Source organism: Carya illinoinensis, chromosome 5 (assembly GCF_018687715.1).
Source record: "Carya illinoinensis cultivar Pawnee chromosome 5, C.illinoinensisPawnee_v1, whole genome shotgun sequence".
NCBI lineage: Eukaryota > Viridiplantae > Streptophyta > Magnoliopsida > Fagales > Juglandaceae > Carya > Carya illinoinensis.
The window spans coordinates 40,206,328-40,277,997 of NC_056756.1; the positions used below are offsets into that span (position 1 = coordinate 40,206,328).

Consider the following 71,670-nt stretch of genomic DNA (forward strand, 5'->3'; position numbering starts at 1 on the left):
GTACAAAATTAAGGAAGAGCACAATGGTAGCAAGCGCTACAAAGCCAGAATGGTCGTGAAGGGATTTCAACAAAAGGAAGGTGTCGACTACACAGACATCTTCTCCCCAGTTGCAAAATTGACCACGATCAGGCTAGTGTTGGCAATTGTGGCTGTAGAGAATCTATATCTTGAGCAGTTATATGTGAAGATTGCATTCTTTCATGGTGATTTGGAGGAAGACATCTATATGCACCAGCCACAAGGATTCTCAGTGAAGAGAAAAGAGAATCTAGTTTGCAAACTGAAGAAGAACTTGTATGGCTTAAAACAAGCTCTACGACAATGGTACCGAAAGTTTGACAACTTCATGTGTAGTAATGGATTTACAAGACTACAGGCTGACCATTGTTGCTATATGAAGAATTTTGACAACTCTTATATTATCCTACTGTTGTATGTGGATGATATGCTCGTTGCAGGGTCAAGCATCGAGGAGATCAATAAACTGAAGAAGCAGTTGTCAAAGCGGTTTGAGATGAAGGATTTGGATGCTGCAAAACAAATCCTTGGTATGAGAATTATTAGAGACAGGGCTAATGATACTCTTAAGCTCTCGCAGGAGGAGTATGTGAAGAATGTGCTCAGAAGGTTTAACATGGACAAGGCGAAACTAGTGAGCAGACATTCAGCTAGTCACTTTCGACTAACTGAGGATCAGTTGCCAAAGACGGAGAAAGAGCAAGAATGCATGAACGGAATACCCCATGCATCTACTATTGGTAATCTTATGTATGCCATGGTTTGTACAAGACCAGATATTGCACAAGCGGTGGGAGCTGGGAGCAGATACATGAGTAATCCAGGAAAGCAGCATTGGGAAGCAGTTAAGTGGATTTTGAGATATCTACAAGGCTCTTCAGATACTTCACTATGCTTTATGAAAGCAGGTTTAAAGCTACAGGGATATGTAGATGCTCATTTAGTAGGTGACGTTGACAGCAGAAAAAGTACTACTAGATTTGTGTATACGCTGGGTGGTACAGCTGTATCGTGGGCTTCTAAGTTACAGAAGATTGTTGCTCTCTCAACTATAGAAGCGGAATACGTTGCTATAACTAAAGCGGGGAAGGAAATGGTTTGGTTGCAGTCATTCTTGGAGGAATTGGGAAAGAAAAATGAAAAAGGTATTCTGCACAATGATAGTTAGAGTGCTATTTTTCTTGCAAAGAATCCAGCTTTTCATTCCAAAACAAAACACATACAGTTGCGAACCATTTTATCCGATCTTTTCTCGATAGTGGACAACTGATACTTGAGAAGATTCGAGGAATAGAGAACCCAGCAGACATGTTCACAAAAGTAGTTACTGCTGACAAATTGAAACTGTGTGTAGCTTCAGTTGGCCTCCGTACTTAAAGGCATGACTTGAAGTTGCTGTGATGGTTGCTATGAAGATATGTAGACTCATTTGTCTCCAAGTGGGAGATTGTTATGAATGAAGACAAAATGCACCGTTTGGTACTTTGGATTATTAGGCACCCACCCACCGCTTATTTTCTTGGTTTATTAGGCACACACACAACCCACGTAATTGATACAGCAAATTATTGCACCGAAAGTGGGTTGCTCTCCTATAAATAGGACAGCTTAGTTGTGCAGAGGTGTGTGGGGGAGAAAGAAGAGAGAAAGAGAGTGGGTTGGAAGCCTTGGCACCTCGAATAGCCAATCTCATATTTTTTGTTCTTTTTATTTTCATTAAGTGCAAGGCTCATACCAGTTTTGTTACCCTTCTTTTTCTGAAATGGTGTCAGTCTCATGGCTAAACTTGAAACCCAAGTTGGGTTTTAGTGAGATTAAATGATCGCTCTTTGTTTCTTTGAACTTACATAAAAAGAGGCATTAATTTTTGTTTCTTTTGGTTGATTGTGTTCTTATAGGTTATTTCAATCCTCAGGGTTTGACTACAAGATCATGGTGGATTTTTTGTTTGGTTTGTGAAAGAGTAATTTTTGTGCGTTTGGGGTTATAAGGAAGAGAATGACTTTGATGTGTCTTGCATCTGTGAGAGAAAGAGAAACAAGTACATATAATCTCCAAACTCTGACATACTCTTAAAAAAAAAGTTTTTCTCCCCATGAAAATGGACATAGATGTGTGGATAATGAGTTGAATTATAAAGATGAGCATCTTTTTCCTAGCCCTTTAACCCAACTCTCTCTATAATGCACCTTTGTTCCCAACGAAAATGGACATAAATGTGTGGATATATATGTTTTAGATATACTAGTAGTGGGCTACGTGCAAGGCACGTTTGCCCCTATGAATTAATGACGTGTGATAATATTGGATAAGAAAAATAGTGAGGTTAGGAACCAGATTAAGATTTATAGACTTCAATAACCAGACGACATATCATCATTCTATAAGGATTTATAATATAAACTACTTTCAAAAGATAATTATGACTTTAATATACATTAAATTTAGATCTAGAAGACATTATGGGTCTAATGAATTATATAATTTTGAGAGAGAGTCATGCACCAAGTCACCGTGTGATGATCTAGTTAGGTTTCCCTCCTCTACCCCTTAATTGGATAGTAGTACACGGTTTTGTTCCACCACCAGCATAATAATTGTGAAGACAGTACATGATAAAGTAGAATATTCCATCATTGTCTTTATTCAATATTATATAATATAAACATCACGGAATTTGTTTTCTTTGCCATTTAAAATGTTTTGGGGTTCACCGTAAAACTTATGAATAGGTATAAGACTCTAATTCTTGCTTTATTGTTCAAGTCATTCTCGATCTTCATTCCGTCCCTTCTTATTTGTTTTATTTATATATATATATTTATTATTTGAATAATACTATTTTTTATATTATCTATAGATCATATTACTAATGTGACATATTAATTATTGTAATTAAAAAATATAAACAAAGTTAATTCTTTAGTGTGTAGCCTTTGGAATAGACTTTTTTTTATTTGTTCGGAAAAAACGTATTCAAAAATTATCTTAATTTATCTAATCTCATTATTATAATTTTTTTTAAATAATTTAACTTTTTCAAATCTTATTTTAACTTTTTTTAAAATAAAAATAAAAATAATTTTTTAATAATATTATATTAAATTCTAATCTTTAAATAAAAATAATATTCTAATAATATTATATTAAATTCTCATTTTTATAATCTTTCAATCTTATAAAAAGAGATGTGAGAAGGCAATAAGAGAGAGCTCTCTTATTACTTTGTTATTTACTTTTCTCTTCTACCAAAAATTTACCTCATTAACTTTGTGCGATGCATGATGGATGCTTTGCAAATAAAATAATTGGAGATTATCAAGATGTCAGATTCTTTTTATATAAAATCCCCGAACTTTGATACAATTATCGATGAATTGAAATCAATCTTGACCACTTCTCGTATTTTATATTAAATTTATATTTTTCATGTTATGAAATATAAATTTTTTTATATACAAATACTATTATCATTTTACTTTACTTTTATATACCACATTATTTATTATTCACTCATAAAAGACGTTACAACCAACATGATTTGAAGAATGATTGTCAGAATCAAGCTACACATTGGCCCATAAGATATTTTTTCACTTTTTTCTAAATGTATAGGTTGTTTATAGAACTTTATTAATAATAATGATTATAATTATTTTTATGGTTTGTTTAAATATTAAGAATATCTCAAAATATCTGTGAATAGTAATGAAATAGTTTGAGATAAGATATTTTATTAAATTTTATAAAATGAGATAAAAAATTGAATTTAAGAATAGTTGAGAATATCTAAGAAGAGTTGTGTTCCCTATGGGCCCTAAGAGTCTAAAGACGTATTGTAAACCTAGATTTGATAAAATCTTCTCTAAATAAAAAATTTTCTAATAAAGTTAATTATCAATTGAAAAGATGGTATATAATCTTAATCAGTAATTTTACTTTGCAAAACTATAGGTGTTATTTTTAAATAAAAATGTAATGTAAAAATAAAAATAAATTTAATTAATTTTGTCTTTAAAAAAAAAAAAAAAAAAACCTCATTCCAAATTTTCGCCTTAGGTCCCGAAATGTATTGAGACGATCCTTATCATTTGTGATATGGTGAGTAGCTACCGAGTCGGGATACCAAGGGGTGTCTGATGAAGGGTTTGGGTTGGTTGACTCGTGGTCGAAAGTGCTTCCAAGTGTAGAAGTGTCAAGGTGTATCAAGGATAAGTCCAGAATCGTATTCCACAAGGACAATGGGTTATCAAAGCGTATAGGAGATTTGTGAGTAACAAATGAATCAAATATGAGTGATGAAAATAAAATTCAAATGCAATGAAAAAAGATAATCGAAGTTAAAATTAGAGTTTCTTAAGAAAAACAAATTAACGAACACTTGGGTTGGGTATGAGACTCTCTTTATTTCGGATTCTAGATAATTTTCTCGATTAACAATACAGTCAAGGCATTGATAAACAGAAGATAAAAAGCTAAGCTCAAGTTTTGCAATATTTTCCTAAGGGATTCTCTACTTTACTAGTCAAACACACATTAACAAATAACTAAGAGAGGCCTTGATAGTTTTCAAGTTTTTGTTGTACCTTACGTCAACAACAAAACAAGAGCAAAAGCCACAATCTATTTTCAATTCAAATCCGACTAGTAATATAGAGTGATCATCATTTATCGACAAAATATTGCACTATACTAGAATCCAAAACAAATCAAGCTTCATTCCACAACCCAAACTTCAAAAATTAGCTACGCATGATAATTCTAACAACAAAGATAAGTCTAAGATGAGTCATGACAAAATCTGAAAGCAAAAGAAATCTAAAATAAAAATAAGCCGAAAGCCAAAAATTAACCAAGAAGAAAACCACCTCCAAAATGCTAGACGAAAGAAAAACGTAAAGAACAAAAACAGGAAAAGAAATAAAATTAAAAACTCTCAAGTACCACGTTACTATCCGTCTATTGGAATGAAAGAAGAATAGCATGAAATAAAATCAGAAACTGCCACCCACTGCTACTCAACTAAAAGTAAGAAAAATAAAAGCTAAAAGACTCTACTGCTTCACCGAACAAGAACGAAAACAGGAAGTAAAAGAAAATATAACAACCAGCCGCCTCCTGTCTCAAGAATTAAAGGAAGAAGAAATGAAACTCCAAGCTGCCTAGCGTCTGAAAACTAACAACTAAAAAAACTAAGCTACTGAACTCTGTCTAAAACAAAGCAAGAAAACTCTAAGCTAAGCTACTCTCCTCTGCTGTTTTCCAGCTTAAACAAAAAAAAAAGAAAGCAAAAATGAAAGAACAAACTAACAACTCTAAGCTAAGCTAGGTTCTGCTGTAGCCGAATGAAAATGAAAGAAACAATAAAAACAAGCTAAGCTACTGTACTGTCAAAGCAAGAATACCCTAAAAACTGAGCTACCGAACTGTCCAGGAAATAAAAACCTCCAGCCGAATAAAAACAAGTTGAAAAGTAAAGAGCCCATCTGTCTTCCCATGTGATCTCCTGCAGCTGCACGTTCAAACATCCGGAAAGAAGAATAATTCTGCTGCTGTCCGAGTGTATTTGTTGCTGCACTTTCAGCTACTCGAAAAAACACAATTCTACTGCTGCTGCATGTCCGAGTGTCTTTCTGCTGCTGTACAGCGTCTACAACTTCCAGGTTGGTGCTGTCCGAATGAGTTTGCTTTGCTGTTGTACAATATCTGCAACGTCCAGGTTATGTGTTGTCCTGCATGTTTACTGGTCTGCATGTTTACTGCATGTGTGAATCCGAATGCTCTGCTGCTCAACGTGATATGCTCCAGCATGCCGAGTGTGTGCTGTCATTTTATTTATACCATTCACAGCAAATGTGCAGCTCATGTTGCACGTGTATTGCATGTGTGTTGCTGTGGTCCGAATGATGCTGCATGTGTGCTGTCCATGTGGGTTTGTTGCTGCAAGTTCATCTACTCGAAAAAGAAGAACAAATCTGCTGTCCTGCATGTGTGAGCTGTTGTGGGTCCAGCTGTGTGCTGTCCATGTGGTGCCCGAGTGAGTGGTTGCTGTCCGAATGATTTTCTTTCTGCATGTGTGAGTTGGTGTGATTCGAATGATGCTGCATTTGATCTCTATTAGATGAGATTCCATAAAACCATAATCAATTTCTCTATTTTCTCATAGGTCCCATTCTTTCTTTCCTTCCATAAATGCCCTACAATATATAAATGAAATGATATTATAGTTTAAGTATTTCAATGGCAAATATGAGACTTTGATGTGCAAAAATATTGGCATCAATTAATTTGACATTCAATATTAGAATTTGATGCATAATTAAGTGTTCAATCCTTATTTGATAAAATAAATCACTCATTTAAACAACTTAATTATGCAATTCTAACCCTTTATCATTGGTGTAGTTGGTGGTGTAATTAGCTGAAAAATATCGAAGTGCCTCAGTTTGGTAGGAGTGGTTAAACCTGTGACGACATTGAAGGCTACATGACTAGATTTTTGGCAAACTTGGCAAGTGGGATAAGGCCCACTAGATGTTTGATGTTGGTTTCCAGAAACATTAGGAGAATATCTACCACCACAGCTTGAGTAATTTCCTCGACTCCAACCCTGTCTTCAACAGAAAGGAGGTCTATCCCTTTGAGTTCGACCTCCTAAAATGTTTTTTTTTTTGAGTGAATTGGCTGAAAGCTCAAGTGTTTGTTTAGAAGAATGAGCAGGTCTACTCTCATGAATGAGAAGCATCTAGTATAACTCTTAAGAAGCAATGGGATTAGATCTAATAGTAACAGAGGTCACAAAAGATTCATAGAGGGGACCTAGACCAGTAAGAAGATAGGTGACTAATTCTTTATCTGGTAGTGGGTTACCTGTGGCAACTAAGTTATCAGCAAGAGACCTCACTTTTCCAAAATGTTTTATGATGTTTTGATCACCACGAGAGAGGTTGGTTAACTGGAATCTAATTTGGAATTATTTGGCCTGGGAGTGGGATATAAACTTAGAGCTAAGGGACTGCCATAGGAAGCATGAGGTAGTAGCAGATAATACATATCTAATGACTGAATCCGATAAGGAAGAGAACAGAACATTGAGAACCAGCTGATATGTTTGTACCTAAGATGTGAAATCAAGATTGATTTTAGGTGTTTCATTAGAAACAGAAGGAAGAAATTCTTCTGGATAGGGCAAGGTTCCATAAACATAGCAATAGAGATCTTTTCCTATAAGGTAAGATGATATTTGTACCTTCCATAACAAGTAGTTTTTGGTGGTAAAATTAAGGGTGACTACATAAGAAAATGAAGAGATAAAAGATGAAGAAGGTTGTGGAATGGAAGGATTAGGAAGCGTAGAAATGGATCGAGAGACTGATAGTCGAGGAGCTCTGATACCATGTTAAGCTGCTATAGTTGTATGAATTCCATGTTATATTCATATTGGAGGTGTTCTATATTATACGCATACAAAGAGAACCAATTTTGTTACACTAAATCAAAAAAAGTGTAACCGAAAGCTAATAGCCTATTTCTAGAATACTCTATTTCTATTTACAAAAAATGACTAATATACTAATATGTTATATGTTAATAAATCCATCATTTTCTTGGTTGGTCATTTATTCTAGTATATGAATGGTAGAGATTGTTTATGAGTCAATTCCATGGATGTCCTCAACAATTTTTGTTGAATAATCATTGTAAATTCAGTATAAACCAAAGTTTTGAAATCCGTTCCAGAGACCATTCCGGTTGAGGCACTGGAACGGAATATTTTGGTACCGGTACGTTTCGGTGTACTGTTTCGGGATTAATTATATATTATATATAAATATTTATATGTATATATAAACTAATAATTAATAAAATAAATACATATATATGTAAGTGTGTGATATGTATATGTGTATATATATATAGAAGAATTAAAGATTTATAAAATGAATATATATTGAAAAAAATTACAAACTTGAGTTAAGACACAAAAATAAAGGAAAAAAATTGAAGAATAGACAGATTATTAAAAGTAACAATACTTCTAGTACACGGAAATGGGTATTTGAATTCTAAAAGTATAATTTTATTCATTATTTTTCAACTTATTTACAAGAGAGCTTTTTTTTTTTTTTTTTTTAAAAACATTTCTGACCGGAATTACTATTCCGGCTGGAATACCGAAATTCCGGCCGGAATTGACCGGAACGACCGGAATTTGACCCGGAACGGAATAGATACCTATCCCATTCCGGTCACTGTTCCGGCATGAAAAATTCCGACCATTCCGGCCGGAACGGAACGATTTTCAAAACATTGGTATAAACAATGGTGGGTCGAAAGTTTATTTATTTATCTTAAATGAAAAAAATTGTCTTATTGGTTGTCCTGATTTGTTTTTGGTGGATGGAACTATAATTGGTAGCTGGTGAGATATCAGAGCCACCATATTATACCTTTCAATTTTTATGACTTTTCATTCAGAGCCACTTATACGTACATCCAGGGGCGGAACTAAGATTTGGTGTTTGGGAGGCGATTGACAAAGTGTGTTGTATATGTGAGTAAAAGTAATATGCATTTTTTACACGTGAATATAGAAAAAAAATAATCATACGTCATATAATTATATACAAAATATACATGCCTATAAATCATCTTATAAGATAATTTTCCTTAGGATTTCCGTAATTTACTAGAAACCATTACAAAAAGAAAAGAAAATGAAATATCAACTTAGAATTTTCCCTTCAAATTAAGCTCGACTAGGATCTTTCATGGAATAAAATTTATCTATTATCATCTCTGAAGTGAAATTATTGGCAATTTCTTTCTCAATATAAAGTAGCAAATGATCTACAAGAAACTGATCTTCCATTCGAGTATACAATCTAGATTTTATAAGTTTCATGGTTGAAAATGTAATCTAGCAAACTTTCAATATCGAACAATTCAGATCCAATGTGATAGAGAATGAAGAGTCAAACTACCAGTCTTTTGAATAAAGTGTGTGCATGGAAAAGGAAAAATATGAAGTTCTGAGTTCAATGCAGCAGATTTGGGTGTTTTATGTTCTATTCAAGGTCTCGTTTCCAACACTGCATGCTACAGTAGTAGATTTTTAAAACTTGTTTTCAAAGTTTATTGGTAAGTTGAAGATTTGGATGTCAGTGAAGTGAAAAATTAGAGTGGGACTAGGTAAGTACTGGGATTTGAGATGATAATTTTAGTAAAAGTTTTAGAGATTTGAATATTGTGGGGAAATTTTTTATTTTTGATAATTTGGAGGGATAATTTTAATTATATATAAAATTTTAATTATATTTACATACAGTTTTAGAGGCCTAACTTACATGTAGCTCCCCACCCCCCTAACTTACATGTAGTTCCACCCCTGCATACATCGTTTTCTTTTACAGTGTGTAGCTTCCCACCGAGATATAAGGATACTGTTTATCAAGGGAAATTTTGAGCAATCTCAAAAAGAATAGTTATTGTTTTGATTCAGAAGAAGTCCAATTTATATCTCAGTTCCATTCCATGATTTAGAAGTAGGATGACAAATTTAACTGACATATGGAGTTTGTGCTTTTTAATCCTTCTTTCTAGTGACATAGAACTAAATCATATGCATGTGACATATGGGGCTGGTGATGAAGAGGAATGAAACTGTATTTATGGTTGTTGGAGGGTTCTGTTGCCCAGATGACTAACACAAGAGGAGGGGTGAATTAAGTTGTATTAAAAAAATAACAATTATATATCAAATATATAATATAAAATATAAACAAAATATGAAATAACAATAAATATAAAAAGTAAGGGTAAGAGAGAAGCAAATTCAGTATGTTAACGAGGTTCGGCCCCACTGCCAACGTCCTCGCCTCAAGCTACCCCTTGAGGATTCCCAAATTCACTATTCAACCTCCTTCAGGTGGAGATAGAAACCTATTACACCTTTGAATAACATCTCTACAAAGGATCCGTATAAAACACCCTCTACACTTGCAATCACCTTACACGTGGTGATTCAACTATTTCCCGTGTAGAATACTTTCTACACGCACAAGGGTTATACACACCCTTTTTTTGATACAAGAGCTGATAGTGAGTAGGTTATCAGAAAACACTCCTCAATGAGTGAAATAAGAACAATACAGCGCAAACTATATCTCTCAAAATGACCAAGGATTAAGGCTCAATGCTTAGAGAAGAGAGAATGAAAGTTTTAAATGAATGTTGTATGCTCTTGGTGTTGTGAATGTGAAGCTCTCAAATGATCTATTTATAGGCATATGAGACTTCATATTCAAATTAAAAAAGATTCAAATGTCAAAAACAACATCATTCACTTTTTCAAAAAATTCAAATAAAAGGTTCTTCTTTTTCAATTGTTAAAGACAACATTATTCACTTTTTCAAAAAAATCAAACCTAATATTTTACTTTTGGCATATGACAAAAGGAGCACACTTTCTTTTTCAAAAAATTCAAACCTAATCTTTTACTTTCTGTATATGACAAAAGGAGCACACTTTACTTTTCAAATTTTTCAAACAAAATCATCTACCTTTTGTATAAGTCTAAAAAAACATCAATCACTTTTGAAAATATTCAAATAAAACATGCACATGTGAAAGATGACAATCAATTATTTTTAATATTTTCAAAGTTCAACCCTTTAATCAAGGCATGTACATGTAAAAAATGACAATCAATCATCTTTCAAAATGTTCAAATTTAATTTTCAAAAATATTCATGCAATGTGGAAAATGTATTTTAATGCTTTATGATAAAATATTAATTTTGATCATTAATCCTAATTTCAAATTTTAAGAGATTTACAACATTACTCTATGACTTTAATATGAACTTGTTTCCTTCTTGCTCATGCTTAGTTCTTTAATGTGCTTGACTCCATTGTGTGGACAACTTGAGGTTGAAACTCCTTTATTTTTTGAATTCATTTGTTATCATCAAAATCCATGTGTAGATTTATAATCACATGAAATATAAAACCTTGGGTTCAACAGGTTCAATGCCTCATAATATACTTGTAAAAAGGTACTCCAGAATGATTTAAGCCAAAGTCTAAAGGTATATTTTCTTGAGTTTCCAATAGTTCACGCTTTACCAAAAATTTATGTAAATGTGTAATTGGTCCGGTCAGGTCTGGTTGTAGACAAAATTTAGGACTAGACCGGTATGTACTGGTTTTATATTTTTTAAAATCGATTATGCACCGATTACCCCCCTAAACTGGTGCTCTGATTTTACCGATTTTCGGTCCAATATTTTGATTTTAATATACTATATTATATATTATATAATATATATATATATATATAAGATAGTATTTTATAGCATATAATAATATAACGATAATATATTGTGGTAAATTATAATCGAAAATGCTATAGACAAAAAATGATCCCACACACAAAATCTCACAAACTGGTGTGGCACCCTACCAGTGTGCCACGTGCCCTCTATTTTTTTTTCTCTATTTTTTTTCCTCTCCTCCCCAGTGCTTGCCCTTGCCCTCTCCTCGTGCCCCCTCCCCATGCGCAACCATGGTGGCACAGCTGACGACAAGCTGTGGAGGTGGTGAGGAGGGAGATGGGTAACAACGACTTGAGAAAAAGAAAAGGGAGATAGGTAATGACGACCCCAAGACCTGCACAGCTCGTCAGCTAGAAGAGAGAGAGAGAGATGGCTGGCAGTTTGTTGGTGATGGGTTGTGGGCAACAGTTGTAGCAACGGCTATGGGTTGTGGTTGCAGGCTAGAAGAGAAAAGGAGGAGGGAGATGGGAAGGGAGAGCAACAGGGGAAGAGGGAGAGTGGATGAGAGGGGAACAACCCTGGTGGTGGACGTCAACGAGCTATGGCAGTGGTGGGCACTACTGAGGGAAGGGGCACATAGGGAAGAGGAGCCACTACTGAAAGGGGGAAGAAGAGAGATGGAAAGTTGGAAAATAAGGGCTTAGGAAAATGAACACATGGCACACTAATATTGTGCCACATCAATGTGTGGAATCTCTTTGTATCTCTAGCAGCTCCCTATTATAATTGTATTATAGACTATAGTGATATATTATAATATATAATATGATGATATATTATAATATATTATAATATATAGTGATATGGTATTAATATAACTATTAATATGATAAACAATAGTAATATAAGATTTTAAATTTTAATATTATATTAATTAGTAATTTATCATACAATACAAAATTATTTTATATAATTATATATAAAAATTATATATAATATAAAAAATTAAAAAATTCGGTTTTTTTTTTTAAAAGAAAAAATGGAAACCGGACAGATTTTAACTAATTTTTTTAAAAAATAAAACTAATACCACACCGTCCAATTTACCGATTCACCAATTTTTTTTTTATATCCCTAAATTTATTCATTAAAAAAGAAAATTGTTGGGACATCAGTGCAGGAGGTACGATTGATGTGTGTCATTCATTTAGAAAGAAAACATGGATCGGAAATAACCATTACTCCCGAAAGAAACACGGTTCGGGTAATTGGGTAATTAGTTACGGGTAAGCACTTACAGAACTCGGGAACTGGATTTATTCGGGTCGGGTCTCAAAACCGTTTCCCAATAGCGGACAATCTTGCCTTCGGGTGGAATGGGCTGGACTTTTAGTGGATCCGGGGGCCGTTAAACCCTCTCATCCATCTAAAACCCTCCATTTTTCTGGTTCAGACACAGAGAGAGAGAGAGAGAGAGAGAGAGAGGAGATTCGCGTGAAGGAGATGATCTTTACCTTCAAATACTCCTTTTCTTTTATCTGAACTAAGGGCTTAATCGAAGTTGCTATGTTTTGGAGTCCTCACAAGCTTGCTCGGTCAGTCCCTGCTTTCTTTGTTTTTAATTTTCCATCCTTAAGCGAAGAATTTACAAAAAAAAAAAAAAAGCTTTTTGCCACACTGCAACAATTGTCTTGAAAATATTTCTCCAATTTTCGGCTCTTTTTGAATGAACAGAATATATCTTTTTCCTAAAAAACAACTTTTTGTAGAAACAAACAGACTGTTGTTTTGGTAAATAATTGTTTGCTAGGTGATGAGAAGGAGAACTTGATTGTATCTGCAAACACGCCTTCGGCACTGTAAAATGAACCCGTAGATAATATATCACACAGATTCCAGGCAAATACCCAGCTTCATTGACGGTCTTGCTTTGTTTCTGTTAAAGCATTAGCTTTTTTATGACCTATTCTTTGTAGGAATCGCTTCAACTATATAGGAACCTTATGTCACTTTAGCCATGTTTTTGTTTTGCATGTTTTATGATGGTTTGCATGTTTCTGTGCTATGTTGGCCATCATGCTATGTGTATAAAATTCCAGATCACTTCTACATCTTCATTTTGCTGCTAACATTTACTATTTGGTATATTTCCCCCTGTTTAAATCATGCATGTTATATGTTGACTGCCCCTTGATATATTTTTCACTATGTACTCTCCACACGTTTTGCTCCCACAAACGTATTGTTTTTTTTTGGCCATGAAGAACTTACTTTTTGCTTCCACCATGTTTTCAGATCAAACTTGAAGAGTATCCATTGCATGGTTGTGCTCTTTACAGATCCTAGCAATAGTAGGAGCTACACTAGCCAGGTTCTAAATCATCCCTCTGGAAGAATCTTGAATCAATCTGTTCACCCTCTAAAATTTGCGTCTGGTGAAACTTATTCTGTTTTTCAATCAAGTTCTCTTCAGCACTGGTTCAAAAATTGGCAAAAACTCAGGCAGCACAAATTGACAGCAAGCACTTTTGCTGCGGCTATTGGGTTTTGGCATCGCCGAAGGGTTCAGCTGTGGTTGGAGAAAATTGGGGCAATTGAGCCATTTTCTGGAAATTTGGCTACCTTTTGGAGCAATATTAAAGAAGAGGAAGCACTTGAAAGATACAAGCTCATAACCGGTAATACTGTTTTGTTTCCTGAATTTCAGGTCTATGGTGGGAGAAACCCAGAAGATGATTGGCTAGCATGTTCACCAGATGGAGTAGTTGACAGGCTAGTTTATGATTTGCCTTCACGGGGAGTGCTTGAGATAAAGTGTCCATTTTTCAATGGAGATATGAGCCAGGCTGTCCCTTGGTCACGAGTCCCTCTTTACTGTATTCCACAAGCTCAGGGTTTAATGGAAATAATGGACAAGGATTGGATGGATTTCTATGTTTGGACTCCTAAAGGGAGTAGTCTATTTCGGCTATACAGAGATATAGAATACTGGGATGTGTTGAAAATGGCACTCTCTGATTTCTGGTGGAAACATGTCCAGCCAGCCAAGGAGTTGTGCAGTAAATCTGTAATCACAAATCCTCTCACTCAATTACGTTCACTTAGGCCAGCTCCTAGGCATGAGTTATGTAGTTATATAGTTTATGAAAGTAAGCATGTTGTTGATAACTCCAAGTTGGTGATGCGTGAAATTTATGGAATACTCCAAAACTGATGCACCGAATGTATCTATTTTGGGTCTTTGAACTTCTATTGCTTTAAGTGGATGGGATTCTTTATCTCTGTAGGAGCTAGTTGAAATATTGTTTGCTTGAGTTTTTTTTGGTACTTGAAGTAAATTTTTATAGGAACTGTCATCTGCAAAAGGAAGAGGAAAAATACATTGCTGGTAGAAGCAGAAATTCTCATATTAGTCATGATTAATCAGATATATGGAAGAGAATGCAGTAATACCATCCTTGGTGTGTGACAACAAGAGAGTGGATATATTTCTTTCTGCATGGACCATGTGATAGATCCCAAATGGGAAGCTCTGAAGGTTCATATTTCATCAGTTACTGGCAGCTAACTACCATGGTGCTGAGTGCATGTAAGCTTTGCTTTTCTTTTACAAATACTCTTGCTTTTGGTTCATGTGAAGTATCCTTATCCAGTATTGAACCTGTAGGGCATAGGCAGCTGCATGGGATGTACCACTGAATATGCTCTCCAAGCACACTTTCTGTGAGCATTGGTTCCACTGCTTGCTCTGGTTTCTGAACTATCAGCCACATCCTAAACTAATGGAAAAGAGTAGAGTAGGTCTTATGGCTAGGATTAACCCAACTAGGAGGTTTTGGTGTTGAACAAAGTGACTTCCACTTGGACAGCTTGGGTCAGGTTGAAGGTTGACCCAATGGCTGCCATCAGCTGAACCTATACTTAAAATGGAATTTGAGGTCTGAAATCAGGCCTGGGTTTTGTGAGGTTTGGGTGGCTCTGGTTAGTGGGAGGGTTATCCCCTTTAATGCATATCTCCCACAATATAACATCAATTTCTGTAACTGGGCTTATTGATAAACCTTGATGAACTTTACATCAAAATGGGGTTTGAGGTCTGAAGGCAGGCTTGCTGGTCAAGTTTTTGGTTGTTTAGGTATGAATGGGAGGTGTCCTCCTTTACCGCATATTTTCAACATTTTAATATCAATTACTTTGTCTCAGTGCTTATTGATAAACTATGCCTAAGAAGCAATTTATTTTATGATATATGAGTGGAAAGAGATCAGTTTGATGGGATTTATGCTTAAAACATTGGATTATATGTCTTCTTGTAGTCCTAGTTGCCTGGGCTGTGTTTATAGTGTTGATATTGTGTACACGAGATTTTACTTTATAGAGTTGTCTTATTATTGTTCCGTGGATATGAGAACTTGGGATAGCTTATATGTTATATGTGAGTTGTATTTTGCCAATGGTCTTTGGACCAAATGGAATCTCCTCTCCCATAAGCTCAGTTGGAGGGAGGACATGGCCCATGGGTTAAATCCTGTACTGGTGTAGGAGTTGCATTTAACTACAAAAACAAGGTATAGGTCCTTGTGCTCGTGTCCTAGGGCGTTTATGGAGAGCAGAATTACAACCAGTTAGTTGCAGTTTTGCATATGCCTTGATGCATTGAGCAGTTTTCGATGCGCATTTAAATTTAATCATAATGATTTTGTCTTCAATTGAACTAGTGTTTAATCATGGCAGCGAGTTCTCTCCTGTTTTGGTTAACCTTCTACTGCTGAGCATGTAGTTGAGATAGGGTACCAATTGATCATTAAAGTTTCAAATGCAGCCCATCTATCCAGATCTTCATCAAGGGTGATGTCGCCAGTGACTATCAAGTGATTGCTGGCTGGTTAGTGCCATCATCATCGTGGAGTAATAAATGGTAACAAGCTGCTTTCAGAAACAAGGTCCCTCCTGAAGAATTATAGTGTCAAAATGGAAATTATGCAGCAGAGTTGAAATTGTAAAGAAGGTGGTTTTGAGGTAATTTGTGTATCTTTTAACGTTGTTTGAAAGTGTTAGCTTGTTGGGGTTTCTAAACATTTTGTCATAATTATGTCTAGATGTTGCAGCTTATGATGAAAAGTTACAAAGCTATGTCAGAAAAGTAAGAGATTTCTTTCTTTTATTCGTAGTTTTTAGAATACTAATCTCTCTCTCTTCCTCTCTCCCTGGACCAGGGAGAGAGAGAGAGAGTAACTTGTAATATTTTTTTTGTAACTTCCAGCTAAAAATGGTTTCATGGAACAATTTCTTGCAGCTCCTCAATGACCATGCAATATTTTTTTATTAGTTAATAAATTATGTATAAATAGAGTTTGAAATTACCATCTTATCCTATGTTCCATTGTTATAAGTAGAGAAAATATCAATTAAACAAAAGCTTGATGACTGGACTGTAACACTGATAATCAGCAGGGGAAAAAAAATGATCAAAATTCTATTCTATTCACAAAAACCCTTGTTTTTTGAGTGGTGCTACTGCCTGAGTAGCTAGCATCGCTCCATTTGACCGCTAATATATTTTGAAATTTTTATTTTTTAGTTCTTTTTCTTTTATATTTTTTGAATATATTTAAATATTTTTAAAAAATAAAAAAATATACCAATACATTAAAAATCATTTTCTTAATTATTAAGTAAAAAAAAAATTGATGAGCGGTTGAATGGAGCGGTCACACTAGGGCGGCAGGGTAACTTTATTCTTTTTTTATTCAACCAAATTCTGTTGGGACATGAATTTTGACAGGAATGAAAGCTCATGCTTGTAATATTATTTGGTTCCATGCTTCCTACTCTTCTGCATGCATGTTTTGATGACAACACAAGTTTCTACAAGAAAAGAAATAAACTTTTGCAAATATGTCTACTGATGACAGCACAACACATACTTAGAATGTGGAAGGTTTTTACATTAACAAATATTAAAAATATATTAGTGTTTTTAATTTTTTATATAATTATAATAAATTTTATAACAAGTGGTATATTTACTTACCAACTTATAACTTATAAGAACCATAACTGAAGAAAATATTGATTATATTTGAGGATGAAGCAAGAGATCATGAAACATTCATTTTGCTTTTGCAGTGAATTACACACTAGCTATGCAAAACCGATATTATCTCGATAATTTTTATCGGATAAAGAAATCTTATAAAAGTAAATTTATAAATTTACGAACGATAAATACATCAAATTATAAAATTAATTATGTTATAGAATAGATCTAACCTATAACATAAAATTATGTCAATTTATAAATTTATTTTTAAGAAAATTCTTCGCAGCAGTATACTTTTTTTTGCATATGAATAAGCTCATAATTAATAAGCAACAAATCGATATAATATGTATAAAACTAAATAATCGGAAAAATAAATAGAATATCTTGATGTATAACTTTATAGGGCTATCACTTCAATATATATAAATATAAATATATATATATATATATATATGAAAATAATAGATTTACAACTATTTTGTAACTCCATTACACCTCTATATAAAATGAAGAATAATTTATAATATTAAAATTTATTTTTAATGGAGGATATGTTACATTTATTGATTTATAAATTATAAATAAATTGTAATTATATATTAAACCTAGAATAAAATCTAGGACATATATACACAATTATTAGAGGTGGTAATATGTTCATGACTCATTAACCTAACACAAACACGATACGATAATAACAGGTTATGGTTTAATTTTAACTGGTTCGGATCAAAACAGATTGATTCATTAAGATATAATTGTTTAATAGGTTGATAACGGGTCAACCCATTATGACATGTTAAGAAAGTTAAAATTACAATTATACTCTTATACTTAAAATTAAAAAATTTTAATTTTAATATTTTTATTATTTAGATTGTAAATTTAGATTTGTAGTTAGTTTTATAATTTTTATAAATATTATTATTTTAAAATTTAAATAAAATTATGTTAAATTTAACCAGGTCAAATAGATAAATTTTAAATTTATTCAATCAATTAACATAAATAATTTAAAACGGATCATATTATATCGTATTAACTTATTTTATAATATTTATTAATAAATTAAAATTGATTGACATGACTCGAATTATTATATTAATACGTCGTGTTGAAATTTAAAATTTTGATACAATAAATTTAATAAATATAATATACTATTTATACATATTTTTTCCCGTCACGAACGCTACCCGTTACACGATTTAACACGGCTTATTTTCAATTACACTCGTCTTTCTAAGGAATGTTATTATGTTAGTACTCCCTCGTCTTCCCCGCTATATTTGTCTAGGGGACGAACGCATAATCATCTTCAGACTGGAGTGAGCCTCACTTCTCATTCCCAAGCACACCCACATTCATTCTATACAGAGAAAGCCCCAGATCTAGCGACAAAAGATAACAAACTTCGTCCGTAAATTGCGAGGAACGCTCAGGTTTTTACTCTCTAGAGAGAGCCAGAGACAGAGACAGAGACAGACAGAGCCATTTTTGTTTGACAGTAAGAGATGGAGGAGTCAAAGGCATTGGCTCAAAAGCACCAACAACAACAACAACAAATGATGCTACAACACCATCAACAGCAGCAGCAGCAGCAGCAACAACAGCAACAACAGCAACAACAACAACAGCAACAATTCCTGCTTTTTCAACAGCTTCAGAAACAGCAGCAGCAGCAGCAGCAACAAGCGGCGGCCATTTCTCGTTTCCCGTCGAACATCGACGCGCACCTGCGGCCGATTCGACCCGTCAATCTTACACCAAACCCTAACATCCCTAACAACAATATTCCTAATTTGCAGCAAAACCCTAACAATCCGAGCCCTCAGCAGCAACAATCGCAGCAGCAGCAACAACAACTGCAGCAGCAGAATAGGGCGATCCGACCTGTGAATCAACCGGAGCTCCAAATGGCTTATCAGGACGCCTGGCGGGTCTGTCACCCTGACTTCAAGCGCCCCTTTGCTTCTCTCGAAGACGCCTGCGAAAGGTTTGTTTTCCTTTTCCGGTTAGGGTTTCATTTCTTTTATGTTTTCTGAACGACTGGTCTTGTGAAATGTGAAATTTTGTGAATTTATGTTTGTTGCTGAGAAAAAAATCTTTTGGAAGCAATAAAATATGCTTTGTTTCAATGTACTTCTCTTTTGCCCCTAATGGGTTCTACATATATTTGTGCGTTGGTTGTATAATCGCATTATGAAGGGTTGAAGTGAATTATTCTCGGGATTTGCATTATAATTTATGATAGTAGTTTAAAGATATATTCATCTATACCTACAACGTGAGTTGTTTTGAAGAATGTGGTATATGGGATGATTTAATTAGTTTATTGGAGATTTAAAAAAGATCTCAAAGCTAGGTAATTCGCTGTCTTTGGATTTGTATACTGGAAGCTAGGTAAAATAATATCTGGATTCTATAATAGAGACAGAAACTGGATGGTTACGTTTTGTCTGAAGTAGCCACGATGTTATTTTCCCCATTTTTCTGGGTGAATACAACAATTTACAGGCACGAGGCTGGAAGAAAATTGGTGTTTTCTGTATATGGCACTTTAGTATGAATAAATGGTGTTTTTTCTCAAAAAAAAAAAAAAGTATGAATAAATGGTGTGATTTTCTTAAATTTTATGTTGATACATGTGGCACAGTGAGAATTGGAAAGCTATGTGAGTGTGGTTTTCCCAAATATATGAAAGCAGATATGGATACAAACTGAATATGGATTTTGGTGTTTGGAGTCATGTGCCATACCGTGTTGAACTGTTTGGTTTTGTTTTGGATGGCACAACCTTGACATATATACATTCTATATGACATATATATTGGTTGTGTTATAACTGCCACAAAGTGAGAAGCAGTTATGCACAAAAAAATTAAAGAAGAAGATGCAACAAGTAAATGCTATTTTGATGCTTGAAGTGGGATGGTGGGATCAATTTTTCTGAAATTTGTATTTAAATGGTTGATGTTGTAGTTAGAATTAGATGTTAAGAAAACTATACTGTGTACATTGCTGTGATAAAGTAAGAAATATACATGAATGTTTGTGTGTACCATTGGCATTTCAGTCTATGCCACTGTGGTACGCTTTGGGGATTTCTCTTTACAATTCTTTGCTCATAAAGCATTTTTTTTATAACCATGCACTGTCCAGATTTTAGTTGTGCTTCGAATTTCTGATGTAAGAAAGTTAGTACCCTTTCTCCTAATTTTTTTCTACGTGATGTTGTGCTTCGTTATTTGTCAATGTTGTCTGGACTTTCAGTTTTTAGCTATTTGTGCTTAACCTGTGGGTGCTTTATTGGTCAATTTTATAAAGATGTCCATCTTCTAGGGGTGCTGGGAAGGCACCCCCATATTGGGCCCACCTGCCTGGCCCCCTAGGGCACTGTGGGATAATACACCCGCCCCAGGTGCGGGTCTGGGTGTGGGTGAGGGCAGGGTTGGGTAGGTTGCCCACCCACCGACATACATAAATATATATATATATATTTTTTATATAGTTAATAAGAGTTTTATTGCCGTAAATAGGCATAGCCCAAGTACACAGAGGAAGTATACAAGAGGAAATGCCTACATACAGCAGCTAAGAAGAAAGAAAAAACTAGATAAACTCCAACAATTCATTACTATTTGAAACAAAAGCCTTTGCTCAAAGATATAAAGTTTTGAGAAAAAAATCACGACCTTGAACAGGATCTGTTCTATAGGATCGTACTTCTGTATCCTTGAGCTATTACACTGTTGTTTTACTTATCAAAAAATAAATAAAATAAATTTTTGAGAAAAAAATCCCTAATTTCTTCCAACGAACGTTCTTTGTCTTCAAAACATCTCCCGTTCCTTTCTAGTCATAGGCACCACATTAAACACAAAGGAATCATTCTCCAAATGATAGCGATAGGGAGACACCGCCCAACATACTTCCAGCAAGCTAGAAGATTCACCACATGCTTTGGCATCACCCAAGAAATACCCAGCCTTCCAAAAATGTCATTCCACAAACTATTAGCCACCTCAGTGTAGAAACAAGTGATTAACTGATTCACCATCTTTCTTACACATAAAACACCAATCAACAATACACAGACCACGTTTTCTTAAGTTTTCAGTGGTCAGAATTCTGTCATGAGACTCAAGCCAACAGAAGAAGGCTGCCTTATTCAGCACTTTTAACTTTCCAAATACTTTTCCAGGGGAAATCACTTACAAGATGACTGATTAAAGCATAAATATTTAAAATATATATAAACTTATAACTCAAACCCTAATTCATTTTACCCTTCTCCTCTCTCTCTCTTCAGCTGACTGCCGCTTCCTCCTCCATTCTTCCTCGTCCTCCTTTCTTCTTCTTCTTTCTCTTCTTTTCATTTCTTTTTCTTCTTCCCTCTCCCCTCTTATTTACGATTCATCGCCTCCAACAGATCCACGGCTGTGAGGTCTCTGATGTTCAGATCCATGGTGCTCCCATGGGTCCCATCACCTCCAACGGGACGACCCACTGCAGCAGCTGTGGGTCCTTTTGTCCCAAACCCACATCATGGTCGTGGGTCCCATCGCCTCCGATGAAACGACCCACAGCCACAGCCATGGGTTCTTTTGTTTTCAGACCATTGGGTGCTTGATGCTCAAACCCACAGCACTGCTGTGGGTCACGAACTTTGAAGATTCAGTCTGTAGATCATATCTGTTCAGATCTTCAGATTTGGTCTGAGATTATTCAGGTCTGATGAATCTACAAATCTTTCATCTATGGATGCGATCATTGGTTGTGTTTTTGGGATTTTGTTTGGTTTTGTATGATTTTGTGTTGTTGGCTGGCTTGCTTTTGGTTTTTGGACTTGTAGATCCCGGACAGTGGTTTTGAAAATTTGTCCGCCTTGGCAGCGGGGGCGGAAGGACTATGGGTAAGGGCAGAGCTGCGGGTGAGGGCAAAATAGCTGTCCAGGAGAGCACGTGGGGGGTGGGGGGGCAAGGTCCAAGGAGGGTGGCTACCCGTCCGTAGAGGGCAGGTAGCACCCCTACCGTCTTCATCCTCCACTGCTACTCTTGGTGGTATTAGTTTCTGTACTATAATTGGCAATGTCATTCTGTTCCCTTGGTTTTGGCTATGACAGGTTAGGTATAAAGAGGTTAAATGTGAGGAGAATCCAATGCATACCAAAATATGTTCTTTTTTTTTTTTTGTAAGTAATAAGAGAATTTTATTCATACGAATGAAATAGGCATAGCCCGTGTACACAGAAAGTATACAAAAGGAACACCTAATTACATTCTAGCTAAGGAAAGAAACTCATGGACATTGTTTCCATCAAGTACAATGGCTGAAAAGCACAACATTAAAGTGCGCATAAAAAAGTTCTGTAGCTCCTCCATTGTGTGTTCCCTATCTTCAAAGCATCTCTCATTCCTCTCCGACCATGTACACCTCATGATACACAACGGGATCATCTTCCACACTGCCACCACTTGAGAACAGCCTTGAAGCTCCTTCCAACAAGCCAATAATTCCACCACCCATGGAGGCATTACCTAAGCAATATCCATTCTTTTAAAGATCTAATTCCATAGCCCCCTCGTGACCTCACAATGCAATAGTAGGTGGTCTACAGATTCTCACTGTTTTTTACACAGATAGCACCAATCCATCACTATGATTCCCCTCTTTCTCAAATTGTCCATAGTCAAGATCTTCCCAAGAGCAGCAGTCCATACAAAAAAAGCTACCTTAGTAGGCACCCATGATCTCCAAATCCTCTTCCATGGAAATGAAACATGACCATAGGTTGACAAAATCTTGTAGTAGGTCTTGACTGTACATTTTTTATTACCATTAGCCTTCCATTGCAACCTATCTTCTTGAGCTATATTATTTCCCATGGAATAGAGCAACCTGAGGAAATCAGACACAGCCTGCAATTCCCAATCGTGAATATTTCTATTAAAAAGAATGTTCCATTGATAAGATCCATGGGAAAATACCCCGCATATCTGCAACAGAGGCCTCTCTATTAGCTGCAATACTATAGAGTGCTGGAAATGCCCTGTATAGCGCGTTCTCCACGCCAAACATCATTCCAAGACCTGATTATGGAACCATCTCCTACCACGAATCGTAAGTGACTTTTGAAACGCTGCCAACCCCTCCTAATAAATTTCCACAAGCCCGCACCATGTCTCCTCCTTACTTCCTTGGAGCACCAGCCTCCCCACGCGCTCCCATGCCTAGAATCAATAATCTCCTTCCATAGTATGTTCCCATCTAGGTGGTACCTCCACAACTATTTATCCAATAAAGTCTTATTGAACATTTGCAAATTGCATATCCCCAAGCCTCCAAGTGAATGTGCTATTGGATTCTTATCCTTATGGATATATTTTAACTTTAGTGGTTTCTTCTGAAATGCATCATTATTATGCATGCATTTTATTCTGAGAAATAATTCATCTAAGAAAGAAACACACAACCCCAAGGGGTTGGCCTAAGTGGTGAAGGCCTTGGTCTTGGGGTCTCATTCCCTTCAAGGTCCAAGGTTCAACACCTCATGGGTGCAAACAATCCTTTGGGGCCACACCCCCTGGTGAAAGCCAGCGATTTAACCAGTTCCATGTAGGGAAACTTCCGGGGGTGCGGTGCATGGGACCGGGGTTTATTCTGCAGGGGTGGGTTCAAAGGGCCCTGCCTTGGAGAGGTTCCCCGACATCAAAAAAAAAAAAAAAAAAAAGAAACACAAATTTTTTTTACAAACCAACATGACTTGATATGATATGTTAAATTATAAAGTTATTTTTTGTCGTAAAGTAGATATGAAGTATCACATCATATCAGTTTATAAACTTCATTTTGTGATTCTTTCTATAGACGTAGCATTTCTCTTTTTTGCGTGTTGATCAAACTAATTGTATCGTCACATGTGGAGTAAGTTAGCCTCCATTGGTAGTTTGGTGTACTTCTAGTTGTATTTTGTTCAGGAAATGGAAAAGAAAATCTTATTAGATGTGTATATATGGACTTCCACCACATAAATAGCGCATCAAACATCATAAGCATGCTGCTGTTTAACTAGTACTTATTTGAGTGAGATGAAAATATCATTACCTTCTTAAAGTTGCTTGTGTAGGTTAATGTGTTTGGTTGCTTTTTGGGAGATGGATTCAAGCTGCACATCATATAATTAATTAAATTAGCCATATTTTGTTGTATATATTCCATTCCTGTTTTTTGGTTTTCTCAATATAAGTTATGGTCATGTCTTAGGAAGTTTATAATCTACAATCAAATTTATTTTAGTTTTTTTTTTTTTCAAATTATATGAACAATGATAAACTAGAATTTGTTTTACTTCAGAGGATGTCTCATTCCTGGATTTCCACCGATCAAAAAAAAAAATGTCTTATTCCCGGCTAAACTCTATGCAGATTACTACCTTACCATGTGGTTGCAGACTATGAAGCAGAAGAGGATGATAGGATCCTCGATTCTGACACCACAGGCCAGATGCCCTCTCGATCCCAACAGTGGGATCATAACATTGCTACCAAAGTGGCAGAGTTCACAGCCACATTTGAGAAGCAGGCCCTTGCCTTCAACATAATATGCCGCAAACGAGCTTTGGGGGAATTTAGATCTGAGGAGAGATTGATGATAGAGCAGGCTCTTCTCCAAGAAGAGAGGCGAGCCATTCTGGACGTAAAAACAGAGATAGAGTCCAGAGAGAAGGCTGGTCGTGAGGCTCATGAGGCTAAATTGCGAATGGCGGCCATGGTCCAGGCAGAGCAAGCTCGAGCTGAATCGCAGGCTCATGCAGAAATGATGGCCCGAGGCCCAATAAGAGCAAGTGTACTTGGGTCCCAGGGCAATGACGTTGCAATTGGTCATGACATGGTAGAGCATGAGCAAGGTGGTAACGTAGATGAGATGATAAATGGATGGGGAAGCAATACTCAAAGGGATGAGAGGGAGCCATCTGAAGATTTCTTGAACGATGAAGAGACTGAAAATGGAGCGGCAGGCATGCAGGATGGGTGGAGAGAAGTAGGGGAATTTGATTTGAACACTAGATAAGACTTGAATAGGGTAATGATGGAAAAAACTTGATCGCTGCAGCATGCATTATTAACTTTAAAGGAGGTGCACCCCGCGAGACGGAAAATTGTGGTGGTTGACTCATGACTCATGGTTACACATTCAAAGGAGTGCAACATTCTGCTCACGGGAAGGAGAAAGGAATGGATGGCAAGATCTCAGGAAATGAAGATCAAAAAGAATGAAAGAAAAAATTGTTCAGCAGATTAGATTTAATAGCGTCCATGGCCTGGGCTAGCAGGCAGTCCACTCTTACAGGAAAACATGCAATTTTAATTTTTTGGTATTTCTTATCTTCTGTTGACAAAACGGCTGGTAGGCTGGAATTGCAATTATACTTGGGAAGTGTCTAGATTTGCTTGAGCAAGCACGCGTTATTAAATTTTATGATTTGAAACAAGCCCTGCAAAGTGGCAACACCGTCGCCCCCCCACCACCACAACATTCCCTACATTCTTTTCTTATTCCCTCTTCTTGCTTTGTTTAGCAGATGGGGAATGTTTTAGAGTAAAGCTACAAATTTCACTCATCAAAATCAGCACCTCCTGCAAGGAGACACCAGCACATTCCCCGTAACATACAAATAATTCCGTTTTCTTTTACAGAATAATGCATAAATACAGACCAACCTTTAAACAAGTTTGGAATTCTCGGCTTCGGACTTTGTAGCCAATTCTGCTGCATTTTTTGCGTGCAATTTTAGATAAAAATTTCTTCTTGCAAGCAGGAATGATGCAAGAAGTTATTGAGGGTGGAGCCTTGGAGGGGTCTGAACAATAATATAACGCTAAATAATATAACGCTAACCTTTCGTGGAAAATCATTACTTGTTTATCTATATATGGAGAAATGAAAAAACATATAATCTGCTGGCATCGAGAAAATGAACTACTACTGTGCTCGCTTTTCACTTTTCAAACCCACACACTCAGTCATCCACACTTGCACACGTGCACCACCAGGAAGGAATACAGCACCAAAAAAAAAAAAAAAACAAAGGCTAAACTCTACATATAGTGAGGGGTAAAAAAAAAAAAAAAAAAAAAAAACTAATCGAAGCTTCGAATTTTTGGAGCCTGAAATGAAATGGTGTAGGGGAAAAGGCAAAAGAATAGACAAACACTGAGAGTGCCTACAAAATATTAGGAAGTTGAGAATCCAGTCTCTGCTGCAAATCCTTGATCTTCATGGAAAGCTCGGCCTTCTGCTCCTTGTAGCTCTGCAGCAAATATTCCTTTCCTTCAATCACCTCCTTCAACTCTCCTACTTCCCTCTTGAGCATTTCAATCCTCCCCCCATCTCTTCCTTTCTCGGGCAGGTCAAAATTGCTCTCCTCATTGTGATACCCATTTGAATGGCCATTTATTGCCTCAGGTGGCCAAACTGTTACAGTGGAAGGCTTGTCATTGGGGCCGACACGTCCCACACAATGATCCGCAATTGCCTTCCTCAGCCTCTGTATTTCCCTCTCAGAATCAAACAAGTCCCGGTTTGCAGCATCAAGTTGCGACTGCAAATGTGTAGAATGTGCTAGTTGAGCATTCAGTGAATTCTGCAACTCCACAATCTGATCTTGCATCTCCAGTATCATATCATCTCTTCTCTTCAACTGTTGCCTCAGTTTGTGAATTACTTCCCGCTTGCTGAAAATATCAGAGCCAGATTCTGAGACACATGGAGAGTCTGAGCAGTTTGAATGGTGGAAAGGCTTTGGAGGCGTTTCAAGACGATCAGGAGAAGATGACCAAATAACACCATTTTCCTTGTTAAATTCAGGAGTAGGAACTGTGACCAAAGGGAGAACTCCATCAGATTCACTAAGCATCTGGCCATTGGCTGGGCACTTAATCTCCATCATGCCTTCAGTTCCTGTTAGAAATCCATTATTAAGTCTGCAAATATAGGAGTTCTCTACTTACAATTTCATAAAGAGTTTTACTACAAATCAGCCACTATTCACATCACACACCCCACACCCCACACTTACAGCTTTTCATAGGCTGTGGGAGTGTTTTTCATCGGGTGTATGGATGTTTTTCATATAGCGTGGGGTGTGGATGGTGAATAGTAGCTGATGAGAAGAATTATTCTTTCATAAATACCTTTAGAAAGTTTTTTATTTGGTCTAGAATTGTCCAAAGAGGTGAAATTAGGCAGTATAGGGAAAAACGATGTAGGGCTAGATGTAGGGCTAGAGGAAGGGTAAACGGCTCCAAGGGGAAAAAAAAAAACATGTGATTGTCACTTCCACATTGCCACGTTGGCATTGAAGGGGCCAAACAATATTGACTAATACTGGAAGCAAATATGAGCAATGAAGATGGCTCAGTCATATAACTACAGAGATATTGAGAGGAATGCAACATTTTACCTAAGAATTTCACGAGTGCAGAACCATAGTTAACCATTCATTTCTAACCATTTCCTCCTCTAAATTAAATAATTCTACCTTCTCACAATCTTCCCCCACATCCAAAATGGAAAATTATAACACCAGGTAAGCTACAGCCTTTATTCTATACGCTGATACCAGCAACATTATACTAAAACCAGTATCCCTCACAAAGAAGTATATCGAGCTGCACATCAAATTGCAGGCAATCAACAAATTGATAATAAATCACGAACAGAAGTTTTGGTATAAAAATCATCTTTTCAGAAAGCTAAAAATATATCTGAAGCAAAAACAACACCTGACATGCAGTTGAAGCAACCATCATCTTCTCGTGTAAAGGAATACACATTTGAATGCAAATGGGAACCAGCAGCATTCCTTCTGTCGGAGGATTTCCCATTTCCTGAATAGTACACAACTTTCATAGTTAGGGGCAGGTATCACTTAAAAGAATTTGCAAATGTTACACATATACAAGACCTTTCAAACTATTGCTAGCATTCTCTTGTTGCTTCGTGTCGAGTGCCTGCTTTAACTTGTAACCAAGGCGAATTGACAATGTACTTAATAAGGCACCCCCAGCAATGAGAATCCAATTTGGTCCTTCACTCTGAAAAGTTTTTGACTTTTGAGCTCTAGATACCCCATTTGTTCTTGGTTTCATTTTAAGGTTGGAGGAAAGAATTCTGAATCCTCAAAATAAGACCTACATTGACAATGTCCCAAAATTCTGAATCGTCAAAGTATGACCTCGTTTGTTCTTGCTATAATATGCATGACCTATTAGCAGAAACATGTCATTAAAGAGAAAGTTCAATAGATTTTGACACTTTTCAATGAAGAAAGAGGTTCCACGAATTGAAAAAGGAAACAAGACAACCAAGACAGTTTTATCTAAAGATATGAACAAAAGAAAGCTTGAACAATTGTGTGGTCATATTCTAGAAAGTAGCTGATAATATGATGATAAGATTCCACCATTTAGGATTGTCCATCAACCTAAATCACACAATAAAAAAAAAACTCAGGTTCTTGATTTAGATTTTGTAGGACAAAATAAAGAAAGATGATTACTCAATAAATAAATTCATTGGTAACCAAGAACTCCTTAATTTACCAATGGCACTCGCCTAAATCGAACTAAACATATAGTATCATAAGTTTTACCTTTTTATTAAGTATGTACAAAGATTCATTTGTGATTTCCAACATGATGAATACTTCACTGGCTATGTTCGCAATATAATTTAACTGATAACATGATGAGCTGGAAAACCCCAAACTCCCTAACCTATTCACAGCACTCACTAATATAAACGGGCTATTTGGGGAAACAGTCAAATCATGACACTGACGTTAAAACTAATACTTCTACTAATTTAACGAGGCAAACCATCTAAACCATATTACGTTAACTTCATGTCCAAATCAAAAGGAAAGGCAAACTCTAGAAAACTAATCTCAATCTGATATCTTAGTCATGAACACGATATTAAACATCATCTACAAGAGTAAAATGAACATGATACTAAAATTTTCAAACAGCCTAGTCGCACTTCCTAAATAAATCTAGCTGCATTCCATTCTTAAACTTCCTCAACTACATATTGTAAAACCTAACAAACATTAGAATATTTTTTCACTTTTCAAATTTTCTGACGGAGCAATGCAAATCTGGACTTGCACATAATTCAGTTCATCAAAGCTTATCTCGAATCTTCAACGTTTCATCCAAATCAGCTCTCACGCCTTTTGACTTCCTTGCAGTAAATAATTCGACAAACAATTACTTTCCACATCTGTCCACAATATACCTCTATGTACAGTCATACTACATCCATACATACGTAAATTTATCGGTTTATTTTTCGAGGAAATAATCCACATTGTGCATGACACATTTCATTTTGCGAAATTCCATCCAATGAAAATCAACCAAGCCTAAGAAATTAAAAAACAAGGGAAATCGCTGCTCAGAGATGTTGGTTATTCTTAACAGCGACGGCTATTCATTATTGGAACTGGAATCCAATATTACGCAATCACAGGCTCACAGCCACAAAACCCAAAAAAGAAAAAAATCCGAAAAAAATTCACGTGCTTACCAATACAAATCTGAAAGTGGAAACAGAATCGTAGAGATTAAAACAAAAATTTTTTTAAAAATGAAAATAAAGATGTTTCTAGAACCATGGAAAGAAAGAACGAACGAACCTCATTCAATGAGAGATTAGGGTTTATGATTGTCCCTCTCTATCCCCTCCTACTTTTTTCTCTCCTAAGAAACTCCGTCGTCTCCACCCCCCTCGCGCTCTATCTCTCTACAACTCCGCTGCTCTCTCTCTCTCTCTCTCTCTCTAGTGTACAAAGTCAGAAAAAGAAAAAACCCGAGGGTTTTGAAATGGCGGCCTTTGTAGTTTGGTTGCCACCATTTTCTGTTACGAAAATTTATGTAGTCTCAAATACGGTTAAAAAGTTTTCACAGTCATGGTTCCCGACAACATGTTTATTTTTATTTATTTTTAGTTTATTTATTTTTTATTTTTTTAAAATTAATTAAAATCTTCTATTTATTATCTATGCATAATATATTTAATAAAAAAATAAATATAATGTATAATATATAAAAATGATGAATAAAATTATTTTAAAAAAATTAAAGTGTCGGTTTTTTTTTTTTTTTTAAGAATTTGTCGCCACGTCAAAACACGTGGATGTCTTTTTTCCGGAAAAATATCACGTTCTTGTGAGTTATTTGGTAGCATATGCTAAATCAATAAAAATATTTTTATTCATAAAAATATAATTTTTCTATGAATATTAAATTTTATTTTTATGTCATTTTTTTTGTTCACTTATATAAAAATAGAGTAATGATAATGCCCTTCATCATATAATATTTACATGGTATAATTTAATTTAAAAAATAAATTTTAAATTTCATAAATTAAATTATATCATATAAATAGTATAATAGATGCTTTATTTTTTTAATTCTAATATGTAAAACTTACAACCTTTTAGAATTGTTTTATAACTTTATTTCAAATGGATAATAATTGTGTAAAATTAAAGTTATATTAAATAAAATTTAGATTAAATAAAATAAAATAATTATATTATTTAATTTTAAAACAATTTGTAAAAACAATTATAAATATATAATTATACATTAATTTCTACACAAAACTATCGATTCGTGGGCCCATATATTTTTTATTTTTTGGTTTTTTCTTTTTGGGTCATTGCCAATCTTCCTTTTTCAGATGCTTCTGTTATACTGTTTTTCATTTCTTTGTCTTCTCTTTTTCTTTTTCTTTTTCTTTTTCTTTTTATTTTATTATATATATTTTTTTTGTATAAATTTATATAGGTGAGCAGGAATGGTACTTGCCAAAAGGAAGGGGACATGGGGAGGATTTGTATGCTTTTTATAAAAGGAAAAGGTGGGGCTAATGAGTATTATTCAGGTGTCCCACCCACACCCTTGGACGTGGGAATCACGATTCCAGACTGTTACAACTTTAATTGACAGCATGATATTATTTAATAATAATAATAATATTATTATTATTATTATTCCAACCAACACATTTGATCTCAAAGAGTAGTTGTCCATTAATTACCTTAAATTTAGATTCGGTTTATGTTGATCTTTGTTATTCGACATGTTCTTAATTTGTTATGAAATCACTTAAAATGTGTCGCGTAATTATAGATGACGAGATAAAAATAATATTATTTATTGAATTTATTAAATGAGGAATGCATGTTCCTCATCTAAAAAATCTAGTTCGGTAAGGTTAAATTCAACTGAGACTGTATCCAAAGAAAACCCTTTAAAGAGAGAGCTTCATCCTATAAATGGTATGGAATGTCATTGATTCTGTTGGTTATTTAGTAATAACATTTGAGAATTGAGATAGGAAGAGTTTTATCCCGTCTTATAGCCATGAACCAAAGAACATGATTCCCTACATTTTTTCTCCTTTTTTTTCGTAAGTAACGCTACTCATTATCTATTTTATCATCATCATCTCGTTATGTGATATTAAATAATTAGAAATTATTTATTATATTTTATTTGTGGACCAATCATTTAACGTCACGTCAAAAAATATTAAAAATATAATAATAAGAATGATAATTGATAGATTTTTCCGTTTCTCGTATGATATCACCCGTCCTACTTTTGGGTAAAAAGATGTTAATGACTCCATGGTCTTCCTAATCCCTTTACATGTTGTAAAGATCCCACCCTAGTGGACACGAGATAAATATGTTTACCCAAATCCTCTGTCCTCTTCTTCAATGTATTCCAAATTAACAAACAATTTATAAATATTTTTTTAAGGTTCTCTATTCTTGCATGTAACATGACATCAATGGTCATCTTCATTATTTATAAAGAGTTCTCATGCCTTCAAGTTTGTGTAAATACAGTACTTACTGTCAAACCATATCAGTTACAAAATAGTTTAAAGACAAATTTTTTTTAGAAATGCTAAATCCACCGAAGTTGAGTTTCGAATAATGTGTCCTGATGCAATTTTTTTTTTTTTTTACTTAGTAATTAAAGAAGTTTTTTTTAATGATGTTGTATTTTTTTTATAAAAAAATATTTAAAGATGTTAAAAAAATGCATGTAAAAAAATAAATAAATAAAAAAGATGAAATACACTTATCCAAATCCAAATTTGGGTCCTGACTTGGTAGCTATAGCTTTACTCAATTTTTTTACCAATTCTGCGACGTACAGTCGTCAAATACAATCGCCGTGCAGTCGGCTGACGTCAGCATTTATTAAAAATAAAAAAAAATCCCATTTACCGTCTTCTTTCCATTTCGTTTAAAGAAAATAAAAACCAAATCTCAACTCATCGCAGCCTTCTTCCCATTCAGTCCAAGCTATCCATTGAGAAGTAGTGGATTCTGTGTTTTTTTTTTTTTATTATTATTTAATTCTCTAAAAACCATTACGCAATGTCAGTTGGCGTCTGGGTTTGAGCTTGAAGTGGAAGAGGGTGATTAATACTGTTTGAGCTTGAAGCGTCTGGGTTTGAGCTTGAAGCGGAAGAAATTTGTCAGAGCTATTGACTGTACGCAACGTACTGGAGTGATTAATATTGTTTTCTTGATCAAAATCAATGGAGGTGATGGTGGATGATTCAGTCGGAGCAAGTAGAGAATCGTCGAGGGGAGCGGGTGGAGCGATGACGCCGGTGGCGTGTGGCACCATGGGATTGAAACCATTGACAGGAAGTGGGTTGAACTCAGAGAGCATGCTCTGTAGCCATGTTGATAGATCGTAGGGGTTGTAATGAACAGTCTTGTATGTGAGTTGAGAGAGGCCATCTCCTTGAGCATTACACATCAAATCGTCGGGCAGTTCAAGCTTCTGGGCAACCTCGGCCATGTCGAAGGACCTCACCTGGTACCCCAACACAGCCAAGAGCTCGTCCAAGCCACAGTTTGGTTGGGCCTCATTTCTGTCAGCGCTGACGAGTGGGGGAAGAGAAAGGGTTTGAAGTGGGGGTTGGGAAAGAAAGGAAGAAATGAATGGATTTAGGGTTACCGGCTTGCAAAAGAAGAGGAATGAGGAAACGAGATAGAGTGGGAGAGGGAGAGGTTAGCGGAGATGGAGTTGCAGGGATTAGGGAGAGAGGGGGGATCGAAATTGAGAGAGAGATGGAGATTGAAGGAAATGGAGAGTAAAAATGTAAATAGATGAAAAACGCACAGTTTTATTAGATGATGTAGGCAAGCCGCTTGCAAGCCGGTTACACCCGGCACTTGCATGCAGCATTTTTCTTTTTTTATATATTAGTTGATGTGACATACTTTCTACATCAACATTGTGCTTAGTGTATGGCTAAACATACTTGTAAATTTATTTTTCATCTATAAATGCATGAATGGAAGATATAACTTAGGGAAGACGCAACATGCTTATTATTAATGTAAAAATATCTCTTTTGGTAATATAATGTAATTTTATTAAAACTATAAAATTACAAACGAAAATACGAGAACCCCAACAATTTCTCCAAATAACTTGCACAATGCTAAGACCAAAATGGTGTGAACCGTTAGTCTTTGACTCCAAGTATGGAAATCGTTGAGGTTTATTTGCCACGTGAAGAGAAGAGAAGGTATTGTATGAGATTCATGCATATTGTAACGAGACATCAATCACACGTGCCATGAGAGTGTCGTGGAGATTGGCTAGCTAGGTTGTGACCACAAACTAGAGAAAGGACCAAGGGCGATATTTAGCAGTTAGACTTAGACGATCATATACATACAACTCTTTTTACAATCAACTAATAAAAAATGTTAATTATATTTAAGAAAATTTTATAAAAAATTTATTTTTCCATATGTCAGCTATTAATAGACTAAAAATTATAAAATTTGAAATTCAAAAGATGAATCTCAAAATGAAACTGATAAAATGAGTCTTTGTAAGTTTTTTATAAATAAAATTGTAAGTACATATAACACTACTCATTAACTAATATAGATGTATCAAATTATTAAATATGATTTTAAATTTACTTAACTATATCACTAAGGGTTGTAAAATAGTTATACGAGAAACGCTTCAGACCAACCTATCTGAAGATGTGAAAAAAAAGCCCTCCACTTATGTAAAGACATGTAAGAAATTTGAAAAAAGAACAAAAACTCATCATCTATTCATTTTACACTTGATTAAAATCCATCTAAACAAAAACCTTCTACCCCTGCAACTAAAGAGCCTTCCCATGTGAAACAATCCAGACACAATCCAATTCATGGAAATTATAGGCACAATCCAGCAACATAGCATCAAAAGCAGATGCACACCTTTAGACCAAACCCAACTACATGCAGAAAATTCATCAACAGCAATAACCAACACAAATTAACAAGAAACAATAACAATACGAAGTGAGTTTGACTTCTTGATACTTCTAGAGAGAGAGAGAGAGAGGGGGAGACCCAGTAGCAAATCCACAAAAAGTTTCCAGTTAAAAAAATCAAAAAGAAAAAAAAATACTTGAAAGAAACTAGTGAAGGAGAAGAAGTGGAGAATGAAGCTCAGCCACCTCTGATTTCACTAAAAGCAGGTAGATTGAAGTGGAAGTGGAGAGATGCTATCTTATCCACTCAAACAACTTCAAATTGGGAATGCAAAAGTAATCCCAAGATTAAGCGAGAAAGGGGAGGCCACCACGTTGATTGGAAGAGCGTGCTCTTGATTGGTAAGGTCGTAGTGAGTCCATCGATAGGGTTTTGGGAGGGTGGGTTTGTGAGATGGAGCTCTTTCAAGAGGTAGTTGTCGTGTTCTCTGCCGTCGGGGATGAGTGGGGTGCCGTCGAGTTTGGGTTGGGATGCAGTATGGTGAGTATGAGTTTGGGTTCGAATAGGAAGAAAGCGAGATACGGATTGTTGTTCGAGTGTAAGCAAATACATGGTAATGGTGATAAAAATGCTTACGTGGCGAGCTTCTATTGGAGGGCTAGTTTTCTTCTAAAATCAAATGGGCTGGTCTTCAGGTTTTCTCGTAAAAAAGTTATGAGTTACCGCTGGCTATGCCGCTGTGGCCAAAAAAAAAAAATCTCTTTTAAAGAGATAGAACTCAGAGAGATTATGAAACTTATGAATTTCTTAAAGGATTTAAAGATATATATATAAGTACAAAAGGGACTATGCTTTTGATGAGTAGCACTATGCATTCTCACTATATTAGTACTATGCTAACACTATACACTATGCATTTGACGGCTAGCTCACTATGCTAGCACTATGCATTGTGCATTTGATGGCTAGCTCAAGGTGATCATACAATTTATTTTACAACAATGTTATTTTACAACACTCCCCCTTTGGATGACCACATATAATGAATATTGGCTTCCAGCACTTTCAGAGAATCATTGAACCATGAACTTACCATGCTTGTGATCTCACCCAACACACACATTGAGGGCCCCACGGCATGCCATATTTGAAATTTTTTTTTCTTTCTTTAATATTTACGCTGTCCTCATCCACTTGGCTGACCCATTTGATGTACCCCACATTCACAAGCTCATCTTCCAGTTGGCTGTGATTATTTTAAGGTCTCTTCGTTCAATATTTCTTTCTTCTTTCCAATAATTGTAATATATTAATCAGGGCTAGTTCTTTTACTAATTAGTTTATCAGCCTACTCGAATTGAATCCATATGGGTCACAGAATTTGGTTTTGCTTCATTGCAGCGGATCCAGTAGTGCCATTCTGGCCTCTGTCTCTCGAGAAAACAATGATCACAAAGCTCCTTAACAATCAAGGATCACAAAGCGAGAACCAGAAATACAACTAATAATTTGTCAGATGGACTTTCTTAAACCCCCAAAACTATCCCAAAGTTAACCCAATTCAAAAAAATACAGCCATGAGAATCACACGAAACCAAACCTTTCCTGCTTATACATCAAATAACAAAGACGCTTTCCAACTCAACATAGACTTTGAAATCCAATTCTTAAAGAAATATATAAACATCCTTGAGCATCAAAAACAGGTGCTTAAGCAACTTCCTGACAACTAAGAAAAGATTCACAAGATCTAACCCATAAAACGTAAAACTTTCAACTCTATGCTTGATCAGAGAAACAACAAATAAATAATGATCTAGAAAAGGCAAGGACACGAGAAGTGAAAGATCTATTCCGAACACAAAGAAAGGAGGTGCGCATGCAGATTAACAAACAGGAAAAGGCTAAAAGGATTGTGTATGTATGTATATGGTTTTTCAATACGAAATTGGTAGCTGGTAACATACCTGGCTTGCGAAGCATAGGAGACTGAGAGCTAGCTAGCTGCTTACGAAAACTTCATCAGATCCTCATCTGATCTAGAGTCAAACGTGATGGAATTGGGAGAAGAGAAGAGGGAGCAAGATAGAGACGGAGAGTAATCGTGCTGATAACGTGTTATAAAACTATCGAAAGGAGAGAGAAAGAGATAGAACTCAGAGAGATTATGAAACTTATGAATTTCTTAAAGGATTTAACGATATATATAGAAGTACAAAGGGGACTATGCTTTTGACGACTAGCACAATGCATTCTCACTATGCTAGTACTATGCTAGCACTATGCACTATGCATTTGACGGCTAGCTCACTATGTTAGCACTATGCACTGTGCATTTGATGGCTAGCTCAAGGTGGTCATACAATTTATTTTACAACAATGTAATTTTACAACACTTTTTTCTTTTCATATTTTTTAAATATTTTTAAAAAATAAAAAATACATCAATATATTAAAAATTACATCCTCAATCATTAAGTAAATTTTTTTTTTTTTTTTACTGAGCAGTACATTTGAGTAGGGGTGAGTTCGGTCTAGTCCGGTCCGAGGAGGTTTTGTGGACCGAACTGGACCGAGCTCCCTAAGGGGTCGTTTGGTCCACCCTTGACTTTTTTTTTTTTTTAATCCCATGGTATTTTGTTTGATACTTATGTAATTATATTGTGATATATTTAATATATATACATATAGTATACTATTATATATATATTAGTAATACGCTAATACTATTAGTCTATTAGTATATAGTAAATTTATAATAGTTATTAACTTATTTACTATAACTAATAATACACTAGTACTAATACTATAACTAATAACTATATGTATTAATAGTAATACTATATGTAATATACTAGTTTTACTGTATCTCTTCAAATCCCACACATTTTTTAATAGGCAAATTCTTCTTGTCATCCTCACACTTCACACACCACACTTATTTTAATTTTTTTTTCATTTTTTCTATAATAAATATATAGTGTGTGGATGATAAATAGAATAATTCAATTAGTTTAATAAGAATAAAATAAAATAAAAAATAATATTTTAATATATAAAATGTATGGTGTGAGATGATATATAGCATTCCTCTTATTAATACCCTATGTCAAACTATTAAATAATACTAATACTCTTATTACTAATATTCTATGTAGTTATAGTGATTTAATACTAACATATTACATATTAAGTTAACTATATTAATACTATTATAAATTTATACATATATAATATATTATAATTTATACCATAACTCTTATAATATGTTAATATATTAATATATATACTAGTACCATATATTATAGTTAATAGTTATACATTAAAAAATATAATAATACATTGATACTAAATATATATAGTTATAAACTTATAATGATTTAGTTATTATGAATTTATGATTAGTATAATTATATAATAGTATTAGTATTAGACTATTAATAATTTAGTATAGCTATATTATATTAGTTATGTTGAATAAGTCAGTTTGTATAACTATTTTTTACATTATTAGTATTAATAATATTAGGATTAGTTATAACTATATAACCTATATTAAAATTGAGTCTTAGACTATATAATAGATTAAGAGTCTTAGTACAATTGTATAAGTATACTATATAGCTATATATTAGTATTAACTATATAATAGTATTAGTATTAGACTATTAGTAATTTAGTATAGTTATATTATATTAGTAATATTAGTTATGTTGAATTAATCAGTTAGTATAACTATTTTCTACATTATTAGTATTAATAATATTAGTATTAGTTATAGCTATATAACCTATATTATAATTGAGAATCTTAGACTATATAATAGACTAATAATATTAATAGTAGACTAATAGTATAGCTATATATTAGTATTAGTTATACTGTTATAGTGATTTAGTATATTATATTTTCTATATTATAATTTATACTATAACTCTTATAATATGTTAATATATTAATATCTACTAGTACTATATATTATAGTTATACATTAAAGAATATAATAATACATTCATACTAAATATATAGTTATAGTGATTTAGTTATAACTATATTAGTATAAGTATTAGTATTACATATAGTATTTAATATAACTATGTCTATATTAGTATAACTATAGTATATTATAATATTAGACTATTAGTATTATTTTGTTTAATACCATATTAGACTATTAGTATTAGTATAAATATTAGTATTAGTATTAGGTAAAAATTATATAATTAATTTATAAAATTATTTATATAAATAATATATATAAATTCTATTTTATTTTTATTTTTCATTCGATTCGGTCCGGGGTGGAAAATCCATGCACTGGAATCAAACTGAGTTCGGTCCTTCCAAAATTGGACCAAACCGGACTGGTCGGTTTGGCCGGTCCTGACCAGCCGAATCTCACCCCTACATTTGAGCAGTATACTTGAGTGGACAAACTATGTGATGACCCGCTTTTAAGTGTATTTTCGCTTAAATAATCATTTTTATTTAATTAATATATTAGTTTATTATTTTAATTTATTTACGTTTTAAAATTGGGTTTTAATTTAATTTAATTTATTTGAGGTTGTGTTTTATTTCTTTAAGTTGTTTTGTGGTTTTTAATCTTTTTGGCGGTTTAGTTTCGTTTCCCGGAATGAGGATTGGATCTCATTTCTTTTTACATCTTTTTCCTTTTTTCTTTTTCCCTTCTTTTCTTTTTCCTTTCTTTTTCTTTTTTCTTCTTTTTCTTTTTCTTTTTCTTTTTCCTTTCTTTTTCTTTTTTCTTCTTTTTCTTTTTTCTTCTCTCTTCTTTTCTCCCGTCCGGCCACCGTTTGACCCCCCACCGGTCCCATTCTCTTCCCCTCCCTCCGGTGTACCACCCCTCCAAAACTCACCCCCAATCGGCCGGCCGTTTGGCCGGAAAAGCTTTTCCGGCCTGGAGCCAGGGTGTGCGGATGACCCCTAGGGGAGGTCATGGTGCACGCGGTTAAAATTGGATAATGGTTTGTGAGGCCAAATGAGACTTTTGGCGTGGGCCGGATGGACTTCTGGCGAGATATTGGGCCAAATGGACTTTTGGCGTGTTTTTCGGAAAAGATGTGTTTTTGGGACAAATGGGTTTTTGGCGTGTGTGGAAAACTTGTGTTTTATGGGCTTTGTGCATTGGGCATGTATCATGCATCTTGTTTGAGTTTTATGTATTTTTATCTGATAGTGTTTGGGTTTTACTTACCTGCGGTACCATTTTTGGTTCCGTAGCCTTTGGTGCAGAGTTAGAGGACGAAGAGGAGGAGGCTGAGCCCGAGGATGCGGCTCCGCCGGGCTGCTGATGCGGTGTTTTATATTTGTTGAAACTGTATTTGTGTTTTGTAATATTTTATCTATGTATGTTTTAAACAGCTTGTATTACGTTAAGAAAAATTCTGGTACTTAGTTACGACTTTCGTTATCCGCTACGTGTTTCTCTGTACACATATGTTGCCTTGCACACACTCGGCACCCGTCGATGGGATGGTGACCCGGGTTGTCACCATCTAGACGTCTCATTTTCCCCGTGTTCGGGCATAGGGATTTGGGGGCGTCACAAACTAGCTTTTTTCTCAGGATTTTTCTTTCAAATCTAATGTATGAAAGTGGAGACTTTCCGTTAGTCCATGACCATCACATGTCGATAATGCTGCTTGTGACTCAGTGAGTTGCCTACACTGCCTCATCCCAACACCTACCATTGTTATGCATACCACTCCTACAACTTTATTGGCTCTACATCTGAGACTACTCCTCTTAGAGATCTTCAGTTGCCGAAAATACTACAATCAATCCAATATCTCTTACCATAGAATTTGGATCGAGTTCCTAATTGATGGATTCCCCAATACAGCCAACGAAGGCCTTCCCCAATATCTCTTAACAATTTAGCCTTTGGTTATACATATGAGATATGATTATATAGTAGTGAAATCATTTGATTTAAGATATTTTATGAGATTTTGAAAAATAAATGGAAAAAAATTGAATAAAAATATTATAAAATTAAAATATTGTTAAAATATAATCTTTTAATATAATTATTTTTAAATTTGAAAAAGTTGAATTAGTTTTTGTGTTTTGTTTGAAAGTTCGTAAAAGTTGTAATAATTCGATGAAAAAGTTAAAAATTTAAAATTTAAAAATATTTAAATTTAAATGGTGTTTAGATGTTGAGATAAGATAATATAAGACTATATGTAAAATCCAACGGAAATATAGACTACTAAATCTATTATCCTGATAGTGACATTTTTATGAAAATTCAGGATCCAAGAATCTTAACTTTATTTTTCAAATTTTTCTTTTTAAATTTGCACAATGTTTGAATTTGTAACAAGGCTTTTTATCAAGGTTCGGCTCTCTCTTTTATATAATTAATGTATAAGAAAATATTACTATGCATCTAGATTTATTGACCTATTTATATTTTTTTAATTTTTTATTTAATGGTTAAATAAGTGATTTTTAATATATTAGTACATTTTAAAAAAAATATTTAAATATGTTAAAAAAATATTAAAAAAAAAAAGATTGTGGCAGGCAACACACCTAATAATCATTACCGAACGACAGCTAGCATGACTCTAATATATATAATCATTTGCTTACTAATAATCAATCATTACTGAACGACGGTTAGCATGACTCTAATATATGTCATTTGCTTAGTAATAATCATTACTGAACGACAGCTAGCATGACTCTAATATATATCATTTGCTTACTAAGAGAGAATTATCCCAAGTTCCCAACCCCAACAACGGTTGGATTTTTGGCCGTTTCGATGAGTCCTTTTACATGACAAACAAGACAAGACGTTCGGAGCTATCTTGATTCACCAAACATGAGTGGTGAGAGCACGAGCACGTAACGATAATCCGGTGGTTGTACAATTCAATGATCTCCAAACGTGAGAGATGAATTAATTACATGAGAACCATTCCCACTGCATTTCCAAACCAAATTAACAGAACACAGAAGCTGGAAAAGTCGTTAAACACGTACGATGGGTAGTTGTTAATTTTAAGTTCCACCTCAACTATCAGACACAAAAATAAAAGTTGACAGCTCAAACCACAAGGTACATTGGAACATCTTTTCTTCATAAAAGCCGTGCGAGAATGTAGGACGGCTTCCGACAGAATAGAAATGTTTGTTTGTTTGTTTTTTTTTTTAATATTTTTTAAAAAAATTCAGAACATTATTAAAAAAATATTTGCTTAATTATTAAGTGAAAAAAAAAAAAAATTATCAGACCCATATCTCGGTGACAATAGCATTTCTGTTTTCATAATTTTGGTTCTGTTACTAACAAAGTCTTGAAAAATCCCACTTATTTGGATGGAGAAAAAAGGCTGACAAGTGTTCTTTTTACTAAAACTATTTTCAGAGTCCATTACCATTGATGAAGTTTTGTTTCATATCAGTTTTTGGGTGATGAAGATATTGAAGATGGAGAGATAATGTAAATATTAAAATATATGAGAACATTGTAAATTAGTTAAAGAAAGTATTTAAAATAAATAAAAAGAATTTAAATAAATCAAGTAATAAAAAATTAATTATCATTCATAGTAAAATGAATTTGAAAATACATAGATAAATACATTTCTTTTGTAATTTTCGGATAAAAGCAAATTAATGCACCTTATACAATAGACAACTAAATTAAAGGCCTTAATGACAAACTACTTTTCAACTCTCTCTCTCTCTCTCTCTCTCTCTAGCCATTCTTTTCATCATTCTCACCTCTTTTGTGCAATACGTACTTAAAAGGGCTTACACATTGCTATAAATGCATTAAAGTCTATATTGATGACCAACTTAAAGGCCTTTATCACGCTCTTATTATATGTCTACACCAAAGAAGCAATGTGAAAACTATGGGAGCCAGAAACATATGATTGACGTAGCTTCAAGACAGCAACTTTACTAGCTTTCTATATTTTTCTCTTTGAGATTGAAAGTTCTTTGCATCAATGTTGCATACTTTCTTGCAAGTAATCAATCATGTTTGAGTTGCTTTGGTTCTTTCAAATGCCTCATGATGCAACCTTTTATTGAGATATAATCTAAATAATAAACTTAAGCTCTTTTAAGATAACGGTGGTTTAACGTGATATCAGAGTAAAAGTCAATCTTAACTATACATTCTATTCTATTTAATTAAATATTATATGTATTTGACCAATTTATTAAGTGGTAGTTCGGCTGAGGCATAAATGAGAGTTTAAGATATAATATAAATAGTTAAACATATTTCATTCCATCTATTTAAACTTTTAAAATAAATAATCAATTAAACACCAATATTTTTCATTGCAGCGAACTACAATATCTAATCCCTCTTAACTATGTCAGCCAAAGTTGAGCTATTGAACGAAAAAAGTAGATTTTGACGGGTTGAAGTAATCTAAGGAGCAGTGCTACTCGGGCACCCATTTGACCGCTAGCACACTTGGTAGGATTTTATTTTATTTTTTTGTGTTATTTTATTATATTATTTTAATATTTTTAAATATTTTTAAAAATAAAAAAATATATCAATAAACTAAAAATTACTTTCTTAATCATTAAGTAAAAAACATTAAAAAAAATAAAAAATGCTGAGCGATACACTTGAGCAGCACAATACAGGCACTGGCAGCAAAGTAGTGTTTCTTTAATCTAAAAGTCTCACCCTCTTACAAAAAAGAAAATAAAATTATAACATAGTTCTTCTCTAATCTCATCACATTTCATCTCAACATATAAACATTATTCAAATATAAATACTTTTCGATTTCTAATTTTTTTCATCTAATCATTACAATTTTCTAAAACTTCTAAACAAAATACAAAAAATAATTTAAATTTTTTAAATCCCAAAACAAAAATTATATTAAAAAATTATATTCTAATAATATTTTAACTTTATAATATTTTTATTCAATTTTTTCTCTCACCTTTTCCAAAACCTTATAAAATATTTTAACTCATATAATTTTACTACTATTCACAAATAATTTCAATACCATTCACATATATATTATCTTATCTCATCTTATCTAAACATATAAATACGTGATAAATACAATTTCTTAACAAGTTTGATTTAAAAAATTGCCAAATGTCCATTGCATGTGAGAAACACGCTTTTTAACGATATTATATATATATATATATACATTTATATTAATTTAGTAGACTTGCATGGATTATAGGTTTATATAGTAGACTTGCATTATATGTACATTCTACTAATTTAATTAATTTTTTGTATTAATTAATTTTTCAAAAAAAAAAAAAAGAGGAAAAATGTTCCTAACTCCTATGAACTAAATTGGACTAATTAGATTGACTGGATTGATAATTAACAGTCCGGTCCGGTCCCTAGCAGTAATCGGTCCCGTCCAGAAAAATCATGGACCAAAATTTTTGATCTGTGAACCGGATTGGACCGGACCGATTACACTCGTATGAGCCATGACTGTCTCCTTTCTTCACCACCATTCAATTGAAATCTTCACCACCATTCAATTGAAATTAAATGATAAACCCAAAGTATTTTCATTCAACATTAGACCCAACAGCTCACTGCAACTCTTATTTTAAACGAAAAAGGCTAGTTTTTGAGAGGAATGAGAATGTGCTTTAAAGAACTGTGTAACAAGCAACTTGAAAGTATAAACAGGGTTCTTGGAATCAAGAATACAGGTGGAACTTCTTATGCATTTCCCAAGCTTGAGTCAGAAATTATTTCAAAGACTGCAACCAATGCAGTTACTAGTTAGTATAATATGCGCCACACAAATATCAGTACGAAGAAAATGACAAACAGAAAACACCTTCATAACTACAAACAAAGACTCGGTTGCATCATCAGTGCAAACCTTATTCATCCTCCTGCATATCGCCACCTCTTGTGACTATTCCAGCTTTCGACATGTAATAATGGCAAATTTAATTAGATCCTTCTTATATCCTTCGATCATCAAAGGCATTGCCAACGCTCCTTTTATGGTTTTTAGTCCTGATACACTCGTAATTAGGCACAACTAAGAAATTGGGTTTAGTGAAAGTTAACGCTCTGTCTTTAGCAATTGGAGTCATTTCGCTGAAGGTAAGAATAGATATAGCAAAATTTTCAAGCAGGTAAAGATTTAATGTTTAAGAATAAGATTATCCTGTTTAAACAAAATTACTGAAGATTTTACTACAGGCAGATTCAGTGTGTAGGAAATGATTTCATTGAAATGGCACTTTCTCCGTATAAGAATTGGTAGAGGCTGAGATGATGGATTTAAGATTCACTGATATTTGTGTAACTCGCTAACAAAAGAAATAAATAAATATCAAGAGACTTTTTCTTTAATATAAGAAAATAAATCTCAAGAGACTTAAAGGGAATGAATTATAAATGCCACAAGGATTGTTATTAAACTTACCACTTCGCAACATTGATGTTAGGCCCTTCCATGTCAATGCAGACCGTATCACTGCCGGCCAAAATGGGGCAACATTTTGAGACCAATCTGCTGCCTTGATATCCTGCCATGATGGTAAATAATTTATTTTATTTTTTCCTTTGGGTGGCTAAGGAACTTATTGTTACATGTACACAATTGAAGTATTTTTCCAGGGACAAGATGCAAACTAAAACAAACTATCAAAGGTCACATTAACTTGCAACTTTAATCGATCAAAACAAGGGCTTTGACATGTTTTTTAGAAGTAAAAGTGGACTCAAACAAAAGGTAATGAGTGGACAAATTCTTGGGCTAAAACTTGAGTTTCGAGCTCTTTTTTCCATCCAATAGGGCAGGAGATTAATTACCTGGAGAGAAAGTGACTGCAGTAGTTTCACATAATCAGCAGTAGAACACCATGCTGGAAGATAATAAGCTTTACATATCTTGTTCAGAAGCTCTTTCTCCCATGGCTGCAAGGACTCCTCAGAAGGAGCGAGATCCCTATGGCACCATGTTACTATTATTATCGTTCCTCCAGGGGCTGCAACTCGAGCCAACTCATTAACAAACTGCCAGTTTCAGAGAGGAGAGGAAGTTAAGATCTATATATATAGGACAATAATCCATTAACATATAGTAAAAATGAAAATTCAAGCATAAATATCTTCAGCTTTTAGAGTCAAACCTACAGGCATTGAAAAGAAGTGAACTTAATGGGATGGAAGAGAGAGAGAAAAACCTTTGCTTTATCAGGCATGTGTTCACCACTCTCCATGGACCACACGAGGTCAAATTGCCCATCAGGAAAGGGTTGATCCAAAGCATCCGCAACTTGAAAGGAAACCTGCAAATTGTTGATATGATTGCAGTCAACACATTATGTCTAACACTTCTTGTCTGCCGTTACAGGAATGTTTAGGTAATCATGCAATGGAGATAAATAGGTTACATCAATAACAAAGAAAATACAACTTTGGTTTGCGCAGCCACATGGAGAATCACCTAATTTTACATAACGCCCACCAATTGACGAGACAAGTAGGTCTTATCCATAAGGCCTTTCGGCAGAATGCAGATATTCCAGCCAATCAGATCAAAGCTCTAATTAAAAATGAACATGCTTGAACAAAAAATTAAGCTCAAAATATGTAGTTATAACTTCAGCATGCATATTCGAAACCTTGCCCCAAATTTCTAAAAATTGCAAACCTCCCAAGCTGCCATTGGAATTGATTTATAACATAAAACCATCAATTAGACTGTAACAAAATTTCTGAAATATATATTAGGAAAATGATTCTTTAAAGCAGGAGACATTCTTGTCCCAGGCAAGGGAGTGATGCTTCAGACAATACTAAGTAGGCAAAGAATCAATATGTCAAGCCTCGGAATAGTTATTCGATAATCACCTTTACCAATATATAAAATATATATAAATATATATATATATATTGTGAAAATTACCAAAATTATATTTACCTTGTCGGCTAGTCCTTGAGCAGCAGCAAGAGAATTAGCTCTTTGGGCCTGGACAGGACTAAGGGTGATACCTTGGCATTTGGCCTCAAATTTTCTAGCTAGGTACCTGGAGCTTCCTCCAATCCCACACCCAACATCAACTACGCTTTCAGGCCTTTTCTTTGGGTCCTCTGAAAGCAAATTCAAAATATTGAAAGCTCATTTTCATTCACAAACATGAGCAAAAGCACAAGCACATGATAATAAAAACATATGACCTACCCAACTCTGGTGGGGCTATAATTCAGACGAATTCCTTTAAACTTCTTATAGCAGAGTTTACATCCGATTGAAAAACTATACTTCCGAAATTACTAATAAAAAAGTTTAGAGAAAAACTCTCTCCAAAATCGAATTCTCGAAATTTCACCCATTTTGTTTTCAAAACAGATAGCTGGCATCATGTCACATCATCATTTACACCAGTGCGACATTCATTACACCCTAGTCCTTTGGACGAGTGTCATTGATTGCTTTCATAATCGTTTCTTTTGTTTTTCCATTCAGCAATCGTGTAGTTCATAAACAGAAAAAGGTTGTTGATAGAGTGAAGTGAGAGAGTGAGAGGAACCGACCCGAAATTCCGGAGAATCGGAGCGCCTCTTCGATCATACGGATCTGGGCGGCCCGATGATCCGAAACAGAAACCGTGGAACCTGGGTCGTAGAAGCCATGGTGCATGTGGTCGCCCCAGATGTCCTCCCATACGCCAGACGACTCATCGTAGAACTCAGCTATGCCCTTCTTAAGCACAACCCCATCGTCCTTGGCATCTGCCTCGACCCCACGTGTCGTCGCCGACGCCAGAGCAGAAGTCAACCTTCTCATGGAAGCGGGCGCACGAGGAGGGAGAAACTGGAGCTGAGGCTTCAGGCTGTACGTGAGTAGATGTTGACACGTGGAGGAAAATGCTAAGGTCATCGAAGAAATTGAGAAATCTGAGTGGCTGCCTTCCGCTGCTTCTTCAGGCGCTGGATTAAGGAAGCAGAGTGAGTGGCCCCCAGAGTTGCGTACAAAAATGATATCGAGCAATATGCTTGCAATGTCAAACAGAAAATCTCGCATAGATCTTTCATAAAAGGGAAAAGCTTCAAACAGGTCGTGTGTCATCCTTTCTTTTACACCATCCAGTGAAATTTTGACACATCATGATTTTATGAGAATTACCGTAGGTGCGGCTCCAGCCTCCTCTTTCCCATTATCAGACCCCTCGCTTCCTCTCTTGCTTCTTTCCCGAAAATCTCCACCTTCTCTCCTCTATTCGAATCAACCGTCTCCGTCGGAAACCCATCCCATCTCCATCAGAAATCCAATATCGTCTCCTTCTCCCCCCCTCTCCCAAATCCGTCGAACCCATTCCATCCCCACTCGCTGGAGCACTACGAACCTACTCCCCACTCGAACCCACTGAACCCCACTGAACCTGAGTAACAAATGCACCCACAGCAAATACAGAGCAACAAATGTGAGAGGCACGATTTGTTGAGGATTTTTAATGCATATATGCTATCCAAAAATACTACTATTTCTTATCAAAACAGATCAGGTCCCATTTGAATATTAGATTGCTTACTTTTCATGTCTAAATAATTTCGTTCTACCGCTGGGTCAGAAATCGAACATGATGACGATGAATGGTGTCGATCATATAGGAAAGGTAAATCCTAGCTAGCTAGCTTTTTCACTTCATTCAAATTAAATAGAGACAAAATATTTGACCTTGAATCCGTTCTTTGCACGCTAGGATCAGCTTCCAAGTTCTAATTAATTAATACAAACGAAAGAAGCATTACTTTAATGGCAGTTTTTTTGTACAAACTGCGTTCAAAGAAAAGAAGTGGGACGTTCTTTGTTTTACACCTATTATAATTATAGAGCAACAAATACAAATATTGGGAGGGGGGACGACGAGCCGAGGTAGGGGTGGGGGGACATCTGGTATTTTTTGAGAGGGAACGGCACAGTGAATCGGGTTATTAGAAGACGAGAGTGAAGTATACACTGCATGAAATTTTATTCTTTATCTTGGTGGAACTCTTACGTGTCATAGTGTTATTAGTGGATGTAAAACTTCATTTTACACTCAGCCGGTAGCCCCTCCCTTTTTAAAAATATATTTTTTATTAAAAAGTAATAATTTTTTTTATATTTTTTATTAAAATAATAAATTATGAATAAATTTTGGAAAAGAAGAAAAAAACAACAGACAGTTTGCAGAAAAAGGTCATTTTAGTGTACTATTATTCATCGCAAAAAGACAGCAGAGATGATTAGATGGGACAGGTCACAGATTTGTCAGCACTCAGGATGTGGAGCTTGACGATCGAGAGTATCCACAATAATGATTGCTTTTTTTTTTTTTTAACTAACAAACTCATTCGGTGAAACAAAAGTCCTTGCCATAGGTTATTTTTATGAAAATTTCTTTTCATCGGTTGTTATTAACTATTACACACCACGTATTTTATAAAAAAATATTTATATATTTTATAAAAAACACTTATATATTTTATGAAAAGATTATAAATATAGTGTGAAAATAAATAATAACTAATGTATAATAAATTCTTATTTTTATCACAATTTCTTTTTCAATTAGTTATTATTTGTAAACGGTACGTAGTCGACTAACGTGGTATGATATTAAAAATAAAAAAATGTAATATGCGAAAAGATGAAATTATAAAAGTTTGTTCTTCAAATTTCAAAGAAACATTTCTTATTTCGTTTCTAAGCTGCTTACTGGAGCTTCATGTTTCTTCTCTCTTGTAAGAACTTCGTGTTTCTTCTTCTTCTTCTTCTTCTTCGGGTATAGTGGCGAAACCAAAAATTTACTCTAGAGGGGCCAAACAAAGTTAGAATAATATATATAAAATATTTTTTTTGTTCTAATTTTATATAATTTTTTTACGATATATAATAATCTGATATGAAGATTTACAATCAAAATAAAATACATTTAATACAACTTATATATTAAAAACATATTTGATATGTCAATAACAATATATCATTAAAATAATATAAAGACATCCATATAAATATATTAAACAAAAGAAATACAAAATATCTAAAATTGTAACTTGCGTTCTTTTAAACAAACAAAATCATCAAGTATTGAATCTAAATCAAAATTCTTCATTATTTCTCTTTCAATATAGACAACTAAATTATTTGCTAAGAATTCATCTTCAATCTTATTGGGAAGTCTTGTTTTAATAATCTTCATAGTTGAAAATGTTCGTTCATTGGTTGCTGTAGACACTAGAAGAGTCAAAATTAGACGAACCAATCTATCAATAAGATAATATGTCTTTGATTTCTCTGTCTCTACCAATTTTCAACATAAATCTGCAATGAATCTCAAATCTTGAAATATCGGATTGCTAACACATCAACTTTAAAATGCTCCAATTAAAACCTTAAATTGATTTTCTCATTCTCAGAAAAATCAAGAGGATAATAATTTTTCACAAGATAACATATATCATCATTATTAAAGGATTTATACACATCCTTTGGATCTAAAACTGAGCTAAGGGTTAAAAGCCTTGTCGTTCATTCACCAAACCTATTGTCAAGCTCTTGCATTTAAAAATCTATAGTAATATTAAATATTTCAAAATGATAATGATGCTCTATCTTAATGTGATCTCGTTGATTACGACCACGGCCTTTTACGTAACGAGAGCTCAATTCATGAATGTCAATATCAAATTTCTTGAAAAAAGAGACAACATTCTCAAGTAGATTTTTCCAACCTTCATTTCTTAACTTTTGAATAAGTCCTTTTGTAGTAGAAACCATATTCATGACATTCAAAATATCTTAAAATTTTTGCTATAAAACTTAATAAAGAACATCAGTAATACGCATGATTTCCTTCATTAAATGCAAAGTAAATATGAATTGGAATGAGATAATCATTTTATAAGCAGTATTCGCATCCCTGCGTTGAGAATAAGTGGATCATTCTTTTATTATGGTTTCAAGCACTAAGCAAGTGGCTTCAAACATTCGCAGTAGACTGCAAATATAATAAAAATAAGAACCCTAACGAGAATCACCGGCTCGTTTAATAGTACCAATTTGGTTAACTCTTTTTCCACTTTCAAGTTTATCAATAGCTATCATATGTGTAATATGTGTTGTCTGAGTAGCTTGCAATTCATCATGACGTTTACATGAAGAGCCCACCACATTTATAATAAAGTTTAAATTTGAGAAAAACTCATGAACAGAAACCACCTCTCTAAATGCAGCAATTAATGCTAACTGTAATTGGTGAGCAAAACAATGAACATAGTATGCATATGGGCAATCTTTAATAAATAATGCTTGCAATCCGTTCCATTCACCACGTATATTACTAGCACCATCATATTATTTTCCACAAATATTTTGAATATCAAGACAATGACGAGAAAGAATTGCATATATTTCATTTTTTAGAGTCAATCCCGATGTATCTTTAACATGTACAAGATCAAAAAATCGTTTTTGTATAAAACCATCAACATCAACAAATTTCAAGATTATAGCCATTTGTTTCCTCTTAGACTCACCTCGTGCCTCATCAACAATAATGCAAAATCAAGAATCCCCAACATTTTCATGAATTTTATTTCTTACTTTCTTTGCAAGAACTTCTAAAATCTCTTTTTGAATTTGGAGTAAAGTATACTTTGAGAATTTAGGAGCATTTTCCAAAACAAGTTTTCCAATTTTGTCATTATATGAAGCCAAGAATTTAAGCATCTCCAGAAAATTACCTCAATTTTTTGAATGAGACTCATGACCTCTAAATGCACATCCTTGAAATGCAAGCCATGGAATAACATCAATAGATGTTTTTACTTGGAGTCGATTGTTGAGAATTTGTTCAGAACTTTGTGCATTCATTACTTTATCAATATGCTGTGATTGTTTCAATAAATTCTCACAAGATTTCACAACATTATTATGACAAGAATAAGGATCCTCCACAATATAATTTCAGAATGCACAATGTTTTTCATCATTAATCTTCTTCTAATTTCTAAATTCCATGACAGTAAATACATCTCATCCAGAACGTTGAAATGCTTTCATTGTAAAAAGATAATAAGGTAAATAATATGCAGCATCTTTTGATAGAGAATACTCTAACCAAGATCCAAATTGTACGAACCATGAAGTTTGAAAGCGACGAGGATGCTTTATATAACTAGAAAATGGATATTTTGATAGACGTATTTGATATGGACCCATTTTTAAATAAGCTCTTCTTATTTCATCACACTGATTGACTGGATAATCCCAAATAGGAGGGCGTAATCCCGGATTTCGTTGTAAAGAAGATATATTAATCTCTTTAGAATTAAGTATTGACGATGTAAAATGAATTCCTTCAAATTCCAAAATTGGAGAGTTAAGATCATGATTTTTCTCAGGTTTAATCCTTGAAATTTTAGAAGAATTTTCTGGAAGATCAACTTCTTTTCTTTTGAAGAATGAGTCGATAGTTTTTAATTTAGACATCATTCATGAATCTAAATTCAAAATCAAATTGAAACATATAAAATGAAGTTAGAAACTTAGATAAACTTTATAGATTCTAATAAGAAGGTCTCAAATTAAAATCAAAAAATTTATTAAAACACATAATGCTATAAAAAAAAAAAAAAAAAAAAAAAAAAAACAACTTAAATCAGCAAATATAACCATACACAATTAATCTATATAATATATATAGATAATATGATTAATACGAATATAAATTTTTATAAAGGAAAAAGACATACCTACGTGTAGATAAAGGAGTAAGGTGTAAAGAAATGGTGTTCCATGGGATCGTGAGATGAGAATTGGCAGTCTGGCAGGAGCTATCAAATATGTTTGTTAATCTATTAAAAAACAAAATGTTAGTTTACTATATAAAAAAAAAAATCATTAATCTACTTAATAAATAAAGTTTTAATAGACTAAAGGTATTAATCTATTAATTAAATAAATAAATAATATTTTGAATTTGTAGTGAATGGTGAGGTTGTGAGTGTGAATATGTGATAGCCTAAGGGAATATGTGATAGCCTAGTATCCACGATTAAAAAAAAAGAGGTCAAAAAGTAACTCAGGTAAGACAAAATGCCATTCTTTAGTCTTAACCCATTTGACTCTTTGACCGTAACTCGTAAGGCTTCCACTGGAAGTTTGAAAAATCAAAAGCCAAAAAGGGACGAATGACAATTAGGCGAACCTTTGTCTGGAGATGGAGCGAGAGCGAGAGTGAGAGCAGAGCGAGATTGCAAATCAATTCGATCACGCGAAAAGGTGAGAACTGAGAAAAAATTTTTGGTCCTTTACAGATCAGGAAAATGGAAATGGTTAGTCAGTCAGTGGTCGCGCCTCACAGGTAAAGCTTGCTTCTTTTCTTCTTCATTTGAATCGTTTTGATGTTGAAAAATAGAGAAAACATTTTGTGAAAGACAAGAGGTGTTATGATGTTGAAAAATGGAGAAAAAAAATGTGAAGGATGAGATGTAAAGCATTGTTGTGCCGTGTGTGAAGGTAATACAGTCTGTAAATCAGTAGATGACAATCTAGCAGATTGCTATAAACTATAACATAGAGATTGAAATACTTTAGAAAATGGAAAGATGTTAGAACTTATACCGTTTATAGTTAGAATTTTTTTTAAAAATGTTATTTATAAAAAAAAACGTATTTTATTTTATATGAGATGTGTTTTATTTATTTTATTTTTATAACATATTAAATTTTATAGAGGGATCAAAATAATTTTTAGGGGGGCCAATACATTATAAATTAATATTACTTTATTAAATTAAAAAAAATTAACTTGTATAATATTTTTTTTTTTCCAAATTTCTGGGGGGGCCATGGCCCCCCTACCCCAACGTGGCTCCGCCACTGTTCGTGTGGATCTTCTCTAGCGTCTGGGTTAGCTTTTGTGACATACGGTTGCCTCCCTCCTCTCCTCTATGCCTTAAGTAGTTAACAAAATTTTTATGTTCTACCTTCTTGGCATACTCCAGAAAATCACACAAAAGTGGCATATGCATGTAATTTTTAGGTATGTATAATTTAGGTATGTATAATTTTCTTTTAGAAATCAATATCCTTCAAAATCCGTGAATTTGTTTTCCTAATTTCAACTCACAATATTAATGAATTGAACCTAATTAGAATGGTCAACAAGCTCATAAACTTATTAGCAAGTTAGCAACCACAAATTGGTGAAAGCCGACAAGGATCAATTTTTAGCATAGCCCATATCAAAACCACCAATCTAGGAGAGATCACGACCCAAAATAAAACCCAAGTACCAAAATTAGACAGCGGAATAAAAAATTAAAGTTAATAGAGAGAGAGATGGTAACCTTCAAGAACATGATCTTCGGGTCAAATGGAGGAATCATTGCAGACGTCACAAGCAACTCTTCCATGGATTTCACTAGTCCAAGCTCTCACGCTAGACAGATACGAACAAGGTAAAAAGAAAAAGCCTCATCACCAGCACAAGAAGACTCCCGAGGCCTTGTATTCTACAAAACATGTCGTGGTTATCTGGCCAAAAACATGAATGAAACGGCATCGTTTCTCCAATCCCAGAAACAACATCGTTTCAATAAAGAAATCTGTCGCATCAGCTGCCGTATGTACCGTTTGTGCGCCGACTACTTTTACCGACTGCATCTAGTGTTTTTGTTTTTATCATAGCAAATGGCTAATTTAACAAAAATTCCACCACATCTCAATAATAGGGATTGTTGATTGAACATTTGTCGGGGTGAATCATATAACTTAGAGCATTAGAGCATTAGTAATGGCATAACCAAATGTCAGTGCAAGTCCAAACTTTAATTAGATGTGAGAAAAAGCTTTTATATTAAACTAGCCAAAAGTCCAAAACTCAACACTTAAGCTATAGTAAATTAAGGGGGTTCTCCATTGTTGGAGAGTTACTATTCAACCTCTATCCAATTATTTTATTCTTTTCATCAACATTTCCCTCTATCGAAATAAATTATCACATTGAAATAAATCATATAAATACTACATTAAAATAAATTATCACATTTTATTTTTTAATAAAATTATTAATTAATATATGAAACATATTTATAAAATATAAAAAAAATCAAATATTATTAAAATATATAATATTATATTATTATTTTACATTTAAGATGGCTAGTCCAATGTGAATTTATTTAGCTAAAAAATGATGTTATGGCCAAAATGTGAGATTCTAGCACATGGACCATTATATGAACAAAACTTAAATTCTGCGAACAATCGGTCAATAATATTTCATTACAGGTACGAATAATCAGTCAATAATATCAGAAGACATATAAAGCATTCAAACCCAAACAAGACAGGGCAACCTCCACATGAGCAATAATAATAATATAAGATTGATATATAATCAACAATGTCAAACAAAACCCGATTCCATCGCACAGAGCAAGATTAAAAGATCACAAAACTAATGTGGCAAGAGATGTCTTAAACTTCTTCCTAACAAATTCCATATTTTGGAAATCAAAACCACAAAAAAGGAAACCATTCACCTTTTACCTCAACCTGGGAAAGTCAAGAAAGGAATATTATACAAACGCTACATATGGCAAAACACTCATACTACCAACAAAAATCAAAACAAACTGATTTCAATTCACTTGATATTCGAATGCCAAACCTAATTCCATTAACCACTAACTGAACACATTTATATTTTATATGTAGACATTTATATTTCATTACTATAAACTGAAGTGAATTACTATAAACTGATTAGTCAAAAAGGTTTTTCGTCCACATAAACTAAAGTAGACATTTATATTTTATTACTGTAAACTAAGTGCAATAACTGTTTCACCTTGGGGCTAATAGTATTCAACTCGAAACTAGAATACACATCCCCAACATTTAAGTTCTGCAGTTGCTCACTCATTTAGTTTGAGGCACCAAATATATTATATATATACATACACATATACATATATACATATATATATATATATATATATATATCATGTGTTTCCTAACTCAAGGTTTCTGTCCTACTCAACTATCAAGTAATAGAGCAAAACCAGGACAGATGACACAGTTCATCTTACCTATGCTTTATACAGATGACACAATTCATCTTACCTATGCTTTATGAAGATAATCAAAAGAAACATTTCATGTTGCAATTTCAAACAACAAGAGACACAAGAAGCATTTACACTATATGCCTATATCTATTGTTTTGAACCATCAAGCTGGCAATAAATAAGGGGCCATCACGGACAAATAAGGGGTAATACCCAATGTCAGAAAGGGTTCACCATACCATTTAGAGAAAAAAACGTTGCTGACCATACACCATACCCAATAACAATATTCTAAAATAGATAATCAAGAGCAATATCAATAGTTGCCCATAAAAATACCAAACAATTCAAGCAAATGGCAATACACGATATCAAAATACCATTTCATCCTAAAAAAAAAAAGTATTTACCCGAAAGGCATAACTATTATGGCAGATTTGATGATCGGCAGATGCCATATACGTTAGAGCCAACCCAGTTTGTGGAGGAAATTGAAAAACCTTCTAGATGATTCGTGGAGACCCCAATTCAGTCCATTTATTTGTCCTTGCAATGCAAAAGAGGAAGTGATTTAATCGAGCTGTTGAAGATGAAATCATAATCAGAGAAGAGGGATCTATAACGACGGCACAACACTGAGAATAGAGATCCAGAATCAGAGAAGAGGGAGAGAAGAGAGACTTATGTTGGAGAGAACGAAAACGAAAGCAACTATTGGAGAATGCAAACGCTGGAGAGAAGGACGGACACTTGCAGGCTGAGGAAGAGCGAGGTAGCAAGAATGGGGATTATTCTGAAAATGGCTTGCGGGTTGAAGAAGAAAAGGGAGACGGAGAGAAGGGCGAAGCTTGGGTCGAAGAAGGGAATGGCATTTCAGGAGAAAGAGAAATGAAATGGAGGGTTTTGGGATGAACACAGAGAAAAATCGAGAGAAACAGGAAGCGGGAGGTGGAAAAATGATAAAATAATTCTTTGGTCCATGTATAGTAGCTCGCCAGACATGAAGAGGAGCTAAGATTTACTGTAGCATATATGTCAAACTTCTCAAGTTTAGCTAGGCCATTGTAGATGATTTTTGAAGCATTTTGTTTTAAATTGGACTTGCATTGGCAAATGGCTAGGCCATTGCCAATGCTCTTAACAACTTATAACTCTATTTTATAAAATTAAAAATATTTTTTAATAAAATTATATAATTACATTAGTTAATTTGAAGTGAGTAATAAATTAATTAGAGTGATGTTAAGCTGCCCAACAATGTCCACCGGGCGTGCTGCTAAGGCAAAATTTAATTTCTTTAATTTTTTTATATTTTTTATTTATATTTTTTTTAATATTTTAAAAATATATAAAAATAATATCAATACACTAATAATCACTTCTTTAATTGGTAAATAAAAGTAAAAAAATTAAAAAAAAAATTAAATACAAGTAGAATCAAAATAGAAGAACAAAGTACCATTATTCAATTAATTATAAAAGAGTTAAAATTATATCATTTTCCTTTCTCACATATATCAACAACTGTGACCAGTGTCGAGATTAGACATTTTGTTAAAAAACTCTAGATTTCCCAGCAATTAACCCTCATTGCCAATAGTCCGATTAATGTACTACTCACATATTGGTTTTAAAACGCATGACGATATTTAAATCTCTGACAAAAGTCTATATTTGCCAACGAAATTATTTGCAACGATTAGGAAATCACCGGAATAGCCCATATTTCTTGTACTATATAGCGGTTAATGTTTCTATCTTGAATCGTTTATGTAAAATTAGATCTTATGTTTATTTTCATGATAAATTGTAAGATAATAACTATATGGAAAATAATAGTATGACTCTTAAATATGTCTATTAATATATTTTTATTTTTTATTTTTTTTAATGGTTAAGAAAGTGACTATTAGTGAATTTGTATTTTTTTTTTATTTTTTCTTAATGATTAAGATTGTTTAATAAATACTAAAAGAAAAATAAAAAAAATCTATTTGCAATAGTGTGCATATTTGGAGTGCACATTTAGTGTGTACGCTAGCATTTTCCTAACTATATATATTTCAGTTACATCTCAGTAAAATTATCCAATTTGCCGTATACTTGTAAAAAGAGGATTCTTAAAAGCACATTTTATCAACCTTTTAGATTTCTTATGACAACTCTTATAAGGAATAATATTTGTCTATTATTATTTTTGTATTGATATTTATAAAAATTTTGTTCTTAATAAAAACTAACAGGTGTTTTTAAATAAACCCATCCTTCATTCTAGTATATAAGTTAATTTAAACAAGGTTCATGCAAAATCTAGATATTTTGATACCACATTAAGTATATAATACTAGAATTGAGATCTCAAATAAGGATTTTCTTAATGAAATCCAAAAGATGAAAGTTCTCAATTATTTTTTATACAATATATCAACCTTAAATTATTCTTCTAATGCGTTCCATATTAAGAAATTTAATATTATATAATCAAGAACTTTGAGGTTTATATTAATAAGTTTATTATTCTCGTCAATTTAATTTTAATTTTAAGTTTTTTTAGAATTTACCTGCCAAATTGAAAGAATTGTTAGGGAGAATAAATTAATTTTGAAGGGACCGCATAATAGTAAATATATGATATATAGAGATTAAATAAAAAGAGGGGCCGGGGGATTTTGAATTATAAAAATCTTTTTTATTTTTGGGGGTTGGGAGGCGGATTTTTTTCCAAAACTTACTAGTGATTTTAGAAAGTGGAAACTGGAGAGTGAAAAAGGCTCGGCCCAGGGGACCAAGACCCCACAATCTAAAGAAGGCTCGTTGGACTGATAAAGCCAAGACACAGCCCTGGTGGGCCTGGCCCACCAAGAGGGAGGCCTGTCCAGCCTGGCCCAAGACTAATAAAACGCTGACATGGGTTGTTAGAGGGAACGTATCCCGGCCTATCAGCCACCTTGAATCATTACTAGCACGTCGCTTCCAGGAAATAAGTGGGAGAAGTTATTACTATCGTGCACTTGGGAAGAGGAAGTTGGGCACTATCGAGACAGGTCGAGGAGGCACCAACTCCTCAAGTCCTTAGAAAACAACTGCTACGAAGCGTGTAGGAGAGGTAACCAAGACTTCTACACTAAAGAGGGAAATGGTGGACATCATTGCAGCAGGCTGAGAGGCAACCAAAATGATAATTATGAAGTAGTAGCCATGGGAATGTGTGCCAAAAGAATAACCACAGTTATCCCCACAAAGAGAGAGACTCATCAAACTTGGCTAAGGGGCGCTGAGACAGGAGTCAGAGCTCAAGACTGCAATAATTATTGCTCTTAGGGTATCACACCCCAACGCCGCAGTAATTATTTCTCTTAAGGTATCACACCCCCTAATGGATTCACATGCACCAAGCATGAGGCGCGATGGGATAGCTCCTTTGGATGAAAGCAACAAAACTCCAAACTACCTAGTATAAAAGCCTAATCGAGATATGATCAACTCACGGAATCTTAAGCCAAGACAAACACTTCCTGAAAAGAAAACTGACTTGAGTGTCGGGGGGTCCCCTGACCACCCCCAAGCTCCCTTCTTTATTTGTGTGTTTGCAGGTCCTTTGGTACACTTCCTAGTTGTCCGATGAGTTCTTCCGCTATGTACAAAACACATCCAAAATATCGGCGCCGTCTATGGAATCTCATAATAATGTGTGCTTTGTACACTGGAGGTACTTCGCAATAACCAGGGCTTGGAGGGTTTCTTTAGTAAACCAGGGATGCATTGCAAATAGAGAGGGACGAATTAGTGAAGAGATTAATAGCACAGGTGGAGGCGCTCCAAAAAGAATGAAGAATTGAAGCCAACTCACAATCAAAAGGAGGAGTCGTGTAGGATGATGGTGGAAGATGAAAAAGGGGATAGGAAAATGATGCAGCAAGAACTTTAAGAACTGCAAAATAAGTATCAAGAGATAGCCAGAAGGGTGGGAACATCCTCTTTTGTGGATTAGATTCTCGCCACCTCCAGCCTACCAAACAATGCCAATGTGATGGCAGTGTCATTATCTCTGAAATTCAGAGTTCCGCAAATAGACCTGTACAGTGGGTATCAGGACCCATTGGAGCATTTGGATACTTTCAGAGCCTGCATGACCTTGCACGGGTTCTCAAGGGTGGTTGCTTGCTGAGCGTTCCCCTTGACCTTGAAAGGTGCAGCTCAAGCTTGGTTCGCATCATTGGTGCCAAACTCTGTGCGCCACTTTGAAGATTTATCACATCTCTTCCTCATGCAGTTCATGGCCAGTTGGAAGAGATGGTGGCCTACAACCTACCTTTTGACTGTTGAACAGAGAGAGGATGAGAGTCTAAAATCGTACCTATTCAGGTTGAATAAGGAGCGAATGACAACGGACGACCAAGTTGAGAAGATCACTCTAGCAGCCCTCTTAGGAGGCATATGGCCTCGGAGTTCGTTTATGGCAGAATTGACACGTAGGACCATGAAGACATTGAGGTAGTTTATGGACCAAGTGGATGGTTTCATTAACTCTCTAGTCCCTAACCGCCCCGAGAAGAATGGAGATGGAGCAAGCCAATAAGAAGGCCAAGGCGCCAGCCCCGGCAAAACAGACAGACAAAGGTGGGCGTAATCGACAAGAGAATGGCCTGGAAAGGCCCTTACCAACCAAGGGTAGTGGACCTTGATGAGACTGGCCAGCATTAACAATAGAAGACACAAGGGACCTCTTCTTTTGCTAGGCAAATGGGTAGAGAGGAGCAGATCGATACTATCGTCTTTATAGTACAACCCATAGTACGACAGAATGTAAGACCCTGAAGGGGAGGTGAGGAGAATCACTGTGTGTGGATAGGCAAGATCACCGAGATAGGCAAGAACAAGGTTGGGATCGAGATGATCAAAGGAGGAGGCGAAGTGGCAACCCTAGGAGGTAGGATAGGCAAAGGGATCGGTGGGGTCAGTTGCACACGCACTTGTATCAGGGCCTTCGCTAGGAGAAATCCAAACCATCATAGGAGGGTTCGACCAGGGGGGACTTCTTTCGGAAGAAAGGGGCATGCAAGAAAGGTGCGCTTTCAGGAAATATATGTAGCGGAGCATAGATCGAGGAGGGTGAGTGGGACACCCCAATCATCACATTCGGAGAAGCTGACAAAGATGGGATCCTCCACCTACATGATGATGCACTGGTGGTCACAATGTTGGTTGTGAATAACACTCTTCATAGGATACTCATTGGCAATGGTAGTTCTACAGACATCTTCTTCTGGGAGGCCTTCTGCTGCATGGGAATAGATCTTGCTTGCTTGTGGCCCACACCAGTGCTGCTCAGTGGTTTTATGGGAGTCGTTGTTGAACCCATGGGGGTCATCACTCTATCAGTATTGGTAGTGGAACATCCCCACATTTCATCAATCATGGCGGATTTCATAGTGGCCAAGTCACCCTCATCCTATAACACTATCTTGGGGCGCCCTATGTTGAACAATATTAGGGCAGTGACATCAACTTATCATTTGAAGATGAAGATCCTGACGACCACAAGAGTAGGGGAGGTTAAAGGAGAGCAAGTCTTGGAAAAGGAATGCTACATGCAGGAGCTGAAGCCTGCAAAGATGGGTGTTCATAAGGTGTAGCTCGTAGTCGAAAGTGAAGATGTCCTTACGTGGCGACAGCAAGCAGCCAGCCAGAATCCTTCCAACTGAAGGATGCATAGAGGAACGAGATGCCGAACTCTTGAAACACAGAGCACATCTAGAAGTTTTTTAGTTAAAAAGCATTGTATACGAATGTGCCCAAAATTGAATGAAATATGAAATCCCTTTTGATCTTTCATTTGTCTCTTTGTTTGCATTTACTTCAAACATTTCTGATGTGATCAGAAGAGCCAAGTACTATGTCTCCATGGGATTGCCTCAGTCTACGAGGCCAACGAGAAGACCAGGAGAACCAAGTATCGTGTCTCCACGGACTTACCTCAACACTTGCCTCAGTCTATAAGGTTGACGATAAGACCAAGTGAGCCAAGTACCGTGTCTCCATAGACATTCCTCATCCCTTGCCTCAGTTTACGAGGTTAAGAAGACCATGGGAGCCAAGTATTGTGCCTCCACGGACTCGCTCATCCCTTGCCTCAATATACAAGGCTAAGAAGACCAGTAGAGCCAACTACCATGTATCCACGGACTTGCTTCAACCCTTGCCTCAGTCTACGAGACTGACGAAAAGACCAGGGGAGCCAAGTACCGTATCTCCACAAACTTGCCTCAACTCTTGCTTCAGTCTATGAGGCCAAGAAGACCAAGAGAGCCAAGTACCATGTCTCCACAAACTCACTCATCCCTTGCCTCAGTCTACAAGGCCAAGAAGATCAGAAGAGCCAAATACCATGTCTCCACGGATTTGCCTCATCCATTGCCTCAGTCTACGAGGTCGACGAGAAGACTAGGGGAGCCAAGTACTGTGTTTCCACGAACTAGCCTCATCCCTTGCCCCAGTCTACGAGGCTGAGAAGATCAGGGAAGCCAAGTACTGTGTCTCCACGAACTCACTCATCCCTTGCCTCAATCTACGATGCTGAGAAGACCATGGGAGCCAAATATCATGTCTCCACGGACTTGTTCATCCCTTGCCTCAGTCTACGAGGCTGACGAGAAGATCAGGGGAGCCAAGTACCTTGTCTCCACGGACTCTCTCATCCCTTGTCTCAGTCTACAAGGCCAACAAGAAGATCAGGAGAGCGAAGCATCGTGTCTCCACGGACTTGCCTCAACCCTCGCCTCAGTCTACAAGGTCGATGAGAAGACAAGTTCAGCCAAGCACCATGTCTACGCAGACTTGCCTCAACCCTTGCCTCAGTATATGAGGCCAACGGGATGACCAGGGAGCCAAGTACCCTGTTTCTTCCACATACTTGACTTGTCCCTGACATTAGATCCACCAGGCCAACAAGTGAAAAAGTAAAGGATAAAAAGCAGCTAGGGGAGGAAACTAACATTCAAGGTAAAGCAACAAAGAAAAAATGAAAATTTATTGATACCGGGACATAAGTCTTTACAAGGAAAGAAAATAATGTAAGAAACTTTACAATAGTGAAACATCAACAAAAACTGAGGCACAGGAGCATCAGGATCCGGCTTAAGAGCAATAGGGTCTGGCTCAAGTGCATTGGGATCTAGATCGGAAGCATCAAATTCAGGAGGGAAGACGTCAGGAATATGTCTCTGCCCAGGGTACAACTATGCTCGAGAACGTCGGGGTTTGGAGGGAGATTGCAGGGGTCGAGGGCTCTTAAGTATGCCTCAATGGCTCTTAACACAACCAATCTCAGCTGCCTCTCTAAGAGAGGAACAACCTCCTAAACTTGAGACAGGTCGCTTCGTAGATATTCGATGATCACATTATGGGTAGCTAACCATGTCTGAGCTTCTACAACTCTTCAGATGTTTGGTCAACTCTCATTTTCTCTTGGTCGACAGCAGCTTGGGTAGCCACCAGAGAATCTTCCTGCCCTTTCAAAGCTTCTGAAAGGGACTGACAATCTTTGCCCAACTACTCAAGCCGTTGAGCCTCAAAGTTTTGATAGCCTCTCAACTTATTGTTCTCCCTTTGTAGCTGGCTTAGCGACTCCTCAAGATCCGCCACCTTTGTGGTCAACTTATCAACGAACTCCTTAGCCAAGCTCCTCGCTACCGACTCAATCAGATCATCATTGCGAGCCAACTCAAACTGGTCCTTCGCTGTAGCAAGCTCAGTTTTTAAGGCCTTCCACCAATGAAGAAGTTGCTTGATCTGCTCCTGACTCTTTGTGTGAGCAAAATGGGGTTTCACCAGCTCCACTTCCAGACACTCTTTCTCCTCCCTCTCGCCCCGAGCGCATCACAAGGCTTGCCATGCCAAGAAGCGAAGGGCTAGGTTCTCCCTCTTGACCGCTTCTTGGCCATCCACAATGAAAGTAGCCAATCGAGATGCTCCCGGTCACCAACAAAAACAAACACGAGAATAGTCAGTATAGGATACTGGATAAGAGGACAAAAAGAGTAAACAAGTGTGAGAAAACTCAGAGAATAAGTACTTGACATCTTCAACTACAACCGCAACCCTCTCTATAGGGCTAATGGCAATTTGGGAAAGAGGGTGGTTGTCTGAGGTAGGGGAAGGCTCCTCACTAGGGCTCTAAGGCTTCTCTCTCTTACTAAGGCCACGTGGACTTTCTCCCCCAGTCGTCAACCCCACGACCATCTCATTTTCAGCAGCAGGCGACCTCGTGACATTTAAGGGAGGGAGTGGAGCAGTCTTCTTCTTGGCAACAAGGTTAGGAACCGCGGCCAACTCTGGCTTGGCTTCTTCCCTTCCAGGAGTTCTCTTGACAAGCTTCTCGGCAGAAGCCACCATAAGCTCGACGATGGCGAAGGTAGAAGCAAGACCCTCTTCTGATAATTGGGCACGAGGGGACTCAAGGGGAGGCACCCTTTCTATATTTGGGTTGGGGCCTTCTACATGATCTTCAACAGCACCCTCGAAAACTTGACCTTCGACAACGGATTGCGTTGTGGATGGAGAAGATGGGATCATCTCCACATTTATCTCGGGATGAGGCACTACCAGGATTTACCGACAAGAAGTCAGTTCCAGGAGGGTCCCATAGAAATGCATGAAGAGCATATTGGTCCCCATGACAACCTGTACGAGCCTTTCAGCGCAGCTGACACCGCAGGAACCGTGATTGTGACGAGATTCATAGCCAAAGCAATTGCAAATGGAGGAGTAGCTGGTACTTCAAGAATGACAGGACTCTCTCCCTCCTGCCTCCTTGGTGGATTCGATGGATGAACAGAATGGGCTACTAGCAAGGTAGGCACAACAAGTGGTGGGCATTGTACCTCAACTACTGCTGATGATTGCCTTAAAGGAAATTGAGGAGGGGACACTATCAGCCCTCACCACCTTCACATGGAGTTTCTTCCCCTTACCTGTGAGAGGAGGGCTCGGGTAACATTTTTGAGCCGAGGTAGCTTAGGACAGCATAGGGATGACCGCGTCATCAAAGATGGTGTGACCAAGGGGAGGTAAAAATGCCATCACATTTTCCTCCGCAATGAGAGCTTCCGAGAGGACATTGATAGGATGGTTCTTCACCCATTCTTTGACCAAGGCGATACAACATAACTCTTCAGGAGAAGCCGTTGGTAATACCACTTTATCATCAAGAACTACCCCCCCATATGGCCCTGACAGGAAACTCACCGCAATTCACCTGTCTAACCGAAAATTCCTACCCTTGGCCAGACACGAAGAAAAATTTGGTAGTCCAATCTTTGACTTTGCAATAATGTTGTTCCAAAGAGACGAGGGTGTGCATTGCTCTAAAATTGCAAATGTTCCCCTCACGTTTTATGTGGTTGTGGGTCGGAAGAAATTCGCGAAGTAAGGTCAGGGTGCTCCGGGTCTGATTTCAACAAAGCTCACCGCCATAGGACGCAACAACACATTAAGATCCTCCAAGAATTTAGGTGGAGTTGAGAGGGGGCCAATCCGAGATGATCTAGTAGATTGCGAACAGGGCGAGGTAAGGGTAACCTCAAACCGCAAGAGAACATGCTAGGGAAGAGGGCAACCTTTGAGGCGTAAGCCTCGTCATCAACAGCCCCTTCATGTGGTCTAGGATCCTCAAAAACCACATTATTTAAGTCATGATAGGTGGAAGCCAGTGAGGGCAAGAACTCGAGAGTGGCTTCTAAACACCAATTGTGACCGATGTAGAATTGCCCCTCGATGAGAACCTCAGGCTGGTCTAGCTCCCCAGGAATCTTGGGTTGAACTGTCTTCTTGAGAGCCATTAAGATTGAGGTTAAGAAAACTGAAGAAAAAATAAAGGAGTCAAGGAAGGAGAATAAGAAGGTTAGGGCACAAGAGAGACGATAATATGGTAAAATATGGAGAAAATGAAGGAACCATGTTTATATAGAAGGGAAGTGACAGTTAGTTTTCGGCTCACATATGTCAGACGAGGGATATGGAACGATTCAAATCCCATGAATCATGTGACGCGACTCGACGTGGAAAACCAAACAACGCATCAAGACAACTCTAAGGAGTCTAGTTGATACGCTACGCAAGGGAAGAGAAAAGAAGAGGGAAAATTAAATTCCCATTGAACTAGTTCGATGAGAATTAGCAGGACAATTGAGAGTGTGAAAAAGGTCGAGCCCAAGGGACCGAGACCCCACTATCTAAAGAAGGCCAGCCAAGACTACAGCCCTAGTGGTCCTAGCCCACCAAGAGGAGGCATGTCCAGCTTGGCCCAAGACAAATAAGATGCTGACAGGGGTTGCCAGGCGGGACATTTGCTGGTCTGTCAACCGCCTTGAATCATTACCAACACGTGGCTACCAGGAAGTGTGTGGGAGAAGTTATTACCGTCGTTCACCTTGGAAAATGAAGGCAGACGCCTTCGGGATAAGCCGAGGAGGCACCAACTCCTCAAGTCCCTAGAAAACAGCTGCTAGGAAGCGTGCAGGAGAGGTAACCACAACTTCTACACTGAAGAAGGAAAGGTGGGTGCCATTGCAGTAGGCTGAGAGGTAACTAAAATGATGGTCGTGAGACAGTAGCCGTTAGAATGTGTGCCAAAAGAATAACCACAGCTCTCCCTATGAAGAGAGAGACTCGTCGGACTTAGTTAAGGGGGCACCAAGAGGGGAGTTAGAGCTCAACGCTGCAGTAATTATTGCTCTTAAGATATCACACCTCAACGCTGCAATAACTATTTCTCTTAGGGTATCACACCCTTAACGGATTCACATACACAAAGCAGGAGGCGCAATGTGATAGTTCCTTGGAATGAAAGCAACAAAACTCCAAACTACCTAGTATAAAAGCCTAGTCGAGATATGATCAAACTCACATAATCTTAAGGTAAGACAAACACTTCCTAAAAAGGTAACTGACTTAAGCATCGGAGGGTCCATTGACCACCCCTAAGCTCCCTTCTTTATTTGTGTGTTTGCAAGTTCTTTGATACACCTCCTAGTTTTCCGAAGAGTCCTCTCAATACATACATAACACGTCAAAAAAAAGTTAAACGATACATTAAAGGGGTCGAGAAGGAATAGGCAACAGCAGGCAAGGATATCATTATTCTTTTAAGATCTCATTGTATTAAGAAAGAATATGCAACATAACAGATTAAACCTAATTTGGTTACAAATGAGATGAGATGAGATAAAAGTTGAAAACTGAATAAACTATGGTTAGAATATAATTTTTTTTAATATTATTTTTGTTTTATGATTTGAAAAAATTGAATTATTTATTATATTTTGTTTGGAAGTTTGGAAAAGTTATAATTATTAGATGAGAAGAGATAAAATAAGATAAAATAGTTTCTGAAAATAAATCAAGCCTGCACACAGGCTCACCACTCCATTATTATTGCCTCCCTGCTATCTAACTCTAAGATTTTAACAAGAGTACCTAATAATTTTTCAAAGACATAGGACAAACTTGGAGAGTGAGATGAGAATATAATTTTGTGAATAGTAGTAAGATAATTTGTAGATGGTAGTGAATGTTATGTGAAATTTTGGAAAAAAAGAAAAAGTTGAATAAAAAAATATTATAAAGTTAAAATATTGTTAAAATGTAATTTTTTAATATTATTTTTATTTGAAAATTTGAAAAAAATTGATTTATTTTTTATTTGAAAGTTTAAAAAAATTGTAATGATTAGTTTGAAAATATTTGTGTTTAACTAGTTTAAGTGATATTTGGAAATAAGGTGAGATAAAATAAGATAGAATTTTGATATGTAAACTTTTTCCAATACAAACTCTTAACCATCATAGGCTCCTTGTCCGGAAAAGCCTCGAGGTCGCCGATTTCTCTCTGCTTTGCAACCTCAACTATGAACTCAACTCGAAAAAGACTACACATCATCTGGCATTATCAATAATAGGGCACTGAAGAACACTCCGCTCATCATCACCACTTGAAGGCATGGCTAAATTCCAGGTAAAACTCAGGATAAATGTATAAATTGATGCGAGAAGCTGATGATACCACCAGGCATGTCTTAAAGGTGAATAAACACAAATGAGATTCTACACACAAGTCACTAAATTTTCAAAATCCGAGACAGACCGACCATCCACTAAAGTTCAATATTTGCTTATGGAGATAATTTAGTTGATTGTTCTGTTTCATGAAAGAACTACTCTGTCCAACTTTCATTTCAGCCAAAGTCTTCATTCATATTGGTTGCCAGGGGCCCTGTAAGTCAGGATAATAGTTAAAAAGATGATGAATAACATTTTTCTTCATACAATGCTTTTAAAAACAGCTAGCAGCGCAAAATGAACAGATCAAAGCATCCCTGCAAGCTACAACATCAAACTACATTAGTTTTATTATTCATCCAATCCATAGATCAAACCCAAATCAAAATTATTCTAGAGAGAATGAAAAGTAAAATACTTTGATAGAAAGAATAAATTCTAATACATAAGTAACTAAAAAGTTACACCTGAATGTGGTAGTTTAACAAATAAACAATCAAACATATACAAGGCATATACTTCCCTGCACTACCCATGTAATAACTAGTACAAAGAACTACCACAGAAGCATTACATATAAGCCTGTAATGTCCATGCTTCTACTCTCAATGAAATCATCATTAGCAATAGAACTTACATAACAAATACAACATAAAGAATACAGCGTGAAGACATCTACTTTACTAACAATTCTATAATATAAATGAATAACACAACCTGCTAGTTCATTCTACTCATCAATATTCTTCTTTGCTTCATTCATGTATTCCTCCATTTCTTTTACCCACAGGTCTGCAAACTCACAATTCTTCCAAGCCTCAAACCATGGCCCTCCCCGTGTATAATGTATCGCCTTGGGAAAAGTCATGGAATCATTCTCAAGGGCCTTGTTATGGCCCTCAAGAAAATTCCAAACACATGGTATGGAACCAATATCATCATCCTCCAGCCACTGAAACCGATGAAGAAAAGCACCCGTTTGTGTATTCACAACCTCAGGGGTCAAAACCCGGTTCTTGGGATGTCCACAATTGTAAAGCACCATGGAAGACCAATTCTTCCTAGGATATACTGTTTGCACCGCACCATCCATTTTCGTGGATTCTTTTGGGGTATAGTCATGGTGAACACACATAACTGCATATCTGTCATCGGCCAAGTCCCTCAATTCCTTAACGTCTGCCAAGTACAGAAAATCACAGTCCACAAACACTGCCCAACCCTCATAATTGGCTAAGTATGGTGTCAAGAACCGAGTAAACGAGAACTCAGTGCTCTCGACTTGGCCTCTTTCGCGCCAATATAAACCACTTTTTCTCAGATCTGATTGTATTATCGGTATGATCTCAATGGGAATAGAGGACCGCTTCAAGATCGAGTTGCGGCAGACCTGGTAAGCAATATCCTCGCGTGAATCATAACCCACGAAGATCTTGAAGGGTTTATTCGCATTTCCTCCATTGCAAGTCTCTGAGTGAACCTTCCCATTACTCGAACTCATCTTAGCTGAAAATGACAAATGTTACCTTACTGTTCAGAATAACAAAAGAATTCAAAGGCTCAGTAAAACAACGACGCAAGAAACATATTGAAAAATTAGAGCAAAAAAATCAAAGAAACATAATCCTTTGTTTGGTTTCCGAGAATAGAAGAAAAGAAATGAAACGAAAATGTGGACCCTACGCTTTTGTTGCTTGATTGGGCTTAGAAATTGATGGAGATTGTATAAAACTCAATAATCGAATCGGTGTAAAATACTTAATAAGTGGACATCAAGTCAGGGAATTATTCAGCGAAGCCAACGATATAGAAAACCAGACGAGTACTTGAACAAACGTTTGGTAGCAGAGAATGTAGGAAAATAAGGAAGACCTCAAAAAGATTGATACACAAATATAAGCACATTTTTTTTAGAGAGAGAGAGAGAGAGAGAGTACCAAAAGATTGGGAATGCAGATCTTAAAGATAAAAAGAAATCCTGCGTGTGTTTCCTTTTCCGACTTTCTTGGACTTTCTCGGAAAACTTGGTCCGAGAAAATCCTACCCCCTAATCCGTTTGTCTTAAATTGCAGAGAGAGAGAGAGAGAGGGAGTTTGGCGGGGCGGGGGTTGGGAGATAATAAAAGCGAGGAATGAGTGACGCGAAGAGGATACGAGCCGTATATATAGAGGGAGGAATAGAAGGAGCACCGACGATATTGGAAGCTCCAGTGTTGACTTCAAGAGACACGGTTACTCTGCAACTGTAACTGATAGCAAAAATTTGTACGGTCATTTTTATGTATTTTTTTTATATATTTTAATGATATAATTAATTATATATTAAAAAAATTTAATTTAATTAATTATATTAATAAAATACGTAAATAATACATAAAAATAACTGTATATAGTCAATCCAACTTATAATATTTAGTAAGTAAATCTTCTAAAATCACTTTGAGAAAAAAGAATTATTTATAAAAATAACTAATTTTTAATAATAAATTTTATTTTTTTTAAATTAAAATATTTATACACTCTACAATTATATCTAACATTATTCTATTATATTTCAAAAATCATATACACGTCACTTTAGAGTACTAGCATTGTTGTAGACAAACATAAATATAAATGTAAATCAAGATTTAGCTAACAATTCTGTTAAATTGTCTATATTGAAAGAGGAAAATGCATTTTTTTTTCTTATGAGCTAATATTTGGAGGGTTACTATTCCCAATCTATGAAATATTTTATAAGTTATTTCTCTCTCCTCTAAAATATTATTAGATATGAAAAAAAAGATTTAAGAAAAATATATTAATATTATTATTAAATTAATAATATTTTATTATTATTTTGACTAATAAATAGATTATTCAATTTAAAAATTTCTCTTAAATGAAATAAATAAAAATTAAAATATGTGATTTTAGTTAAATTTTAAATATTTGTCTACACAATACTATTTTAAAATGAGAGATATAAATAACATCATTTTAATAAAATATCTTTATTTTATAATATTTATTATGAAATGTGTTGGGATCATTGCATTTAGCTGCCGACAAATAACCTCTCAAATAATAAACATTATATTCCTGTGTGAATCGTTCATTTTTTTTTTTTAATTTATACAAGAAGGTCATGCTCACTCTCTAGTATAAGTCTATTTTAGAATATTGTTTTAAAATATTCTAAAATATCGTTCATTATTCTAATTTTACAAGAATAATGGAGATTTTTAGTTCAAAATTCAAATAATAAAATAATAATGTTATATACAATCGTAGAATTACAAACGCTGCGCAATCATTTTGAAAAAGAGTGGGATCTACGATTAAAAAGTTAATTTTTTTTCACGTGGGTCTTATATTAATTTATTTTTTTTTTAAGATATTGCATGCCGATTACACAACTACGATCGTAAATATCATTTCTCATAATAAATAAAAAGAAAAAAAAATTAAATTATAAAATAGTAATAAAAAAAATATAAAATGCCATGACAAAAATTTTATCACAAAGTATTCGGGAATATTCTGTTATGAAAAGAAAGGACATTCCATGTGCACCTGTCACCCGTCAAATTTTTATTACCTCTCTCTGTCTTTATAGTATAAGTCCATTCTAGATTTTTTTCTTTTTTTCTTTTTTAAATAAAAATTATCTAATTATTGCAGCATTTTCATTCTAGCCAAACGAGGCCGGGTTTCGAGGCCAACACAGATGAGATGGTTATCTCATAAATTTTTTTATTTAAATATATTATATTTTATTTTAAAATTTTAAAAATATCTACTTAAAAAGATAGTAAAAATTTAACATAAATACTGTATAAACAATACATAAACAATATATATAA

The 71,670-nt window shown here is 35.2% G+C and overlaps 6 protein-coding genes and 1 long non-coding RNA gene across 20 annotated transcripts; 2 read left to right on the forward strand and 5 right to left on the reverse strand.

Annotated features, from left to right (window-relative positions):
- The first annotated feature begins 12,737 nt into the window (after window positions 1–12,737).
- Window positions 12,738–16,662, forward strand: LOC122309288. 7 transcript variants are annotated; one of them, XR_006242392.1, is made up of 4 exons: window positions 12,738–12,893; window positions 13,594–13,669; window positions 13,762–14,887; window positions 16,121–16,662. XR_006242392.1 is itself a non-coding variant. In XM_043122710.1 (4 exons), the coding sequence occupies exons 1-2, from the start codon at window positions 12,865–12,867 to the stop codon at window positions 14,510–14,512; spliced, it is 948 nt and encodes a 315-aa protein (XP_042978644.1). In that variant the 5' UTR covers window positions 12,738–12,864; the 3' UTR covers window positions 14,513–14,887; window positions 14,966–15,433; window positions 16,121–16,662. The 7 variants fall into 7 exon arrangements, 6 of the variants coding, with proteins under 6 accessions (XP_042978644.1, XP_042978643.1, XP_042978645.1 ...); XM_043122710.1 differs by adding an exon at window positions 14,966–15,433 and having other exon boundaries at window positions 13,594–14,887; XM_043122709.1 differs by having other exon boundaries at window positions 13,594–14,887; window positions 16,121–16,317; window positions 16,398–16,662.
- Window positions 16,663–18,574: 1,912 nt separating this feature from the next.
- LOC122309284 (J domain-containing protein DDB_G0295729-like) lies at window positions 18,575–25,820 on the forward strand. The gene is made up of 2 exons (XM_043122690.1): window positions 18,575–19,340; window positions 24,772–25,820. Exons 1-2 carry the CDS (start codon window positions 18,859–18,861, stop codon window positions 25,415–25,417), a joined length of 1,128 nt encoding a protein of 375 aa, XP_042978624.1. The 5' UTR covers window positions 18,575–18,858; the 3' UTR covers window positions 25,418–25,820.
- Window positions 25,821–26,246: 426 nt separating this feature from the next.
- On the reverse strand, window positions 26,247–30,266 carry LOC122309285. 6 transcript variants are annotated; one of them, XM_043122695.1, is made up of 5 exons: window positions 30,048–30,266; window positions 29,477–29,589; window positions 28,314–28,539; window positions 28,132–28,236; window positions 26,247–27,307 (listed from the first exon to the last, which is right to left on the reverse strand). In XM_043122695.1, the coding sequence occupies exons 3-5, from the start codon at window positions 28,495–28,497 to the stop codon at window positions 26,571–26,573; spliced, it is 1,026 nt and encodes a 341-aa protein (XP_042978629.1). In that variant the 5' UTR covers window positions 28,498–28,539; window positions 29,477–29,589; window positions 30,048–30,266; the 3' UTR covers window positions 26,247–26,570. The 6 variants fall into 6 exon arrangements, with proteins under 6 accessions (XP_042978629.1, XP_042978627.1, XP_042978630.1 ...); XM_043122693.1 differs by having other exon boundaries at window positions 28,314–28,613; XM_043122696.1 differs by having other exon boundaries at window positions 29,477–29,593.
- A 2,533-nt stretch (window positions 30,267–32,799) lies between these two features.
- LOC122310342 (DELLA protein GAIP-B-like) lies at window positions 32,800–33,249 on the reverse strand. Its single transcript, XM_043124238.1, has one exon. It carries the CDS (start codon window positions 33,247–33,249, stop codon window positions 32,800–32,802), a length of 450 nt encoding a protein of 149 aa, XP_042980172.1.
- Window positions 33,250–44,382: 11,133 nt separating this feature from the next.
- LOC122311772 (tocopherol O-methyltransferase, chloroplastic) lies at window positions 44,383–47,740 on the reverse strand. 2 transcript variants are annotated; one of them, XM_043126439.1, is made up of 7 exons: window positions 47,236–47,740; window positions 46,622–46,791; window positions 45,882–45,986; window positions 45,508–45,711; window positions 45,119–45,221; window positions 44,564–44,703; window positions 44,383–44,438 (listed from the first exon to the last, which is right to left on the reverse strand). In XM_043126439.1, exons 1-6 carry the CDS (start codon window positions 47,723–47,725, stop codon window positions 44,600–44,602), a joined length of 1,176 nt encoding a protein of 391 aa, XP_042982373.1. In that variant the 5' UTR covers window positions 47,726–47,740; the 3' UTR covers window positions 44,383–44,438; window positions 44,564–44,599. The 2 variants fall into 2 exon arrangements, with proteins under 2 accessions (XP_042982373.1, XP_042982372.1); XM_043126438.1 differs by having other exon boundaries at window positions 44,383–44,703.
- Window positions 47,741–49,331: 1,591 nt separating this feature from the next.
- LOC122309626 lies at window positions 49,332–56,730 on the reverse strand. Its single transcript, XR_006242472.1, has 4 exons — window positions 56,178–56,730; window positions 54,043–54,207; window positions 52,444–52,545; window positions 49,332–49,496 (listed from the first exon to the last, which is right to left on the reverse strand). It is a non-coding gene; the product is annotated as an uncharacterized LOC122309626 (long non-coding RNA).
- Window positions 56,731–67,770: 11,040 nt separating this feature from the next.
- LOC122308975 (protein CDI-like) lies at window positions 67,771–69,970 on the reverse strand. Of its 2 annotated transcripts, XM_043122271.1 has the most exons (3): window positions 69,761–69,970; window positions 68,541–69,329; window positions 67,771–68,037 (listed from the first exon to the last, which is right to left on the reverse strand). In XM_043122271.1, the coding sequence occupies exon 2, from the start codon at window positions 69,322–69,324 to the stop codon at window positions 68,554–68,556; it is 771 nt and encodes a 256-aa protein (XP_042978205.1). In that variant the 5' UTR covers window positions 69,325–69,329; window positions 69,761–69,970; the 3' UTR covers window positions 67,771–68,037; window positions 68,541–68,553. The 2 variants fall into 2 exon arrangements, with proteins under 2 accessions (XP_042978205.1, XP_042978206.1); XM_043122272.1 differs by lacking the exon at window positions 67,771–68,037 and having other exon boundaries at window positions 68,227–69,353.
- Window positions 69,971–71,670: the final 1,700 nt, after the last annotated feature.

Bases quoted from the DNA above. Each gene is read 5' to 3' on its own strand.
- LOC122310342 (XM_043124238.1), bottom strand. From the start codon at position 33,249: ATGGCCGAGGTTGCCCAGAAGCTTGAACTGCCCGACGATTTGATGTGT.
- LOC122309288 (XM_043122710.1), top strand. From the start codon at position 12,865: ATGTTTTGGAGTCCTCACAAGCTTGCTCG. The intron at 12,894-13,593 runs GTCAGTCCCTGC...CCATGTTTTCAG, and splicing joins AGTCCTCACAAGCTTGCTCG to ATCAAACTTGAAGAGTATCC.
- LOC122311772 (XM_043126439.1), bottom strand. From the start codon at position 47,725: ATGCGAGATTTTCTGTTTGACATTGCAAGCATATTGCTCGATATCATT. The intron at 45,712-45,881 runs GTTTTTCTCTCT...TGAAACTGGCAG, and splicing joins ACATGCCTGATAAAGCAAAG to TTTGTTAATGAGTTGGCTCG. The intron at 45,222-45,507 runs GTAATTAATCTC...CCATCATGGCAG, and splicing joins TGCAGTCACTTTCTCTCCAG to GATATCAAGGCAGCAGATTG.
- LOC122308975 (XM_043122271.1), bottom strand. From the start codon at position 69,324: ATGAGTTCGAGTAATGGGAAGGTTCACTCAGAGACTTGCAATGGAGGA.
- LOC122309285 (XM_043122692.1), bottom strand. From the start codon at position 28,497: ATGAAACCAAGAACAAATGGGGTATCTAGAGCTCAAAAGTCAAAAACT. The intron at 28,237-28,313 runs GTCTTGTATATG...TGTACTATTCAG, and splicing joins TGCTAGCAATAGTTTGAAAG to GAAATGGGAAATCCTCCGAC. The intron at 27,308-28,131 runs GTGTTGTTTTTG...GATTTCTAACAG, and splicing joins TTGCTTCAACTGCATGTCAG to GAACTGAAGGCATGATGGAG.
- LOC122309284 (XM_043122690.1), top strand. From the start codon at position 18,859: ATGGAGGAGTCAAAGGCATTGGCTCAAAAGCACCAACAACAACAACAA. The intron at 19,341-24,771 runs GTTTGTTTTCCT...AACTCTATGCAG, and splicing joins CTCGAAGACGCCTGCGAAAG to ATTACTACCTTACCATGTGG.